This window comes from Anopheles merus, unplaced genomic scaffold (genome assembly GCF_017562075.2).
Source record: "Anopheles merus strain MAF unplaced genomic scaffold, AmerM5.1 LNR4000294, whole genome shotgun sequence".
Classification (NCBI taxonomy): Eukaryota; Metazoa; Arthropoda; class Insecta; order Diptera; family Culicidae; genus Anopheles; species Anopheles merus.
In genome coordinates, this window is record NW_024427874.1 from 1 (window position 1) to 55,409 (window position 55,409).

Here is a 55,409-nt window from a genome sequence, read left to right on the forward strand (position 1 = left end):
GCTGACGCCATTTTTAGACAAAGGTTGGAATAATGCGCAGCAATAGCCGACTCTGCAATGCGGAGTGTATTCCATCGACTGCAAGATTGCCTATTATCTTGCCACAAAGCACCGTTGACGAAACTCATCGTGCGCGATCGCCACGAAAGGTGTATGCATCACAGCAGACAATGTGGGGTAATCTATCAGAGCTAAGGCAAAGTTTTGGATTATCAACCTAAGGGCGGCGCTTAATAACGTCAAGCAGTGCTGCCAATGGTGCATATTACACTCCTGTAAGCCGGTGCAACCCATGATGGCACCAGTACCAGACTGCCTGAGTTAAAACCGTACACACCCCCCATTTACTCACTGCGGAGGTCGATATTTCGGACCGTTCGAAGTAGCAGTTCGCCGCCGATCAACTGAGAAACGGTGGGGAGTGATTTTCGTGTGTATGTCCACACGTGCCATACATTTGGAGGTAGCACCGAAACTCGACACAGACAGCTTTCTCATGTGCCTTAAAAATTTCCAACACAGAAGAGGGAAGGTTAGTCACATGTATAGTGACAATGGCACTAACTTCGTGGTGCGGAGAAGGAACTTCGCAACCTAGCGAAGGAAATCCAACGATAGAATGGGAAGAAGAAGCAGCCAGTGAGTTCCAGATAGAATGGCACTTTAATCCTCCATCGGCACCACACTTCGGCGGACTATGGAAAGGCAATTCAAGACCATCAAAAAAGGTCTGAGGCAGATGATGGAAGACTGGAAGCTGCGCAAACCGCCCAGAAAGATTGACCGCTACGCTGCTGCAAATTGAGTTTATATTAAACTCAAGACCCTTGACTCATATACCAGTGGATAACAAAGAGGAGGAAGTACTAACACCCTTTCACTTCCTTTTAGGGCGAAGCGGTAGCGCTATACCGCCGTGGACGCTCTCAACCTCCAGCATCGACCACAAGCAGTTCAAACTAGTCCAGCATAACGCGAAGCTATTCTGGGACAAGTGGAAGGGGGAGTATCTGCCTACGCTCCTAAAAAGGGATAAGTGGAACAATAAGGTGGTGCCAGTGAATGAAGGTGATGTCGTTGTACTGACTGATGACAACGCTCCTCCAGGATCTTGGATAAAAGGTCGGGTGATAAGGTGCATCTTGCTAAGGATGGACAGGTCCGATCTGTTGAGGTGAATACCTTAAAGGGAATTTTAACTAGACCAGTGGTTAAATAGCAGTGGTAGACGTGAAGGATAAGGAGCACTTGCTCATCACAAACGCAGCCAAAAGGAAGATTAGTATGGCACAATACCTTATCACGAAACGAAACAAATGGAGGATACAACAAATCAGCAGTAAGGATGACGATTCAAGGTGGTAATCCAAGCGATTGGATTACGAGGGGAAGGATGTCGCTCACGCGACGTGAGTACCAGTGAGCGTATGCGTAGGCGGTGAGCGTATGCGTAGGCGCTACGGTGAGCGTAGGCGGAGCTTAGTAGTACCACTACTACTAAGCCGACAAAACTGTTTCCTTGCGGAACACATGCTCAGAGCTGCGCGGCAACAAGCGCAAGTTGGCAAACTTGCGCACAGGAACCCTGGTTCGATTCCGCGTAGCGATTACTATTTTCTTCTTACGTTCCAGAACAGGATTACACTAAAATACGGAAAAAACGTTTTACTAAATATAATTATATTTTCGCGGAAAATGCTCTAGGCAATCGCTAAGAGCAGCATGTTGCTTGTAAACGACTCAGTGGAAGAAAAATAAAATAAGTAGTAGCAAAAGGAGAAATTTTGTGCAAGAGACTATTACTTCCGATTATTCCGAAAGTATTTAGATCCGTTCCACACAAGCCCTGTACTCCCTTCGAGACCCTACCCAAGGCAATCTTGACTGGACACTACTGGCGAGAAGGCGTGGTCACCATCCTCTCCTTTACTACCCGGGCTCGTTCCCTCGTGTCAACTGACCAAGGTGTTCGACATTGGCAGGATTCCCCTTCCGTCCGCATAGGCCCCCGCAAGCTTGGGGCAACTAGCTGGAAGGCAGCCGTGAGGCGCGAATCTCTGTCGGTGAAGACGCTGCGGGAGGGAGGCACTTGGTGCAAGACCGTGGTCGGCGGGTCCGCTTCGTCCATCCGCTTCGACAGCACGGGAAGGCAGCGGGCATATATTTGCCGCACGGAAGCCGACGGCATCGCCAGGACCAGTCTCCTTCGCGGCTGGTCGGTGCACGACGGAGGCCGGGCGACAACATCTTTATAGATGGACTACCACTAAGTAAAAGCAGTCCAACGCAGTTCTGGCCAATATTGGCAAATATTTATGAAATGCCTAAACTATTGCCATTTACTATAGCAATTTATGCCGGAAGATCAAAGCCAAATGATCTGGAAAATATCTGAAGCAATTAGTGTCAGAATTAAATACCCTTATTGATGGAGGAACAATTATTAACCAGACAAAAATAGCAATTCGAGTGCGAGCCGTCATAGCAGATACTCCTGGTAGATCGTTTATCAAAGGTAGTGTAGCAAATTAATTTTTAACTAAACAATTTTTAAGTTACTAATTTTATCGTTTCGACAATTCAGGTGTAGCGAATTTTAATTCTGCCGATGGATGTCTCAAATGCACATGCCTAGCAGAATTTAATGAGGATAGTAGGTGCATGGTTTTTAAAGGAGTTAAAGCCCCTCCAAGAACTGAAAAAGGTTTTAGAGGTGAAGAATATGGAAACCATCACAAATGTAGGTCACCATTCATTGATTTGAAAAAAATTGACATTGTTAAAGGCATACCAGTAGCAGATATTCTTCACTTAATACATTATGGTATGATGCGCCGTTTGTTTTAGGATGGAGGGATGGAAAATTAGGGATGAAAACAAAGTGGTCAGCCCAACTTGCGGAAGAAATATCTTCTTTGCTAGTCAAAATCCGACTTCCAGTAGAAATACATAGGTCATTTCGTGGAGTTGATATGGCGCGTTTTTGGAAAGCAACGGAGTATGGAAGTTTCCTCAATTATGCCAGCATTGTAATTTTGAAAGATCGAATGTCTGAAATGTATTTCGAACATTTCAAACTGTTTTTTTTGTGCGATTACATTGATGTCGTCACAGGCATATATAAATAATTGGAAAATGGCAGGAGAAATGCTAAATAGATTTGTAATCGATTTCGAAGTTCTTTACGGGGAAAGATATTTAACAAGTAATATTCACAATTTGCAACATATATGCGAGGAGGTTTTGAAGTTTGGTCCGTTGTATTCCTTTTCTACATATCCGTTTGAAAATCATCTTCAGATGTTAAAAGCTTTATTGAGGTCAGGTTACAATGAAATTCAACAAGTTTTCAAAGGGTTATCAGAGTTAGAGGATTTTCATATACCAACTTTTTTTGTTTCGAAAAAAGTGTCTAAGCCAAGCATATTTGTGCAGAAGAATGGAAAGGTAGTTTAAAATTACTAGATTACATATTACGTAACGATGAATGCAACTCATGGTTTTTAACGAAAGAAAATTGTATTGCAAAATTTTCAAACGCAGCACAACTTGGAAATTCGATTCAAGTATGCGGAAGAATGCTCAACAACAAGTCCGATTTTTTCAGATCACCATTTCCATCAAGTGTTTTAAATATTTACAAGGGATTCTCAAATGATTTATCGTTGAATGATATCCAGTTGAGTGTGAGTGACATAAAATGCAAGCTTGTTGCAGTAAATTTAAATCCACTTTCCGGAAACAGTTTTTATTCCATTGATTCATTCTCTTAGCATTTCTTAACTTCAAAAACTCTCATTCTTTGAATATATCATAATTGATTCTTTAAATTCTTTGAAAAATCACTGCCAGAAATAAACATAACTTCGATTGAGTGTAAGAGTTGTTAAGTATGTTGCGTTAATCAGTATGAACGCAGTATGCAGTATAGAGGGAATCCAAGCAATATTAACGGTTTTTTTTAAATTTTTTTCAGTCTGCATCTTATGGTTGGTAGGTTTACGCACTCCTTGAATATTCAATCGTTGTTTTGCTTGCTTCAATTTACGTTGAACAAATTTTGATAGCATATTATCGCTAACCTTATGAAATTTAATGCTTCCAATAGTCTGAAACAAATTCATCAGATTTCTCAACAGTCTAATTTCAAACTTAGTGCAACCTTTCCCTATACCTGTCCAACTACATTCTACCAATAGTGTTTTTTTTTCAAAAATTAAATCAAGGGCTTCCAGCAACCTATTTTCCGCATCCGTATCTATGATTTTAGATTTCAGCCAATCCAACACCTGTTGAAAATAATCTTTTTCTCCTAATCTTTCATCGCACTGCATTCGATCTTCTTATTAGTTAGACGATTGAATTCAAATTCTAATATATTACTTCCGTTTACTTCCACAGCTTGGGCTGTTGTGTTAAGCAGCATTTCATTTTGGCGTTCTATTATGCTCATCTTTTTCAAAATTTTTTGTTGCCCTTTCTGAAGATCTTCATATGCTTCTTTCTGGAACTTTACTAATGCTTCGAAACATGGACAATGAGAACATTTCGAATTTTCTTCAGGAACATTTTCATTTTCTAGGTGATCGTTTAAGTATTCCGCATGAAAATTAGCTGTGTCGAAATCGTATTTTACAGTTTCCATAGCATCGTTTTCTAAAACGTGCTGTGCGAATATTTGCTCATAATTTCCAATTGTTATATGCTGTGTTGTGCCTTGTTCCATATAATCGGTTGATGATTCGTCGGACATTTCAGCTAAAATTTTCGTCCCAGTCTCGTAAGACGAAATGTTTGATCTTTTCAAACAGCATTCTTGTCTTGTCCATCCACTCCATCCAGGAACACTGTTAGCATTTCGCACCAGTTTGGATGCCAATTTTCCGGGAATATTGGGCCATAACAAGTAATATTTACCACTACTAGTTCCCTGCACCCATCCATCAGGCACAAGACATACACACTTAAAAATATTTCACGACCTCGGTTAAAAAAACTGCCGAAATCCGCCGGCTCTTTCGATTCTTGCTGATATGTCAGTTGAAAAAACCCAGTAGCCGAAAATCAGTACCATTTAAAACTGAAATATCAGTTAAATAAAAATTTGAACCGAAACTCGGCAACACAACATGCCGAGCACATACGTTAACACTGCTGTCACCGAGATAATCCGTCAAAATAACCGAGAATTCAGCTTTACTACTTGGATTAGCCGAGGCTCGGTATTCTATCTGTCATTCGCCATTCTGTTAATTTCGTGCTAATGAAACGAAAACCTTTCGGAGTGAGTGTGAAGAAATTGATGTAAAATAAAAAATGTAAAAAAAAAGTGAAAAAGAGTCTCTCAGCGTGAAAAAAAGAGAATCAGTAGCGTGCGATCGAGCACAGGTATGAAGCGGGGTTGGGGCTAGGAAACTCCATCAGCGCACGCAACCGGTGCTCTTCAGAGCGTCGCTCGGAGCAGTCCCTATTTAAGGATCAGATGTGGAAGCTAATCCGGTTGGTTCAACCTTTGCCAGACCGTTCAGACCTCCAGGATTCATTTCCGGTCACCTACACGAGGTAAGTATCAACACTCGATCACATGAAATCTAAAAAGGGTTTGCTCAGACTTGTTTCACTCTGCCCGCATTACAGAACCGTGCCTGTACCAGTGCCCGCTCCTTGTCCGGCTCATTTTCCTGTACCGGTACCACATCCAAACGCTGTGCCCCATCCGGCGGTTGAATCGGCGCCTGTCCCAACGCTTTCCATCACATAAAAAACCCATTTGATACGCAAATAAAATCACTAAAATAAAAATAAAATGTTTTTATATTTTGCCGAAATCTCGATTTGTTCTAACCGAATATCTCGGTTAAACGTAAACGTCAAAACAAAATGACATTAACCGAGATGTCGGCAACAGAAAAATAACCGAGATCTTTGCCGAGATCTCAGTTGTGCAGATCTCGGCAAAAATTATCCGAGATTCGGCAAAAATTTTTAAGAGTGTAATTCTCCATATCCCTTAGGGCCTAAGGTCTCCACAATGGAAAATCCCATTGTTATGATCCTTCAATAGTGAAAAATGAACAATTACTTGAAAACTAAATTATATGTCTTATTTTAAATATTACCTTGCACAGGACACTAGGTTGTCAGCTGACCAAGAGCAAATTTAAGCACAATACCTGCAGAATTGCAAAATATGCAGTGCTTGTGGTATTCAGCCTCACACAATTGAAAAATAAAAAACTTGCTCCTCTGACTTATTGTTTTATTCTGTGAGAACAATTCATGCAATGTACCAAATTTTCCACGAATTCTTTATACTCGAACGATTCAGTTCGAGGGCAAAAGAGGAAGCTCGAGGAGGTTGTGGGTATGAGAAGCAGGCAATAAAGTAATGGAGCAGGATAGGCATATATTCCATCCTTTTCGTAGTTTCGTTAAATTTGATCATTTTCGTTAAAAAATGGCGACGCCATTTTGAATTTTAACGAAAAATGAACGAAAATCGACGAAGAAAAGATAACGTTACGCAGTAATTTAAGCCCTGAAATTACTGCTGTATGGAAAGCTAAAAGTAATACTTTTAGGCATACTTTTAACGGTTTATTAACAGGATTGTGCTACTTGGGTCCAACCAGTTGAACTTCATCGCTTGGAGGAGAGCTTTCTCATTTCCTCTCAAACAGCTCCTAAGCAGCTTCCTTATGCCATGATGCCAGGGATTATTTTTCTTTGTGTTTTATTTTCAAGCAAGCGTCATCGATGAAATCAACAACAAGATTTATTTCGTTTAAACACATATGTATATTTTTAAATCTTTCGTATTGATGAATTACACAAAATTTTACACAAGTTGCTGATGATTCACAATCACTTCACTCAATAATCCTCTTTCAATTAACTTATCTAACTTGTACAGCAACAATGAGATGATTGACGGCGTCTGTCTTTGACACTTTGACAGCCACCTTGCACCGATGTCATGCATTAAAAAGCTATGAAGTTCCACCAAGTTCGGTACGCTTTCTTAACAAGCCTTCAAGTTCCATCATGAACCTTACACATAGTGCTAATCAGCCGCAAAGTTCCAAAAAGTACCATGTGCCTGTTAAAAAGCTCCATAGTTCCGCAAAGTACCGTCTATCTCTTAATCAGTCACAAAGTACGACATCGGAACGATTTTTCGTTAAACAGCCTTAAATCAGCTATAAAGTACGAGCTGGCTATTTGAGATGCATCGCTAGAACTAGAACGGCGATACGATTGTTTAAATACTAAACTCCAATGGATACCACCAGCACTGAAGCAAGTGAGATTTGAGTGATGGTCGTTGGTGTTGATACCCACGTATCTGATCTCACGACCATTCATACAGAATTTTGCTCAGAAAGTAAGAATGCTATATAGGTGCAAATACATTGCAGGATAGCAATATAATGATGAGTTGTAATAATACGCCATCTATTGATCAAACCAATGAAACTGTGGAGCTTTTATTTTTTTCTATGAATATTCAATTTTCCAGTCGTTTAAGCTTAATCTGTGGCGTTTGGGATAATAGGTAGAAAATGTCAGTTGCGTGGATTCCGAGAATTTCTCGTCAAAGAAAATCATTTAAATTTGAATTTGAATCTCGCTGTCGGCGGTTAAAGCTTACCCGACCGACAAAGGGAATGAAATTTTCAGGCGAGGGGAAGGTAGAAACACACGGTGGGGGTCCGGCCCAAGATCGGATCCGAAGCCCGTTGTTTTGGACTGATAATTAATGAATGGCGGATGGAGTGCTACCACGGAACGAATGCGCTCTATTGCATGCCTTTAAAATGCACGAGGCGCTCTCACTGAAAAGAACGCTCGCTCGCGCTGTTTCATTGTATTTTCCTTATAACCTTCGTTTCCGTTTCTTTCGGCTTGCGCTGTGCTGAATTGGTACCCCACTTGATTCCAGCGAGTTGCGCTGCGCTAGACTGAAACCCCCTCCCGCTCGTTTCTTTCGTAGCGCGCTGTGCGCTTCCCTTTACACGGACTTGGTGCACCCGAATCAAAAGAAAAAGTTTAACACATCAAACTTGGTTTATACATATTTTATCACTTTTATTGCAAATTAAACGCACATTTCAATTCATAGCTTCACACAATCTTACTTCAAACCTCACACATTATTTATAAAAGACGCACACTTTTTCATTCTCTATGCTAGTAGGGTAAAAAGAAATTGATCGTTAAAATAATTGATTAAATTTAAATGGTTGTGTTCTCAACAGTGCTCCTGCCGAAATCTGCCAATATAATCTGGCCACACTGGTCCGAAGGTCAGGCGAGCTTTTTGGCGGCCACCGTCGCAAAACCGTCGCAAAACGTCAAAACCGACGTCACAAGCAAGGTGTGTTTATTTAGAAGGTGAATTATTAGCGCGTTTGCCGGGCGCCATCATTGAGTATTGTTATATCAAATCGCATACAATTTTCTATACCCCGCTCCAGCCCTTCCTGATTTTAATACCGGAGCACCCAGTATTGTTATGTCAAGTCGTGAAATGTCAATTTGCTCTGAAGCACTTCACCTCCTAATATCCATACACCTTGGTCACAAGTATTGCAAACCCAAGGTGTATGTATATTAGGAGGTGAAGTGCTTCAGAGCAAATTGACATTTCACGACTTGACATAACAATACTGGGGGCCAAGGTGTGTTTATTTAGGAGGTGAATTAATAGCGCGTTTGTCGGGCGCCATGATTGAGTATTGTTATGTCAACTCGCATACAATTTTCTATACCCCCCTCTAGCCCTTCACGATTTTAATACCAGAGCACGCAGTATTGTTATGTCAAGTCGTGAAATGTAAATTTGCTCTGAAGCACTTCATCTCCTAATATCCATACACCTTGACTGGGGGCTCCGCAAGGACAGTAAAGATATCAGGTCAAGTTATAAGCCCGTTTTGACAGCTAGGTGGAAGAAGAAGACGAAGAAAACTGACAGTTAGTTTTCCGCGTTTGGCGAACGCTTCAAGTTTTCGAAGGAAAATTTCCATTTTAAATCACGGGCTGCGTTCTAATAAACTAAAATATTCACCCAAATTGATCTCCACCAAATATTGACTATGCAAAACGTAAACAATCCATCAATACATATACAAGTGGAAAACCATCGGTCAAAATCGGAGCCCAGGGGGGGGATCGCCAAAAGCGCTATAACTACACCTCATTATACATTCCACCTTGGGGCTCCGGTATTAAAATCGGGAAGGGCTGTAGGGGGGTATGGAAAATTGTATGCGATTTGACATAACAATACTCAATCATGGCGCCCGGCAAACGCGCTAATAATTCACCTTCTAAATAAACACACCTTGCTGCAAACCGACGTCGCCAGCGAGCGAAACTCGCAACGATACCGAGGCGCTGGCGACGGTCGTTTTTGACGTTTTGCGACGGTTATTGACCTTTCGAGCGAGCTTTTGCCCTGCGGGCCAGTGTGTCCAGATTATATTGGCAGATTTCGGCAAGAGCTCTGTTGAAAACGCAAACATTTAACCAAAGTGAGTGTACATGCGGTCCCCGAGATACACGGTACCTCTTATACGCGGATTCAGAGATACGAGGTTTTCCAAATTTGACCGTTCTTGAGCAAATTGTACTGATTTGACACATCCATTGTGAAATACCAAATAATTTTCGTATTGATCGAATGTAAAATACCATTTCAAAAGGTTTAAAACTGTTCAATTCATTAGAAACATATCAAATAATTAATTTGGTGGCTAAAACCACCCTCTACTTGCAAAATTGCTCGAAAATTAGTGATATTTTGGCTGCAAATCACAAGATTCGACTTACGTGGAAATTCGAGATACGTGGTATTTGGCGGCCGATTTCGGTCCCCATGAACCGTGTATCTCGGGGACCTCCTGTATATATCAGGTGGGCTTATGGTGTTCTTTCTCACCAATACATCCCCAAATGACATTTCAGCCTACTCTCGCTATGGCGAGCTCAATGACAGCTGCTTCAACCCATACTGAGAGGCTATCATCGTTTCCTCCTGCGTACTGAGCAAGCTTGTTTTTCCCCTCGCTGAGGCGAGATGATTTTGTTTGTATGGTGGGCAAATCTATCGCCGATGATTGCTCTAATGAGATGATCAAGCAACAGCCGCTCACATGATGAAATCATGATGAGGTCGGATTTTGGAGTGAGTAAAAATATCTTCCCCACATCGAGCCGCCATTGTGTTGTGATTTTAGAAGAACATTGGATCATCTACGAATTATTTACATTTGTAAAACGTGCAATAGTTGACCGCGGTCTACATTTCTCGATTCTTTTGTTGAAAGAGCATATCAAATATCCCAAATCAGTTAAAATATAGTGACATGTTGTATCAGACACACGATGCTTTGAAGAAAACGTGAGGGCAAACATGGGAAGATGATGAACATCTTCCCGTACCAATAATTGATTCGCAGCCTATAGATAAGTGTAAAATACCCAACAGAGTGCTCTTGTGAATGTAAAAATAGTTTAAAAATTGCAGAGGGTGATTCTTTCTGCATGACAGACATCAACAAAAAATTAAGCAGCGTTTGACGATGAAGAAGATACCCAATTGTGCGATGACCATTAACCGTTAACGTTGAAAATCAAGAGGAATATTACATGTATTGAAAATATCTAAAGAGAATACGCATCGAGTCGAATTTAAAACGGAAAATATTGGTGCACAAAAGACGAAAATAATGGCGAATGAAACGAGTGCGGCAGGGCCGCAACACCATGTAATATTACATGATAGGCCATAGTTTGGATTGTGTGTGATTTTTTCAATGGCGGATTAAGACGAGTGGAGGCTCTAAGCGGTCACACGAAAGTAGAGGCTTGATTGAAGCGTCTAGCAGGGGATTGTATCAAATGTCATAGTCAGAGAAGGATTGAGTAGCAATTTTACTTGTGAGCGGGGCGTAGGTGCCATTTTTGGGGCCCCTGGCCGACACAGATATTCACAGATATATTAAACAGCTGAATACGATGGTACACATTAAAACTGAGGGAAATACACATCTAATCAATCACTTAAAAAAAGTGTAATTGTATGGATTTGTGATGTATTTTGTATTTTTGACCTGCATGCACAATTATAAAACATTCCTATGGATCACAGAAAGGCTTAAAGCCTAAAGGCCTGCCTAATAAGCTTGAAAATAACACTCGGCAAAGATCCCTATAAAAGCTGAATAAAAACACGTGCTTTAAATGGCTTGTAGTGTAAATTGAGTGGCAGAGCGGCTGGCTACATGTACGTAACATGTGCTGTTTTGCAGTGTTCTTAAATCCTCCGTTATTTTCAAATTCATCCATGCTTAGAGAGTGTACACTCCTTTTCCATTGCTAGTCACATTAAAATTGCTCCAGCCATTATTTGCACTTGAAGGATTTATACATTCTGTTTTGCACAAATTTTCTCCAAATCTTTTTTCTTTGTCTAGCCTGGATCCTAAATCAGCAGCTACCATTAAAAAAGAATCAAATTTAGTTTCCACAATTCACGAAAACAAAATTCATTACTTGCAATATCCATCGTTTGCTCTTCATCATCCATTGATGTTTCTCAAACTCCATGCAATCATCCAAGGTAACACGATATCATCGTAAATAATTTCACTTGTGCGTTGATCTATTTCTGCTTCCAGGTTCGATGCGTCTACTAGTGCCTTTTTAACGACCTAAATTTCGAAGCCTTCAATGGTTTACATGTTTAATATGGCTGTTCTGACTTGATGTACTGCGGATCAAATCCAACCATGGCAGTACAACAAGTCAACAGATAAACTGAATAGAAAGGAAGAGTCAGAGTGTACGACGATGATTGCACTGATTTTCCCCTTCTTTTTTTCTCACAGCACGCTGCTCATAGTGAGATCGCTTTCGTCTGAAAAGCCCCAAATGACAATCCAGCCTGCTCTCACTATGGCGAGCTCAATGATGTAGAGTTGCGTACAAGTTCAGCAAAAGAGAGAGGATCGCATGAGTGGATGAGCGCTGAGCGCACTGGCTCAAAGAGAGAATTGTGAGGGAGAGGAATTGATGAGAGCGTATATAAGCAAGTGCTCAAAGCAAAGAAGGGGGCTTTTTGGAATAAACAGTTGGACAGAGAACTATTAACAGCACCGAACTAACGGGCAGGATTCTACAATTGGCGCAGCCGGTAGTGAAAATTTTGTTAAAATAAAGGAAAGGTATATACAATGGAAGATCGGATTTATCCGAAGTACTGTGAAGTTTTCAAAAGCGTAATAGTTGGTTAAAAGTGAGCTTCAATTAACATAGTGTAATACCATAATAGCGATACACGAAGTGAAAGTGAGTTATGAGACCGGCAAAAGCCGCAGCACGCAAAAAAAAAAAGAAGTTGGAAATCCGTAGCATAAATTGAGACCGGAAAGTCAATACGGTGTTAAATTGAGTCCGTTAAAACGTAATAGTGAGAGAGATTGGATCATGAGACCGGCAAAGCCGCAGCATGTACAAAAAGTTGAAAATCCGTAGCACAAATTGAGACCGGAAAACTAGTACTATAATGGGTTGAGTCCGTTAAACGTAGCGCCCAAATGAATCCAGAAATAATTTCTGTAGCAAAATATGGGACCGGTTGAATCCGTAGCATAAAACGAGTCCGGGAAAACCGTAGCTAAATTGAAGTTAAGGCCGGTGAAATACCGAAGTAACTAAAAGAGTCCGGGGTTTCCGTAGCAAAATTCGTGAGGCCGGTCTTATCCGCAGCACCAGAAAAAAGGGAGGGAAAAGGGCCGTGAAGTTATGTTAGAAAGTGATGAATCGAATGAAAATTAGTATTGCGTTCTAATGAGACGACAAAAAGGTGGAATTAACCGTGATTGAAATAATATGAAAAACAAATAAGTTGGAATTGGTGGCAATCGTGCGTGTGTAAGTGAGTTGAAAAAGAGTTAAAAATATATATATATATATATATATATATTCACGTATGCATCCACATTATACCAGTGGAATAACCTACAATACAAAAGAGGAGAATACATTTCAACGGAAACAAAGAAGTGGTAGAACTGAGTTGAAATTCGAAGAAAGATAAGACAATGGGTCAAAACCAGCTGCTGCTGCCGAGTCGTGTGTGGTCGAATATGGTGGTAAAGAAGACAAAGAATAAAAAAAAGAGGAGGAGAAGCCGGTGACAAAATAACTAGTGCAAAACAAACTGCGGTAAACACCTTGGTGCCAAAATCTGGATGACAGGGAATAGGAAGAAAAGAAGAAAAGCGGCACGTGCGGTACAAAGGAACTGTGAAGTGTGTTGGATAAGAACGTTGGAGACAGATAACAAAAGAACATTAATAATGTATCAATTTTGGACACAGTCTTTTGTACTGGCTTGTCATTTGGGAATAATCAGATAAATCTGGGAACAGTTTTACGATGTGTGTTCTTGGACACATTATGTGTGTTTTGAGGATATGTGTGTATGCGTGTGCATGTGCGGATGTGTGAGTGTATGGATTTCGTGAATAATTTATTTTATCTTGTGTGTGTGTGTGTGTGTGTGTGTGTGTTTTTTTTTCTGCTCCCCATGCTTATAGCGGTTAAAAAAAAATTATAATAATAATAATTTTTTTTTTCATGGGATTAGTTATTGTGGCATAAAGACAGTAAAAATGGATTTTCCTTTTATTTATTTATTTTTTTCTTTCTTTTGGTTTTTGTTAAAGTTATTTTTATTTAAGGTATCCTTTTATTTTTTATTTTTTTCTCGTTGCATTGTAGATGGAAGAAAATTGGCCATTGCAACCGTTCAATGAGTCGGTGGATGCTTCGGATTTACGCCGTGAGTGGGAGGAGTGGCACCGAGCATTTGAGCTAATAATAATGCTTAAAAAGATCAATACGCAAGATGAGAAGTTGGCGTACATGCTGGCACGTGGAGGTCGAGGATTGCAGAGAATTTACTTCAATTTGGCTCCGGTATCAGGAGAAGAACAGCCAAGTCCAGCAGTAATACCCTTTCAGCAACCACAAGTTCCGGAGTACGACAATGCTATTAAACGTTTAAATCATTTCTTTTTGGGAAAGAGAAACGAACGCATCGAGTTGGAGCTTTTTCGTTCTCTAAAACAAGAAAATGAAGAATCGTTCAACCAGTTTGTGTTGCGACTAAGGACACAAGCTGCACGATGCGATTTCCACGAACGAATAGTAAAAGAAATAGCACACCAAATAACTGTATGAGCAAAGGATGAGCGAGTAAGAGATAAAGGGTTAGAAAATACGATGGAATTGGATGAACTCATTAATTACGCAATCAATAGAGAAATTCTGATAGGCCAAAAGATGAAGATCAAGGATAAGGAACAGGAATCATCAATAGCGTATGTAAAATCAATGCCAGTAACAGAAAAAAGGAAATGGCGTGAGTCTAGCTGCTATCGATGCGGTTCGTGGCGACACAGTGGGGATTCAAGTGAGTGTTATGCGCGTAAAGCACGATGTAACTCTTGCGGACGAGTAGGTCATTTTGGTAGAGTTTGTAAGAAAGACGGACGGAACTCGGTCAAAAACAATTATCAATGGAAGAGAGCAAAGAATGAACCAACGGATCGACGAGAACAAAATCAACGAAATGAAGCGAATGAAAAGGACAGCCTTAATGAGGTATTATATCACAATTGAGAGGGCTAGTAGAATCCTGTATGGGTGTTTGTAATGATATCTTATTTTCTTATTAGATTTTTACCACGACGCGACTATTGGACAACGGTATGGTTAAATGCATGTTAGATACGGTTCATGTAGTTTTCCTAATAGATTCCGGTGCATCAGTAAACACAGTGACAGAACAAGTATGGTTAGAATTACAAAAATCAAAGGCAAACATTCAAGATATATCTTACAATTGCGATAAGCAAATCACAACGTACGCTAGTAATCAGCCTCTGAAATTAATTTTAAAGTTTAAAGCAGTAATATCAATTAATCAGAGTAAACCTACAACTTTCGCTGAATTCATTGTAGTGCAAGGCAGTAATAAGTCGTTGTTAGGTAAAGTGACGGCTGAGGAATTAAAAGTTTTGAAAGTAGGCTTGGAAGTACAAAATATTGAGGAAAGATGTCAACCATTTCCGAAATTCCCCGGTATTCAGATTCGATTATCTATTAACAAAGAAGTTCCGCCGAAGAAAATATCCTATGTTCGCATTCCCATTGCACTGGAGAAAAAGGTAGAAAGTAAAATTCAACAGATGTTAGAAACTGATATAATAGAACCAGTTGATGGTCCCCCCGAATGGATATCACCAATGGTGGTGGTACCAAAGGGCAAAGACGATATTAGAATTTGCATAAATATGAAGTATCCAAATCAAGCCATACAACGAGAGCATTTTCCACTTCCAGTTATCGAAACTTTATTGAACAAATTACAAGGATGTAAGATTTTCTCAAAACTTGATATAACTTCGGCTTATCACCACGTAGAACTCCATCCAGACTCGAGAGGAATCACCACTTTTATGACAAACAAAGGATTAATGCGTTTTAAACGATTGATGTTTGGAATAAATTGTGTGCCAGAGATCTTTCAGCGGATTATGACGCAAATGCTTCTAGGAATAGCTGGTGTAGTAATCTACATAGACGATATAGTCATTGCAGGAAAAGATAAAGTGGAACATGATAGTCGATTAAAGCAGGTGTTAGAAATACTAGGAAAGAATAATGCTACATTGAATAAGGATAAATGTTCTATAGAAGTAAAAGAATTGGAAATCCTCGGCTACAATATAAGTGCGTCAGGTATTGGTCCCACAGAAGCTAAAATAGAGGCTATAAAAAACTTTAGGAAACCAATAACAAAAGAAGTGACTAGAAGCTTCTTAGGTTTAGTTAATTTTGTTGGGCAGTTTATTCATCACCTTTCAAGTAGATCAGAACCATTACGAAAATTCATCAGAGGAGAAATAGAAGTATTTGGAAAAGAGCAAGAAGCAGCGTTTGATGATTTAAGACTGGAATTGTCGAATAATGTACGTAAACTGGGTTTTTTCAAACCGGAAGAGGACACGGAACTGTATGTTGATGCTTCTCCAACAGGATTAGGTGCCGTGTTGAACCAGAGGAATAAGAAAGGCATGTCTAGGATTATAAGCTTTGCATCAAAAGGCTTGACGAAACCTGAAAAGGTCTATCCACAAACGCAAAGAGAAGCGTTAGCAGTAGTATGGGCTGTTGAAAAATTTTATCCATACTTGTTTGGTACTACATTTACCATCTTTACAGACCATAAAACATTAGAGTATATATTTGAAGGAAAGCATCAAAGCGGCAAACGAGCTTGTTCTAGAGCGGAAGGCTGGGCTTTAAGACTACAGCCATATAATTTTGTAGTAAAATACATTCCAGGCTCATCTAATATTTCAGATAGTTTATCAAGATTATGCCCTAATTCAGATAAAGATAAATCGTTTGATGAAGCTTCTGAACATTATGTATATACCATTGAGAGCGAGTCTGAAGCAATTACGTTAAACGAAATTAAAGCGGAAACAGATAAAGATGAAACAATGAGAGAGGTCATTAAAGCAATTGAAAATCAATCTTGGAAACCAAAACTAGCACACTATCAGGCATTTAGTAAAGAACTAGGAATAGTGCAGGGTATTGTAGTTAGGGACGATAGATTAGTTCTACCTGAAAAATTGCGTCAAAAGGCCCTAAAGATAGCTCACATAGGTCACCCTGGCGAAGAAACTATGAAAAGAAAACTTAGGGAAAGAATGTGGTGGCCATATATGGACCGAGAAATCACATGTTTTGTAAAAGCTTGTGCTGGTTGTGCAGCAGTGAGACCTTTGGGTCACGCAGAACCAATGATTAGAAAAGAAATGCCAGATCGTCCTTGGCAGGATATTGCAATAGATTTTTTTTCGGTTAAGGAATATGGAACGTTTCTGGTAGTTGTCGATTACTACAGCAGATTCATAAAAATCATTGAGATGAAAATTACATCAGCAAGTAAGACTATCGAGGCTTTAGAGACAATATGCAAGGATCAATCATATCCAGAATCAATTAGATGTGACAATGGGCCACCTTTTAGTAGTGAAGAATTTAAAAACTATTTTAAACGTAAAGATATAAAAATAATTCACACAATACCGTATTGGCCACAGATGAATGGACTTGTGGAAAGGAATAATAGAGGTATACTTCGTGCTTTGCGAATTGCGAAAGCAGAAAAAAACAGATTGGCGCGAAGCAATTATAAAATATGAAAATATGTACAACACCACTCCACACTCCATAACGGGAAAAGCTCCGCTTGAACTACTCACTGGAAGACCAATCAAAGGCCTATTGCCATCGTTAAGAACTACAGAGGTTTGGAATCGTGATAGTGAAGTTAAGGAAAGAGATGCTATAAAGAAAATGAAAGGAAAACTTTACGCAGATAGATCAAGGAAATCCAAACAGTCTGGAATTAAAGTAGGAGATAGAGTGCGGGTATGGCATTACCAGCAAGGAAAATCGGAGCCAAATTATGGAATTGAGATATTTAAGGTGTTAAGAAAAGTAGGAAATGATACGGTAGTTGTAAGTAGTGCAGGTGTAAAATATCGCCGGCCCGTGGCTCATTTAAGTAAGGTTTGTGACGAAGAAACGCAACAAAACAATACAATAAGTACACAACATAAACAGCAACAAAAGGATAAGAAGGAATTTAAACGTCCCACGCGCATTCGAAAAATCCCAAATAGGTATAATGATTAGTTTTTTTTCTTTTCTTGCTTTAAGTAATAATAATTAAAATATATTTGTAATGTACATATTTCACTTCCGAGTAGAAAAGGGATGTAGAGTTGCGTACAAGTTCAGCAAAAGAGAGAGGATCGCATGAGTGGATGAGCGCTGAGCGCACTGGCTCAAAGAGAGAATTGTGAGGGAGAGGAATTGATGAGAGCTATATAAGCAAGTGCTCAAAGCAAAGAAGGGGGCTTTTTGGAATAAACAGTTGGACAGAGAACTATTAACAGCACCGAACTAACGGGCAGGATTCTACAAATGACAGCTGATTCAACCCATGCTGAGAGGCTATCATCGTTTCCTCCTGCGTACTGAGCAAGCTTGTTTTTCCCCTCGCTGAGGCGAGCTGATTCCCGTCCGGCAAAATTAGTGTATTTTTTGAGTGATTTGAGTACCGTCCCCCGTTAGCAGTTACTCTTGGAGGAATGAGTTACACTCTCGCACGAGCCCCCCCTCCCCACCCGTAACGCACGGTGCGCTCTGCAGTTCTCAATGTGTTCGTGTTTTTTTCCAGTCATGCTACCAACACATCCAAAGATATTTGTTTCTTTCGTTTCTCGTTTTCTTTCGTGCATAGACACGATCGCAAATGCGCACTTATTCTAACAACAAATACAAACACGGTCATTTTTTATTTCATTAAACACTTTATTCCAACATAAAGTACACTTTCACAACACATTTAGAATCCTTCATACTTACGAATGGCGTCGTACTGTAAAGTACCGGGTCGAGCCAGGCTGCGGGAAACTTGTCGACAATATGTGTTGCCTCTGTTCAGCAAATTCTTACCTGTCGATCCACGCACTGCATGTGCGTCTGTGCTCATTGTTTGTTCACTTCACACTTCACCATAACACACCGGCGCACGAGACTTTGAACGAAATGCGCACCAATGCACAAACACTGTGCGCGGGACTTAGAACAAAACGCGCACAACCATCTCCGACAAAGCGTCGCGCTGTACTGGTGGTTTTGTACGCGTAGGAGGGGGGACATACGGAGCGATGGTTCGATGCTGTAGTGTAAGCGAGACAACACGATGTGACGAGCAGCTCCAAGTTGTTGAGCTCGCTGAAAGACACATACACATTCACAGACGGCTCGTCAAAGCACGGTATTTGTATAGGTGTTAGTGAAGCGTGCGTGTAAAACAGAATGCGAACTCTCATCGCAGCGCGTTTCTCCTTGCTTCCTCAAGCTTCCTCATACCCCTCGGCCTGAATCACTCAAAATTTGGGGTCTCATTGTTTGCGTGGTGAGATCGCTGAAAGAAGACACACACATTCACAGACGGCTCGTCAAAGCACGGTATTTGTATTGGTGTTAGTGAAGCGCGCGTGTAAAACAGAATGCGAACTCTCATGGCAGCGCGTTTCTCCTTGCTTTCTCAAGCTTCCTCATACCCCTCGGCATGAATCACTCAAAATTTGGGGTCACATTGTTTGCGTGGTTTTGTTTGTATGGTGAGCAAATCTATCGCCGATGATTGCTCTAATGAGATGATCAAGCAACAGCCGCTCACATGATGAAATCATGATGAGGTCGGATTTTGGAGTGAGTAAAAATATCTTCCCCACATCGAGCCGCCATTGTGTTGTAATTTTAGAAGAACATTGGATCATCTACGAATTATTTACATTTGTAAAACGTGCAATAGTTGACCGCGGTCTACATTTCTCGATTCTTTTGTTGAAAGAGCATATCAAATATCCCAAATCAGTTAAAATATAGTGACATGTTGTATCAGACACACGATGCTTTGAAGAAAACGTGAGGGCAAACATGGGAAGATGATGAACATCTTCCCGTACCAATAATTGATTCGCAGCCTATAGATAAGTGTAAAATACCCAACAGAGTGCTATTGTGAATGTAAAAAAAGTTTTAAAATTGCAGAGGGTGATTCTTTCTGCATGACAGACATCAACAAAAAATTAAGCAGCGTTTGACGATGAAGAAGATACCCAATTGTGCGATGACCATTAACCGTTAACGTTGAAAATCAAGAGGAATATTACATGTATTGAAAATATCTAGAGAGAATACGCATCGAGTCGAATTTAAAACGGAAAATATTGGTGCACAAAAGACGAAAATAATGGCGAATGAAACGAGTGCGGCAGGGCCGCAACACCATCTAATATTACATGATAGGCCATAGTTTGGATTGTGTGTGATTTTTATCAATGGCGGATTAAGACGAGTGGAGGCTCTAAGCGGTCACACGAAAGTAGAGGCTTGATTGAAGCGTCTAGCAGGGGATTGTATCAAATGTCATAGTCAGAGAAGGATTGAGTAGCAATTTTACTTATGAGCGGGGCGTAGGTGCCATTTTTGGGGCCCCTGGCCGACACAGATATTCACAGATATATTAAACAGCTGAATACGATGGTACACATTAAAACTGAGGGAAATACACATCTAATCAATCACTTAAAAAAAGTATAATTGTATGGATTTGTGATGTATTTTGTATTTTTGACCTGCATGCACAATTATAAAACATTCCTATGGATCACAGAAAGGCTTAAAGCCTAAAGGCCTGCCTAATAAGCTTGAAAATAACACTCGGCAAAGATCCCTATAAAAGCTGAATAAAAACACGTGCTTTAAATGGCTTGTAGTGTAAATTGAGTGGCAGAGCCGGCTGGCTACATGTACGTAACATGCGCTGTTTTGCAGTGTTCTTAAATCCTCCGTTATTTTCAAATTCATCCATGCTTAGAGAGTGTACACTCCTTTTCCATTGCTAGTCACATTAAAATTGCTCCAGCCATTATTTGCACTTGAAGGATTTATACATTCTGTTTTGCACAAATTTTCTCCAAATCTTTTTTCTTTGTCTAGCCTGGATCCTAAATCAGCAGCTACCATTAAAAAAGAATCAAATTTAGTTTCCACAATTCACGAAAACAAAATTCATTACTTGCAATATCCATCGTTTGCTCTTCATCATCCATTGATGTTTCTCAAACTCCATGCAATCATCCAAGGTAACACGATATCATCGTAAATAATTTCACTTGTGCGTTGATCTATTTCTGCTTCCAGGTTCGATGCGTCTACTAGTGCCTTTTTAACGACCTAAATTTCGAAGCCTTCAATGGTTTACATGTTTAATATGGCTGTTCTGACTTGATGTACTGCGGATCAAATCCAACCATGGCAGTACAACAAGTCAACAGATAAACTGAATAGAAAGGAAGAGTCAGAGTGTACGACGATGATTGCACTGATTTTCCCCTTCTTTTTTTCTCACAGCACGCTGCTCATAGTGAGATCGCTTTCGTCTGAAAAGCCCCAAATAACAATCCAGCCTGCTCTCACTATGGCGAGCTCAATGACAGCTGATTCAACCCATACTGAGAGGCTATCATCGTTTCCTCCTGCGTACTGAGCAAGCTTGTTTTTCCCCTCGCTGAGGCGAGCTGATTCCCGTCCGGCAAAATTAGTGTATTTTTTGAGTGATTTGAGTACCGTCCCCCGTTAGCAGTTACTCTTGGAGGAATGAGTTACACCCTCGCACGAGCCCCCCCTCCCCACCCGTAACGCACGGTGCGCTCTGCAGTTCTCAATGTGTTCGTGTTTTTTTCCAGTCATGCTACCAACACATCCAAAGATATTTGTTTCTTTCGTTTCTCGTTTTCTTTCGTGCATAGACACGATCGCAAATGCGCACTGTTCGAGCAGCTACGCGAATCGTGCAGATTTGAACTGCGGATCGGACCACATCCGCGCCCGTTCATGTACACATCTCTATCGATGTTAAATTAATAAATAGAGGGCGAAAAGGCTTTTTCTCTCTCTTCATCACCAGCAATTTCTTACAACGGCTTCGGTAATTATAAGCAGCAAAAACCAAAGAAAAAAAAGGAAACTTTATCCGAAAACTATTCGCGACGAAACATTGGTGCCGTGACCAGGATTGTGCCGATATCCTGAATATTCGCAATTTTTTCGATAAAGTGCTAAACGCCCTTGCCTTTCACTGCCCGACCGTTACACTGCACTTTACACTACACTCACGTACACGATAATCGCAGTTTTAGTAAGATGCCAGCTCAACCGCTTATTTTGTCGTCGAGACGAACGATTTTGATTGCCATTTTGGCCCGTTACGAAGAGTTTCTTCAAAACTACCAGCCCGATAGGGATTCTATCGAGGTGGAAACTCGTATGGCCAAATTTGACCAAATATGCAAGGATTTGGAGAGCCTTCAACAGCAGCTGGAGGACAGTGCAACCACTGCTGAAGAGATGACACACAATGCCGCCCTTAGGGAGGATTTTGAACGGCGCTTGATTCGCGTTCAATTGGCATTGAAAGCGAAATATAGAGAAATTCCGCGCAGCGAAGTGTCGCAGCAAGGAGCTGGTAGGAACCCGCTACAAGGCATAAAACTGCCTACCATCGCTCTGCCGGAGTTTGACGGCGATTATATGCAATGGCTGACCTTTAGGGATACCTTTGAGTGTTTGATTCACGATAATGTTGATTTGCCGCCAATTCAAAAATTCCATTATCTACGCGCAGCCCTAAAAGGTGAAGCAGCGCAAGTGATCGAGGCGATTACAATAAGCGCCTCCAGCTATGAATTAGCTTGGAAAACACTCGCTGAGCAATATTCGAACGAATATCTGCTGAAAAAGCGCCACTTGCAAGCGATGTTCGGCATCACACCAGCGAAGAGGGAAAGTGCGACAACCCTGCACCAGTTAGTGGACGAGTTCGAGCGTCACAAAAAAACCCTAAATCACTTGGGAAAGAAAACTGACGGCTGGAGCAGCATATTAGAGCATTTACTTTGCACAAAATTGCCCTCTAACACATTGCGCGATTGGGAAGAATTTGCTTCGACCAATGACAATCCGAGCTACGATTCGTTGATTGCCTTTTTGCACCGCCGTATGCGCGTACTCGAGACGCTATTGGTAAACAAACCCGAACCATCACCTATAGAAGCACCGATACCACCAAGACGCACTAATTTTCCGCGCACTGCTAGTTTTGCTACCACTGACCGCGATGTTAATAAATGCCCGTTGTGCAATATGCCGCACACCATAACAAAATGCCAGCGATTTAATGCCATGAATCCTGCCCAGCGGTACCGTAAGGTACTTGATGCCCGCTTGTGTTTGAATTGTCTGCGAGACAATCACCGTGCTCGCGATTGCTCCTCACAGTACAAGTGTCGTCATTGCAACTTGGCGCATCACACAATGATTCACACTGAAAGCACTCCAGGCACATCTTCCACTACATTTCCAATGCTAGCTGCGCAAGATGAACCTTCACACACACCACACGCCACTGATGATCACACGGCTAACATACAACGCAGCTACGCAGCTGCAATAAAACAAGCACCTTCACAAATATTACTACAAACTGCACTTCTAAATGTAACCGATGCACACGGCATCCTGCATCCTGTGCGTGCACTCTTAGACAGCGCATCACAGCCCAATTTGATGAGCAATCGCCTTGCTCAGAGGTTGGCTTTGAAAGGTAGCTCGGTTAACATAACCCTCAAAGGAGCAGGACTATCCACCAGAACGGTGAGGAGGTCTGTTCGAGCTCAAATTGCTTCACGTGTTGAACATTTTGACTTGGATGTCGATTTTCTGATAGTAGACAAGGTGATCGCTGATCTGCCGGCGCATGATATTTCCACTCGTGGCTGGAACATTCCTTCGGAATTCGTTTTGGCTGACCCGCAGTTCGATAAATCAGCCCCGATTGATATCATCCTTGGTGCTCGTCATTACGCTTCCTTCTTTACGAACGTAAAATCGCATGAGCTTGCTCCGAACCTTCCAACTATGCTGAACAGCGTGTTTGGGTGGGTCATTGGTCCCACCTCTCCTCAGAATCCTGCATCTACGACCGATTGCACCGCCGCGTCCACAATCGTCTGCATGGCATCCCTGGAGGAGTCTCTCGAACGCTTTTGGAAGCTGGAAGAGTTAAGCGTCAATGATTCGTACTCACCTGATGAGCGGCGATGCGAAACATTGTATAAAGAAACCACTCAGCGCGACGAATCGGGTCACTATATTGTACGATTGCCCAAACAGACCGACTTCACGGAAAAGCTTGGCCTGTCTAAAACTACTGCTTTGAGACGCTTCGAGCTGCTGGAGAGGAGGCTAGAACGCAACCCACAGCTCAAGGAAGACTATCATGCCTTCATGAAGGAGTATTTGGAGCTGGGGCACATGTCGCTCATGAACAAAGATAGTGGGGATGAACAGGCGTACTACCTACCGCACCATCCCGTATTTAAAGCCTCCAGTACCACCACGAAAGTAAGGGTCGTGTTCGACGGATCTGCAAAAACAAGCACCGGTTATTCCTTGAATGACATTCTATGTGTTGGTCCAATCGTGCAGGACGAGCTGCTTGATATTGTGTTGCGATTCCGCACCTACCAAATAGCACTTGTGGGAGATATAGCTAAAATGTACCGACAAATATTGCTGCATTCTGATGATCGTCGATTGGTGCGCATATTCTTTCGATTTTCGCCGCAAGCTCCGATCCAAGTATATGAGCTCAACACCGTTACATACGGACTAGCACCTTCCTCGTTTCTGGCTACACGCACACTTATCCAACTAGCAGATGATGAAGGGACTGAGTATGCGCTTGCACCTGCGGCCCTGAAACGAAACTTTTACGTGGACGACTTCATTGGTGGTGCCAATAACGTTCGCGAAGCTGTTCAGCTGCGTAAGGAGTTATCAGCGCTACTTGCCAAAGGTGGGTTTGAGTTGCGCAAGTGGACATCAAGCAATCTGAGCGTGCTCTCCGGCTTAAGCACCGAGTATATCGGCACACACTCATCGCTGCATTTTATACCCAACGAGACGGTCAAAGCACTCGGCATCTCGTGGAAGCCGGAATCGGATGAGCTGTGTTTTGAATCCAACACTGAGGCTGATGAAGCCACGTCGACCAAGCGATCTATTTTGTCGAGCATTGCCAAAATGTACGATCCGCTCGGATTGATAGCACCGGTGATCGTGCGTGCTAAGATGCTGATGCAGGAGCTATGGCTACTCAAATCCGGCTGGGATGAACCTGTTCCTAATCACATCTGTAAAAAATGGAAGGCGATTCAGAGCGACTGGAAAACGTTATCCGAGTACAGGACTAACCGTTACGCTCTGTTACCAGATGCAACAGTAGAATTTCACACATTTACCGATGCTTCTGAGGCCGCCTACGGAGCATGTGTCTACGCTCGTTGTGAAAACGCGGCGGGAGAAGTCCGCATCAGCATATTAGCTTCGAAGTCTCGAGTGGCACCACTGAAGCGCGTGAAACGGTTAGAACTATTTGTTATAAATAAAATTCTAAATTTTATGCTCCCCAACACCAGAACTTTTATTTCAATTAACTACACTTCCGATCTAGCCAAGCACCGACACCAGAATCTCCTTCATCTTTTACCGCCATCGCCCGTTTGCTCCTTCGATCGTCAACCTTGTCCTCTCTCCATTCTCACGATGATCTTTCTCTCACATCCTCTCCTATTTCACGGTTCGTGTTCATTAGCCGTCTGTATGGATACGGCCGCCGTTATCAGCTGTCATCGACGGTCTATATCGTAGCGGCCAAGGTCGCTACATGTCATTACACTTTTTTTTTTTAACGAAGCTTTAGCAAGAAAATTCCGACGTGGATTGTTTTTTTCATGCATATCGATATTGTTATCGCCGAACTTTGCCCTTTTTTATCGCATCCGGCAAACCTTCCTCGTGCTTTCAATAGACGTGTGATGGTGCTGGTGTACCTCGCTAAATAAGTATATCTATTTAATTTGATAATGCTTCGGTTTCGTGTAATTGCTTTCTCTCTTATTTGATAGGGTGTATTGTTCTGACCGCTCGTTATAAATTCAATGCTGCTAACCGTGAGTCGAACACTTGCTGGGGGAACTATTTGCATATTAGTTTGATGCCTCATCATTCAATTGCGCCGCTCAATCTACAGCTCAACCTCACCAGCTCAACCTCTATCATAAAATTCATCTTCATCGGTGCCGTCATGTGTGAAGACGAAAAGCAACTCGTAACATTGTTGGTGTTACATTTGGCGTTGTGCCGACCTCCCTGAACCCGTGTTTCTATTGTTCCACTCGCTGCTGTTCCATGTGTGTATAGTGTAACGTATACAATTTTGCTGATGTGTGCGTGTGTGTAGGCTAAAAGTGTCGCGTAAAAGTTATGAGGTGCTAGTTCTTCAATTTTTTTTTTTTTTTTTTTTTTTTTTTTTTTTTTTTTTTTTTTTTAGTAATCCTTATTCCTAATTTACAACTTTTTCCATAGATTTATATAAAAACCGTATAATTGCCAAAGTTCTGCGCGATTTCATAATTCGATTCTTCTTTTAATGCGTTATTATACTTGTGTTTATATATATCTATTCACAATTAAATCTTTCATATCCTATTTACCTTTCCTAATCCTAATCCTACTACTAATCCTATTTACCTAACTATCTATATCCTTTATATGATAACTCCTATCTATCTGGCTATCTATATCCCATACTTCCGTTATTCCCTATCTCTAAATCTATGCCTAATCTATTGACGTATTGGTATCAACCTTATTATTATTTTTTTTGTTTAATCGTAAAACTTTTTTAGCCTATTGTTGTGAATTTTTTCCAACTTTTTTCCATTTCTTACCACGCAAGTTTGATTGCTGGGTATCTCCACTACCTCATATGGCCCTCTCCAAATGCCTTGTAGTTTTTGCCCTACACCTGTTTGGTTATTCCTCACCAAAACCATTTCTCCCCACATGGGCTGCCATTCATTTGCACTTTGGTCATACTTTGCTTTTCTCTTTGTTTTTGAATTAATTAAATTTTCTCTAGCAATAGCGTGTATTTCCCTTAGTTTTGTTCTTAATTCCTCACAAAAATCCGTATATAACTTTTTACGATCTGTTTTATGGAATATTGATGTTGGCAATCTAGCTTTCTTACCGAATACCAATTCGTAAGGCGTAAACCCAGTAGAGGAGTTTACACTAGTATTGTACTCCATCGCAAAATATGGCAATACTCTGTCCCACGTCTGATAATTTTTTCCCACAAATTGTCTCAGATAAATTTTTAGCTCTCTGTTTGCTCTCTCTACTACGTTCGCTTGTGGATGGTATGCCGAAGTATTAATTTTTTTAATTTTCAATAACCTACAAGTGTCTTTCATGACTTGGCTCATGAAGTTTGTGCCCTGATCTGTTACTAGTTCGGATGGGGTACCTACAAGACAGATTACCCCTTCAACAAACGCTTTTGCAACCGTTGTTGCCTCTTGGTTTTCCAAGGGAATAACTATAAGATATCTTGTAAGATCATCTTGAATGACAAGCCCATACTTGTTACCCCCCTCTGATTCTGGTAGGACAACGATATCCATATATAGTTTTTCAAATGCGTATTTCGAGGTAGTGGTAATTTGCATAGGGATTTTGTTAAATTTTCCAATCTTATTGAGTTGACATGACTTGCAACATCTGACATAACCTTCAATGTCACTATCCATTCCTCTCCAAAAGAACAACTCCTTGATCCTTTTCTTCATTCTTCTTACCCCTACATGTCCTCCTAAAGGGGCATCATGAAATTCTTGAAGCACGGTATTGACTTCGCTTCTTTCGATTTCAATCCTGTTCAGATCTGAGCTGTAATTTTTAAATTGGTTTTAATTGTTTGTTTAATCTTATCTAGCTGTTCTTTTCTCTGCATTTCCTTGTCATTTAGATCCCCATCCCAATGCATTTTTAACAAATTTCCCCAGTGATCTTCTTGTTCGTCTTTCACAACATCTTCTTGTACATTATTCTCTTTTTTGTTATTTTGTGACTCTAATATGTGTTTACTTTGTTGGCGTGTAACTACGGCTACTGTCTTGTTTGCTTGTTTTTCTTGTATTTCGTTCCGATTAAGTTCTGGTAGCCTTGATAAAAAATCAGCGACTACATTTTCCTTTCCCTTTTGTAGCGAATTTCGCATTCCACCCCTTGGAGTCGTAATCTTAACCTTGATAGTATCGGAGAGTTTTCTTTGAGCCTCCAAATCGATACTAACGGTCGATGATCAGAATAAATTAGGAATTTTTGCCCATAAATGTAATGTTTAAAATATTCAACGGCCCATACAATAGCCAAAAGTTCCTTTTCAATAGGATGGTACCGTTTTTCCGCACCTACAAGGGATTTACTAGCGTATGCAATTGGTCTGTCTACCGTTGTTTCATTGGATAATACTGCCCCAAGAGCATAATCACTAGCATCGGTTGTAATGACAAAGGTATCTTTATAATTTGGTCGTACCAGCAAAGGCTCTGAAACTAGAAATTGTTTTAATTTTTTAAATGCCTTTTCACAGTGCTCATCCCAAACGAAATTTTTATTTTTCTTCAGTAGCTCGTGTAATGGTTTCCTGATTTCAGAGACGTTAGGGATAAATTTACCATAAAAGTTAATTGTCCCCAAAAACGATCGTAATTCTTTTATACTTTTTGGTGTTGGCATATCTAATATAACTTTCACATTTCCTTGTGTTGGCTTAATTCCTTGTTCATTTATAGTATGGCCCAAATAATTAATTTCTGTATGAAGGAGTTTGCATTTTAATGGTTCAATTTTAAGATTGTATTGCATTAGTGCTTTAAGAACTTTAATTAAATTGAAATTATGCTCCTCTACCGTTTCGCCAAACACCACAATATCATCTAGATAGACAAACGCTTTGACAGGCTGAATTGAGTATAGGACTGTGTTCATTAGCTTTTGGAATGTTGATGGGCTATTTTTGAGACCCATTGGCATTCGTAAAAATTCATAGTGTCCCTTAGACGTTGAAAATGCAGTCTTTGCAGCGTCTTTGCATGCTATGGGAATTTGAAAAAAAACCCGATTTCAAATCAATTGTTGAAAACAATTTACTGTTTCCAATATTGTCCATAATATCATCTATCCTCGGAATAGGGTATATAAATGGTTTGGTTATTAAATTTAACGCACGAAAGTCAACAACAATACGATATTTTCGTGCCCCTTCACTATCAGATTTCTTTGGTATGCACATCACGGGTGCATTCCATGGGCTTTTGCTTGGGGTTATAATTTTTTGTTTCAGCATTTCCTCTACATGCTCTTCCATGATATTATTTAATAATGCAGGGAATCTGTACTGCCTTTTATAAATGGGGATGTTAGAGCTTGTTTCAATTTCATGCGTTGCCGCTTGGGTATATGTAAGTTTATCTCCCGGCAAGTAAAATATATCCTTATACTCAATGAGAATTTTTTCATATCCGTTGCTATTGAACTATCCAAATGATCGATATTGATTTGTTTTATTAATTCCCCAAATCGTTCTAGGCCCACCAATGGAGTGCTTTTGCTTGTTTCTATTAAATCACAATCTGTAAGTTGCTTCTCAATATTTGGGAGAAGTTCAAAATTATCTTGTGGTATAGTATTATTATCTTCGATAACAGTATTTGTATTGTGTTCCCATTTTTTTCTGTTTCCTCTGTATTTTCACCTGATGGTTTCTTTAAATTTATTGTTCGAAAGTTTTCCCCAACATTAACAGTATATTTTATTAAAAATTCTGCCCCAAGTATTCCAGGAACACCAAGTGTTCTTATAACATAAAATTTTGTTCGATACAACGATTTTCCAACGTATAAATTTATAAAAATTGAACCCACAGTGTCGGATAATGTTCCGTTAAAACTTGAAAACGTTACTTTATCCTGATAATCTATTGTAGAACACCCAAGCTATTTTGCTAATTCCCAACTCAATGCATTCGAACATGCTCCCGAATCAATTAGATAATTAATCTTTTTTTTCTTTTCACTCTCTGATAAAATTTGAACCATCAGTTTACCTTCCGTAGTGAATGCTATATCTAGTGATTCATAGTTGTGTATGTATTCACTATTTGTTATCGGATCCCTTTCGATTGTTTGTGCTTCTTCTGCCCTAAGGCAGAACAAATCAGTTTTAACGATGGGAACACTAGAATTTTTATTTAGACCGACTAGTGTTCCGTGTTGTAGTTTTTTTGATTTGTACTGTTATGTGATTGGGGTTGATTATATGTATTTCTAAAATGGTTGTATTGAGAAGGCCCTTGTGGATGATTGTTTTGTGTTGGAGTATATTGTGAATAATTGTTTTGTGTTGGAATATGTTGTGCACCATAGCTTCTATACGGTGTTGGAAATCTTTTTGGCCGTGAAAAATTGTTGGTGTTGTTAGTAATGTTAGGATTGTATGTAGTGCTGTTATGTTGTGGTAGCCCAAAATGATTCGGGTCTGACAATTGAGTGCTGTTAATATAATTATCGCAGCGTGTTCTACTATCATTCCGAAAATCTACATACTGCTGGTTTCTAGTAATACCGCGATTTTGGACATGTGGGCTGGATGAGCTTCCGTTATCAACACTATTGTGGATTGAATTGGTGAAAAGAGCATTGTTTATGGTGTCGTTTGTTTCGGAAATCATTGTACGATTTAATCGTTCTTCTATTTTTCGGATGTGTTCTATTTGAACTACCTCTTCCTGGAGATATTCTAACAGTTCATTAAAATGTAAATGTTTGTTTGTTCTCGCGAGTGTTTGCAATTCTGGCTTCCTTAAACCGGCCAAAAAGTGAATTTTTAAATTTTTCATCGCGTATGAATCTTCCGTGTTATTTATGTCATTGTTGATGATTTGCTCTTTTAGTGTTAACACCCTTTCTTTGTATTCGGAGAAAGGTTCATTGACCCCTTGATGAAGCGTCTCAACTTGTTGAAAAATGGCTTCGATGTCAAATTTTTCTCCAAATTGTCTAATCAATTTCATCTTCACCTTTTCCCACGTATCGTCCAAAATACGATTAAAAAAACCAGCTGCTTTTCCTTTTAACTTAAACATAACTGTACGAATCAAATCCTCTTCAGCCTCTCCCTCCGGAATCTGATTTGCAAAATATTCGATCTGATACAAAAAACCATCCAGATCTCTTGCATCTCCGTAAAATTCAGGAATGCAAAGCATTGCCTGTTTAATGGGAAACTCGTAAGCCATGCTATTATGCGATCCGTTTATTGCTCTATCAAGTTCCGCGCTTTGATTAAGAAGCTCTGCTTTAAGTATTTGAAGGCGTTCTTTGAAGCTATAATTTTTAGTTAAACACGCTTCACTAATTGTTGTTGAATTTAAATGATTTGCAGTCTGGGTGATACGAATATTTGTTATATTTTCGGTGTTAATTTGAACAGTTCTGTTCCTAAGAGCCAGAACTTTGTTGTTCATTACCTTATATGTTATATGTACGAAAAAATATGTGACTATGATTAATAAAAAAATCACTAAATAAAGGTTTTTTTGTTTTTTTTTTGTACACTATAACTTATTCAAAATATTTTAATAACTATGCACTTTACTATTAGGCCACTAACTATATGTATATTAAAATTAATTCACTAGCTATAATTACCACTATGACGCTGCGTTTTCCCTGCACCACTTATCACTAAAATATTTACCGTTACCAAATTACCCGGGTTAAGAACACCAGCCAGAAATGACTTTATATGCGCTAAATTTTGCGCTTTACCGCTGTCACCAGATGAAACGGTTAGAACTATTTGTTATAAATAAAATTCTAAATTTTATGCTCCCCAACACCAGAACTTTTATTTCAATTAACTACACTTCCGATCTAGCCAAGCACCGACACCAGAATCTCCTTCATCTTTTACCGCCATCGCCCGTTTGCTCCTTCGATCGTCAACCTTGTCCTCTCTCCATTCTCACGATGATCTTTCTCTCACATCCTCTCCTATTTCACGGTTCGTGTTCATTAGCCGTCTGTATGGATACGGCCGCCGTTATCAGCTGTCATCGACGGTCTATATCGTAGCGGCCAAGGTCGCTACACGCGTCACGTTGCCGAGGCTTGAACTAAGCGCAGCTGTCCTGGGCGCCCATCTGCATCATCGCGTCAAGGAGGCAATGCAGATCGTGTGCGCCGAATCGTTTTTCTGGTCCGACTCAACAGTTAAGCTAAAATGGATTGCGTCACCTCCCAACTCCTGGAAGACGTTCGTGGCAAATCGCGTAGCTGAGGTGCAACACTACTCTCATCCAAGGCAATGGAGGCACGTTCCTGGCACATCCAATCCTGCTGACTTGGTTTCCCGAGGCATGTCGGCAGCACACTTCACGCAGAATCAGCTTTGGAATAACGGTCCAGATTGGCTTGTGCAACCTTCGTCCCATTGGCCCAGCTCAGATCCAGAACCAAGCGATGAGGCGGACCTAGAAACACGCCAGGTGAGTGCCGCTTTAGTTTGTACACAAACTCATCCATGGTTTGGCATTTCTTCATCCTTCACTAGAATGGTACGCATCATTGCATACTGCATACGGTTTGTGCGCAACACCAAGCAGAAGGCGCGATCACAGCGACCGATACCGCACACCAATGCATCCAAAACGATCACGCCCAAGTACGTGGATGCTGCAAAAACTGTGCTTTGCAGACTAGCCCAGCAAGATGCATTTTCCGCGGAAATCAAGCAGCTAAAAAAGGGAGAAGCATTGATGAAACAATCACCTTTACGAAAACTTACCTCATTCCTGGATACAGAAGAGGTAATACGGGTGGGAGGACGATTGAACTTGTCGCAACTACCGTATCAGTCCAAGCATCCAGCTGTTCTACCGAAGAACCACAAATTCACTCGTCTACTTGCGGAAGATTATCATGAAGAGATGAAACATGCTAGTGGAAGGCTATTGCTATCCCGCATTAGAGAGCTGTATTGGCCACTGGACGGACGTCGCTTGGTAAAAAGCATCGCAAGGAACTGCTTCCGCTGTATTCGGCAAGATCCCATACTCGCCCGGCAGCCGGTTGGCCAGCTTCCACCATCCCGCATCACACCGAGCCGACCTTTTTCTGTAACCGGAGTGGACTACGCCGGTCCATTCTACTTGAAGCCAGCGCACCGGAAGGCAGCAGCTACTAAGAGCTATCTGTGCGTTTTCGTGTGTTTCGCTACGAAAGCTGTGCACTTGGAACTCGTAGGAGACCTCACAACGGCGGGATTCTTAGCAGCGCTACGCCGATTCACATCACGACGCGGATTGCCAGCCCACATCCATTCTGATAATGGGAAAAACTTCGAAGGCGCAGAACGTGAACTGAAGGAGCTTTTTGAGCTGTTCAACGACGAACAACACCGCAACACCGTGGCTACCAGATGCGCTGACCGGGGAATCACTTGGCATTTCAACCCACCAAAGGCTCCACACTTCGGCGGATTATGGGAAGCAGCAGTAAAAACGGCGAAGCGACACCTCTATCGTCACCTGGGCAATACGCGGCTGTCGTACGAAGGCTACTGCACTGTGCTCCACCAAATCGAAGCAGCGATGAATTCCCGTCCGCTGTTGCCTTTGTCCGACGATCCCAACGAGCTAGCTGCACTCACACCGGCACACTTCCTTATTGGCACATCGATGTTCACCGTGCCTGAACCGGACTACACCCAGCTGAAATCCTGCACGCTGGATGATCTTCAGAAGTGGCAGCTTTTGGTTCAGCGTTTTTGGAAACATTGGGCCACTGAGTATCTACAAGAAATGTAGAAAAGTTATGCAAGTGGTGGCAGCAACAACAGCAACATACTTCCCGGCAGGTTAGTGATCCTCATGGATGAATCGTTACCCACCACTCGTTGGCCTCTCGCGCGTATCGTTGAAATCCATCCCGGTGAAGACAAGATAGTACGCGTCGTTACGCTTAAGACAGTTAAGGGAATAATTACGCGACCGATCACGAAAATATGCGTTTTACCGCTCAGAACTGATAGCGAAAACCACGTGTAGTCTAGAAAGCAACTTTTTGTTGACATTCGTCAAGGTGGGGAGGATGTTCGAGCAGCTACGCGAATCGTGCAGATTTGAACTGCGGATCGGATCACATCCGCGCCCGTTGATGTACACATCTCTATCGATGTTAAATTAATAAATAGAGGGCGAAAAGGCTTTTTCTCTCTCTTCATCACCAGCAATTTCTTACAACGGCTTCGGTAATTATAAGCGGCAAAAACCAAAGAAAAAAAAGGAAACTTTATCCGAAAACTATTCGCGACGAAACACGCACTTATTCTAACAACAAATACAAACACGGTCATTTTTTATTTCATTAAACACTTTATTCCAACATAAAGTACACTTTCACAACACATTTAGAATCCTTCATACTTACGAATGGCGTCGTACTGTAAAGTACCGGGTCGAGCCAGGCTGCGGGAAACTTGTCGACAATATGTGTTGCCTCTGTTCAGCAAATTCTTACCTGTCGATCCACGCACTGCATGTGCGTCTGTGCTCATTGTTTGTTCACTTCACACTTCACCATAACACACCGGCGCACGAGACTTTGAACGAAATGCGCACCAACGCACAAACACTGTGCGCGGGACTTAGAACAAAACGCGCACAACCATCTCCGACAAAGCGTCGCGCTGTACTGGTGGTTTTGTACGCGTAGGAGGGGGGACATACGGAGCGATGGTTCGATGCTGTAGTGTAAGCGAGACAACACGATGTGACGAGCAGCTCCAAGTTGTTGAGCTCGCTGAAAGACACATACACATTCACAGACGGCTCGTCAAAGCACGGTATTTGTATAGGTGTTAGTGAAGCGTGCGTGTAAAACAGAATGCGAACTCTCATCGCAGCGCGTTTCTCCTGCTTCCTCAAGCTTCCTCATACCCCTCGGCCTGAATCACTCAAAATTTGGGGTCTCATTCCCAAGGACGCAAAAACCGACGGCGGCCTGTGTAAGCTGAGCTCCCTACAAAGCTCTCCACAAAGCTCTCGTTTGCAGTCTTGTCGAGAGCTTCGCCTCAGGCGCCCAACCATCCGTCACGCACACATCTAAACGTTCTGGTTTCGTCAGCCACTCACGCATACCAATGTGTTTGCTCCACCCCCTTTTTCGGTTTACTTATAGAAATGATGAGGCTGTTCACATTTGCTTTATGCACACATTCGCATGCTGTTTATAAAATAATATCTCTCTCCCTTCCCACATGTGTTTCGGCATACTCCCGCTGTGTAGACGGCAGAACGCTTTCCCGTTCCAAATTTACCGTTCATCCTCCTCTTGTTCTTCCTTCCTCCTACCGCGCTCGGGGTACCATCCGTGCTGCGCGTGTTCCACTGGCTTCAGTTTAGTGATGACGTCATGAACAGGAGCTGCGCGTTTTGAACCGGCTTCTGTTAAGTAATGACGCTGGGCTGCGCGCCTTTCGACATGTTCTTGGCGTAATCCAGTGCGTTGGTTTGTGGCAGTGTTGTGCTGAACGCTGTCCAAAAATGAACCAATAATTTATGTACGTAGTATGTATTACTATGGAGAGTTTTGCACATATGATTAGATCAACACTTACCTTAATATTTTAAAACTGAAAAACGTTTTCTTTCCGTCGCTCATTTTGAACATTGTTGACGAGGCTAGCAGGTGATAAATAGCGCACACACCTGTAACTTTTTAGACGCCAAGGGTTAGTTGAATGTACCTGCACAAGCACACAGCAAGAAACTTACCTCAACAATTTGCTAGGATAAATCATTCCATAACTGAAGAAGAAGGAACACGGCACAAAACGTAAAGAGCAAAGTACGTCGCACAAGAAATCGCACATCACTTCAGTACATCCTTCCATAGGGAAAATTCTGGACAGACTGAGGATGCCTCACACTCGGATGAGAGCGATAGCAGAAAAATCATGGTGGATCGAGAGAGATGGGTAGACTCGGTCCAGCGATATCCGCTGGTAAATGCATGTGTGCGTGACGAACGAAAGACTTCAGACCCCGCTACCCCTTTTTCCTCCATCATTTTTCGTCACACGCACACACCTCTACACGGGCGGCGGTTTTCCGTCCAAAATCTAGAAATAGAAGACTGGACCTCTCGCTTTGGCACACAGAAAAATCTCTCAACAACTTCGGCTCTGCTACTTGGGTTGTTTGCGTGGTGAGATCGCTGAAAGAAGACACACACATTCACAGACGGCTCGTCAAAGCACGGTATTTGTATTGGTGTTAGTGAAGCGCGCGTGTAAAACAGAATGCGAACTCTCATCGCAGCGCGTTTCTCCTTGCTTTCTCAAGCTTCCTCATACCCCTCGGCTGAATCACTCAAATTTGGGGTCTCATTGTTTGCGTGGTTTTGTTTGTATGGTGAGCAAATCTATCGCCGGTGATTGCTCTAATGAGATGATCAAGCAACAGCCGCTCACATGATGAAATCATGATGAGGTCGGATTTTGGAGTGAGTAAAAATATCTTCCCCACATCGAGCCGCCATTGTGTTGTGATTTTAGTAGAACATTGGATCATCTACGAATTATTTACATTTGTAAAACGTGCAATAGTTGACCGCGGTCTACATTTCTCGATTCTTTTGTTGAAAGAGCATATCAAATATCCCAAATCAGTTAAAATATAGTGACATGTTGTATCAGACACACGATGCTTTGAAGAAAACGTGAGGGCAAACATGGGAAGATGATGAACATCTTCCCGTACCAATAATTGATTCGCAGCCTATAGATAAGTGTAAAATACCCAACAGAGTGCTCTTGTGAATGTAAAAATAGTTTTAAAATTGCAGAAGGTGATTCTTTCTGCATGACAGACATCAACAAAAAATTAAGCAGCGTTTGACGATGAAGAAGATACCCAATTGTGCGATGACCATTAACCGTTAACGTTGAAAATCAAGAGGAATATTACATGTATTGAAAATATCTAGAGAGAATACGCATCGAGTCGAATTTCAAACGGAAAATATTGGTGCACAAAAGACGAAAATAATGGCGAATGAAACGAGTGCGGCAGGGCCGCAACACCATCTAATATTACATGATAGGCCATAGTTTGGATTGTGTGTGATTTTTATCAATGGCGGATTAAGACGAGTGGAGGCTCTAAGCGGTCACACGAAAGTAGAGGCTTGATTGAAGCGTCTAGCAGGGGATTGTATCAAATGTCATAGTCAGAGAAGGATTGAGTAGCAATTTTACTTGTGAGCGGGGCGTAGGTGCCATTTTTGGGCCCCTGGCCGACACAGATATTCACAGATATATTAAACAGCTGAATACGATGGTACACATTAAAACTGAGGGAAATACACATCTAATCAATTACTTAAAAAAAAGTATAATTGTATGGATTTGTGATGTATTTGTATTTTTGACCTGCATGCACAATTATAAAACATTCCTATGGATCACAGAAAGGCTTAAAGCCAAAGGCCTGCCTAATAAGCTTGAAAATAACACTCGGCAAAGATCCCTATAAAAGCTGAATAAAAACACGTGCTTTAAATGGCTTGTAGTGTAAATTGAGTGGCAGAGCCGGCTGGCTACATGTACGTAACATGTGCTGTTTTGCAGTGTTCTTAAATCCTCCGTTATTTTCAAATTCATCCATGCTTAGAGAGTGTACACTCCTTTTCCATTGCTAGTCACATTAAAATTGCTCCAGCCATTATTTGCACTTGAAGGATTTATACATTCTGTTTTGCACAAATTTTCTCCAAATCTTTTTTCTTTGTCTAGCCTGGATCCTAAATCAGCAGCTACCATTAAAAAAGAATCAAATTTAGTTTCCACAATTCACGAAAACAAAATTCATTACTTGCAATATCCATCGTTTGCTCTTCATCATCCATTGATGTTTCTCAAACTCCATGCAATCATCCAAGGTAACACGATATCATCGTAAATAATTTCACTTGTGCGTTGATCTATTTCTGCTTCCAGGTTCGATGCGTCTACTAGTGCCTTTTAACGACCTAAATTTCGAAGCCTTCAATGGTTTACATGTTTAATATGGCTGTTCTGACTTGATGTACTGCGGATCAAATCCAACCATGGCAGTACAACAAGTCAACAGATAAACTGAATAGAAAGGAAGAGTCAGAGTGTACGACGATGATTGCACTGATTTTCCCCTTCTTTTTTCTCACAGCACGCTGCTCATAGTGAGATCGCTTTCGTCTGAAAAGCCCCAAATGACAATCCAGCCTGCTCTCACTATGGCGAGCTCAATGACAGCTGATTCAACCCATACTGAGAGGCTATCATCGTTTCCTCCTGCGTACTGAGCAAGCTTTTTTTTCCCCTCGCTGAGGCGAGCTGATTCCCGTCCGGCAAAATTAGTGTATTTTTTGAGTGATTTGAGTACCGTCCCCCGTTAGCAGTTACTCTTGGAGGAATGAGTTACACCCTCGCACGAGCCCCCCCTCCCCACCCGTAACGCACGGTGCGCTCTGCAGTTCTCAATGTGTTCGTGTTTTTTTCCAGTCATGCTACCAACACATCCAAAGATATTTGTTTCTTTCGTTTCTCGTTTTCTTTCGTGCATAGACACGATCGCAAATGCGCACTTATTCTAACAACAAATACAAACACGGTCATTTTTTATTTCATTAAACACTTTATTCCAACATAAAGTACACTTTCACAACACATTTAGAATCCTTCATACTTACGAATGGCGTCGTACTGTAAAGTACCGGGTCGAGCCAGGCTGCGGGAAACTTGTCGACAATATGTGTTGCCTCTGTTCAGCAAATTCTTACCTGTCGATCCACGCACTGCATGTGCGTCTGTGCTCATTGTTTGTTCACTTCACACTTCACCATAACACACCGGCGCACGAGACTTTGAACGAAATGCGCACCAATGCACAAACACTGTGCGCGGGACTTAGAACAAAACGCGCACAACCATCTCCGACAAAGCGTCGCGCTGTACTGGTGGTTTTGTACGCGTAGGAGGGGGGACATACGGAGCGATGGTTCGATGCTGTAGTGTAAGCGAGACAACACGATGTGACGAGCAGCTCCAAGTTGTTGAGCTCGCTGAAAGACACATACACATTCACAGACGGCTCGTCAAAGCACGGTATTTGTATAGGTGTTAGTGAAGCGTGCGTGTAAAACAGAATGCGAACTCTCATCGCAGCGCGTTTCTCCTTGCTTCCTCAAGCTTCCTCATACCCCTCGGCCTGAATCACTCAAAATTAAGGGTCTCATTGTTTGCGTGGTGAGATCGCTGAAAGAAGACACACACATTCACAGACGGCTCGTCAAAGCACGGTATTTGTATTGGTGTTAGTGAAGCGCGCGTGTAAAACAGAATGCGAACTCTCATCGCAGCGCGTTTCTCCTTGCTTTCTCAAGCTTCCTCATACCCCTCGGCATGAATCACTCAAAATTTGGGGTCTCATTGTTTGCGTGGTTTTGTTTGTATGGTGAGCAAATCTATCGCCGATGATTGCTCTAATGAGATGATCAAGCAACAGCCGCTCACATGATGAAATCATGATGAGGTCGGATTTTGGAGTGAGTAAAAATATCTTCCCTACATCGAGCCGCCATTGTGTTGTGATTTTAGAAGAACATTGGATCATCTACGAATTATTTACATTTGTAAAACGTGCAATAGTTGACCGCGGTCTACATTTCTCGATTCTTTTGTTGAAAGAGCATATCAAATATCCCAAATCAGTTAAAATATAGTGACATGTTGTATCAGACACACGATGCTTTGAAGAAAACGTGAGGGCAAACATGGGAAGATGATGAACATCTTCCGTACCAATAATTGATTCGCAGCCTATAGATAAGTGTAAAATACCCAACAGAGTGCTATTGTGAATGTAAAAAAAGTTTTAAAATTGCAGAGGGTGATTCTTTCTGCATGACAGACATCAACAAAAAATTAAGCAGCGTTTGACGATGAAGAAGATACCCAATTGTGCGATGACCATTAACCGTTAACGTTGAAAATCAAGAGGAATATTACATGTATTGAAAATATCTAGAGAGAATACGCATCGAGTCAAATTTAAAACGGAAAATATTGGTGCACAAAAGACGAAAATAATGGCGAATGAAACGAGTGCGGCAGGGCCGCAACACCATCTAATATTACATGATAGGCCATAGTTTGGATTGTGTGTGATTTTTATCAATGGCGGTGTTGGCACGTTATTTAATTATGCCGAAAGCCGCGAAAGGACACGATTGCATTGCATGCGATCGCAAGAATAGTGCGTCGAATATGGTGCAGTGCGATAAGTGCAACGGATGGAGCCATTTCGACTGTGCAAATGTTTCGTGGAGCGTAAAAAACGAAAAGTGGTCATGTGAAAAGTGCAAAGCCGCGGAAAAGGTCGACGAGTATCATGCTGAAGGTGAAAGTAAATGGTGCCCGGCAGTAAGCCTCAAGCTAGCTGCGATTTGTTCATCAAGAAGAAACCAAAGCAGCCCATGGCGATGGCGATCAGGAGCCGAAAGGAAGCCAATCCACACCGAGCAGCAGGAAGCGACCGGGCGAGAATCCGAGCAACGAGCACCAGAACGTGGATCGCGCCACGCAGTTAGTGAAATGTCGAGAAGTTCATCCAAATGCACGTTGATGAGCTTCTGCCCGAGCAAATGAAACGGTGAAGCGTCTCCTCGCGGAAAAGGAAAAGATGATGGCCGACCATTTGAAGCTGCAGATGGACTTGCAGCGTAGAATGGACGAACTCGAGAAACGGTCCAATCGGAGCGATGGAAAAAGTGCCTCTGAAATCTCATCGGTCGTTAGAGGTGAGATGAAGACCGCGAATTGGGTGCAAAAGCAAAATGCGTACTTACCACATGCCGCTAGCAGCTGGGAGCCCCAAGCAACTATGCAGGAACACCTTACACCTTCGACGAGTAACCAAGAAAGGTACAGTGATATGGTGAGAGACAAGTTGCACAGAGAGAGGACAGTGAACTGTCTGAGACCAACTGCAGATCAGATTGCAGCCAGACAAGCATGGCCACGAAAATTACCTGCGTTTAGCGGAACGCCTAGGGACTGGCCACGATTTTATAATAGCTACGTGGAGTCAACAGCAGCATGTGGATTTTCAAACGTGGAAAATCTAGCTAGACTGGAAGAGTGTTTGTTTGGCGCAGCACGGGATGTGGTTGAAGGCTGTTGGATTCACCTTCATCCGTGCCGTTAGTAATTAAAACCCTCCTGCGTCTGTTTGGCAAACCATCCCTCGTGGTTACGGATATGGTGCAAAAAATCCGACAAGTGCATCCACCTAGACCCGAACGCTTGGACGACTTAATTACATTTGGGTTGGCTGTTCAAACTTATGCAGCCAGCTTAGTTCCGATGACCGAAAGCACTACTTAGCTAATCACGAGTTGCTGGAAGAGCTTGTCGATAAGCTACCAGCGTCAAGGCAGTTGGATTGGGCCACATACAAACGAGCAATCCAAGCCAAACGCCAAATAGAGCCTACGCTATATGAATTTGGCCTATTCATGGAAGACCTGGTAGAAAAGGCTAGCGATGTAACTAAGTACATTCCTCCTAAATCCAGCACGTCAAGGCCTGCAAGGAATCATGACCGTTCGCACGTCTTCCTACATGCACCAGCAACCAACAGCATCGAACAAGACAGAATACCAGTCCTTCAAGCTTCACCTCAAGTGCTAGAAACCAACCACAAGGTCCAGAGAGAGTTTCCTATGGGACAGGTGAATGTCTAGTCTGCCACGATCCAGCACATCGCGTTAAACACTGCGATAGCTTTAAACGCATGAGCCTTGAAGCACGACAAGCTACCGTGAGGAAATTCAAACTGTGCTATGTATGTTTGGGAATGCATGCGTCCAATCTATGCAGATCCAGATACGTCTGCCAAGTTTCGGGTTGTCGAGAACGACACCACACGCTACTTCACGAGGGTCCACCAGATTCCACACCCACGGTAGCTGACTGCAGAGTCCATCAGATGAAGGAGAAGCCGTCTGATACCTTATTCCGGATTGTGCCTGTTTCAGTATACAACGGCACAGTAACCGTCGAAACCTTGGCGTTCCTGGATGAAGGATCGTCTCTCACACTGGTGGAAGCAGCGTTAGCGGAACAACTTGGGCTGAAAGGGGATCCGGATCCGCTAGAGCTTCATTGGACTTCCGACGTCAAAAGGAATGAAGCTACTTCTCGTCGCGTCAGTCTGCAGATCTCGGCAAAAGGGGGTGAGCGGCGCTATTCAATAGCGGCCGCTCACACTATCAACAAGCTAAGTCTTCCACCACAAAACCCAAATTTAAAACATCTGATAAGAAACCTTTACTACTTGCAGGACATTCCACTTCTCACCGTCGACCACCCCGTTCCACAAGTGCTCATCGGGTTAGCAGACGTAGAATTGCTAAAACCGCTGGAAACACGTTCGGGGCAGCCTGGAGAGCCGATCGCCGTTCGCAGTGCGCTAGGGTGGGCCATTTATGGAACGATAAATGCAAGTAATAAGGAGAGATGTCAAAGCGCTCATTATCACAACACCCATCTGATTGAGGATAGCCACCGATCCTCCAGCAACAAAGAAAACAATGATCAAGAACTGAACGAGACCATGCGGCAGTACTTTGCGTTAGAGGAAAGTGCTGTGTGTTCCTTTAACAAGTTCCTGTCAGAACCTGAAGATGTGCGTAGGGCAAAAATAATATTAGAAACCACTACAACTAAGTGCAATGGCCGTTACACTACGGCTTGTTGTGGAAAAGCGATGATTTCCGTTTCCAGACAGTAAACCGATGGCGATGGCAAGGCTTCGATCTCTCGAGAGAAAGTTAGAAAAGGACCCAGACCTGAAAGAAAACGTACATAATCAGATCGATTGTATGTTGAAAAGGGTTTCGCACATAGGGCAGAGGAGTCTGAGTTGAACTCGGTCGAACAAAAAGGGTCTGGTACTTACCGCTCAATGTAGTTGGGCATCCCGAAAACCAGATAAAAAGCGTTTAGTGTGGGATGCAGCAGCCAAAGTAAGAGGAGTATCGTTGACTCGGAGCTGTTGAAAGGGCCCGACCTGTTAGTGCAGCTGCCCACCGTTCTTTGCAAATTCCGCCAACGCCTGGTGGCATTTGGGGAGACATTGAGAAAATGTTCCACCAAATCCGTATAAGAGAAGAGGACAAGCACTCACAAAGATTCCTCTTTCGTTTCGATCCAAACCATGAACCACAAACCTACATCATGGATGTCGCAACATTTGGAGCTTCTTGTTCTCCATGCTCAGCCCAGTATATAATGCACCGAAATGCGGAAGAACATGCCAACATATATCCAGAAGCGGCAGCCGCTATCAAACAAGCACATACATGGACGACTACTTCGATAGTTGCGACACGTTGGAAGAGGCAATTAATAGGGCAAAACAAGTACGGCACATTCATGCGCAGGCTGGATTCAATATGAGAAACTGGGTGAGCAACAACAATGCTGTCCTCGAAGGTCTGGAAGAATCAACGAGCGATCGTGATCTGTTTATAAACTTCGGTCAAGAGGGTAAGCACCCACGCGTGCTTGGAATAATATGGGACCCCGTATCAGACTCATTCAAATTTTCTGCAAACTGGCATGAAGAGCTGAAACCATACATTGATGGCACCAAGAAGCCTACTAAGCGCATAGTTCTGCGAATCATCATGAGTCTGTTTGACCCATTGGGACTTGTGGCGCCAGTGCTCATCCATGGCAGAATGATGATGCAAGATCTCTGGCGTGATAACCTAAAATGGGATGATGAACTAAATGAAACACAGTATAACAAGTTTAAACGATGGACGGCACTACTTCCCAGTATCCATTCCCTAAGAATCCCGCGATGCTACTTTGGAGTGAACGCGTCAAACACACATGCTCCCTACAATTGCACATTTTTACCGACGCTAGTGAGTTGGGGTACGGCTGTGCGGCCTACTTTAGAAAAGAGACTCCTAGCGGTATACGTTGTGCGCTGGTTATGGCACGAAGTAAAGTAGCCCCCTTACAACACCTGACGATCCCCAAGCTAGAATTACAGGCAGCGCTACTGGGCGCAAGACTAAAACGCATGGTATGCGACAGCCACGACCTGGAAATTAAAGCCACGTACTTCCACACAGATTCTGAAGTAGTGCTTTCGTGGATCAGAACACCTACCCATGAGCTAAAGCAGTTTGTAGCATGTCGAGTAGGCGAAATATTGTCACTATCAGACTCAAAGGAATGGAGACACGTCCCTACTAAAGAAAACCCTGCCGATTGTTTAACAAAGTGGGGAAGGATACTATGATCGATCCACAAGGCAGATGGCTGAACGGGCCTGCGTTTCTGTATCTGAATGAGAACAACTGGCCTGCGCAAAAAACCGATTGAAGCTACAAACCAGGAACGGAAAACATGCTACATCTCAGTGCATTCAAGCCCAGCGTCACCCCATAGAGAGCTAGTAGTAGATGCATTCAGAATTTCCAGTTGGAAAGTTTTAGTGCGAACTGTCGCAAATCTTTGGCGTTTCGTTTCCAATTGTCGGCGTAAAGCAAAAGGTCTGCCAATACAATCCCTCAAAGCCACCAAAAGGCAAATCGGCAGTATCAAACAAAAAATAGCAGCAGAACATACACCCCTAACCAGCGAAGAATACCAGAAAGCCGAACGATTTCTGCTGCAAAACGCACAGATGGATGCTTTTGAGAAAGAAGTTCAGGTGTTAGCTAAGTCCAACTCGACTCACGCCCCACGCACCACTCAGAATGAAACCGCACCTCAAGTACCACGCAATAGTACGCTTTATGGCTTAACCCCCTTTTTAGATGAGTTTGGGATCCTGCGAATCGATGGGCGCACAGCCAAAGCTCATCACATTCCCTTCGATACAAGATACCCCATCATTCTACCGAAAACACACTACGTTACAACACTTATTTTGAGGGAGTATCATCAACGCTTTGGTCACGCTAACAACGAGACTGTGGTAAACGAAGTACGGCAACGTTTCTACCTAAAACACCTGCGATCCAGCGTGGCCAGAATCGCCAAAAACTGTCAACGATGCAAAATCAAGAAGACGCAACCATTACAGCCACGAATGGCACCGTTGCCAGAAGCAAGGCTTACTCCATATGTACGTCCGTTTTGTAAAGTGGGAGTAGATTATTTAGGGCCGATCGAGGTGGTTAATTCGAGGCGCAAAGAAAAGCGTTACATTGCAGTATTCACCTGTTTAGTGACGAGAGCGGTGCATTTAGAAGTAGCGCACAGCCTTTCTACTGAAGCCTGCATTATGGCGATAAGACGTTTCGTTAGCAGACGCGGAGCTCCCAGCGAGATATTTTCCGACAACGGGACCAATTTCGTTGGAGCCATAATGAACTCACGAAACAACTGGCGGACATCAACTACTCTTGTGCCGAAACATTCACCGGTGTTCAGACGAGATGGATATTTAATCCCCCTTCGGCACCCCATATGGGAGGCGCATGGGAACGGATGGTGCGAAGTGTTAAGGAAGCTATGCTAGCACTGGATGACGGTAGGAAACTGAACGACGAGATACTCCTAACCGCATTAGCCGATTCAGAAGTCTGATCAACTCCCGACCGCTTACCTATATGCCGCAAAGCTCGTCAAATGCAGAAGCGCTTACACCCAACCACTTTCTGTTAGGGAGTTCGTGCGGAACCAAGGAGCAGCTGCGTCCCAACGTAGATTTAGCAGAAACACTAAGAAGCAGCTACAAACGATCTACAGCTTTAGCCGATGCGATGTGGGACCGTTGGTTGAAGGAGTATTTGCCAGCCCTGAACACTAGGTCCAAATGGCACGAAGATACGCGTCGGTTGAATGTTGGCGATCTTGTATTCATCGCTGAGGGTCCGCGGAAGAATTGGTTGAGGGCGAAGGTTGAGGAGACGATAGCCGGTAAAGACGGCAGAATAAGGCAGGTGGTAGTGCGGACGGCAAACGGCAAGTCACTAAAAAGACCAGTAGTTAAAATCGCTGTTCTTGATGTTGAGTGCGATTGCGATACAGTATAGGAAAGTTACCACCCTTCAAACACTTCATCTTTATCGTCACTGAGCAAACGCGCTATTTATTTAGTAAATCCTTGAAAGCGTAAAGGATTGACGGGGTGGAGTGTTGGCACGTTTGCCATGCGGTTTGTCAGCACATAAAATGTTTGTTTATAAAGATCGGTTGTCACTTGTCCATTCGCGATAATCCGGGCTGGTTATCAAACCGAGCACCAGGTGGCGTTAGACAGGAGGATAACACCGACAACAGAAGATAAACAGGGGGAGATAGAAACAAGGCGAGAGGGAAATGAAGTTACGTCCGATAGAGAGAGAGAGGGAAAGAGAAGAGAGAGAGAGAATACAAGAAATTAGAAACTAGGTCACGGTCGAGAACAGGGGTCACCAAGGGTCATGCTATCTCGGTACGCAAAAAAAGGGCAGTACGCAAACGATCAGCTGAGAGACCGGACTATTTTTAAACCGCGCCTACACTCGAAAACCATTATTCGCTTGTGAAATCGCCGTTACAAAAACCGGAAATAAAATTAACTTGTTTAGTGAATTCTAAAGCAACAGGCGGATTGAGACGAGTGGAGGCTCTAAGCGGTCACACGAAAGTAGAGGCTTGATTGAAGCGTCTAGCAGGGGATTGTATCAAATGTCATAGTCAGAGAGGATTGAGTAGCAATTTTACTGTGAGCGGGGCGTAGGTGCCATTTTTGGGGCCCCTGGCCGACACAGATATTCACAGATATATTAAACACTGAATACGATGGTACACATTAAAACTGAGGGAAATACACATCTAATCAATCACTTAAAAAAAGTATAATTGTATGGATTTGTGATGTATTTTGTATTTTTGACCTGCATGCACAATTATAAAACATTCCTAGGATCACAGAAAGGCTTAAAGCCTAAAGGCCTGCTAATAGCTTGAAAATACACTCGGCAAAGATCCCTATAAAAGCTGAATAAAAACACGTGCTTTAAATGGCTTGTAGTGTAATGAGTGGCAGAGCCGGCTGGCTACATGTACGTAACATGTGCTGTTTTGCAGTGTTCTTAAATCCTCCGTTATTTTCAAATTCATCCATGCTTAGAGAGTGTACACTCCTTTTCCATTGCTAGTCACATAAATTGCTCCAGCCATTATTTGCACTTGAAGGATTTATACATTCTGTTTTGCACAAATTTTCTCCAAATCTTTTTTCTTTGTCTAGCCTGGATCAGCAGCTACCATTAAAAAAGAATCAAATTTAGTTTCCACAATTCACGAAAACAAAATTCATTACTTGCAATATCCATCGTTTGCTCTTCATCATCCATTGATGTTTCTCAAACTCCATGCAATCATCCAAGGTAACACGATATCATCGAATAATTTCACTTGTGCGTTGATCTATTCTGCTTCCAGGTTCGATGCGTCTACTAGTGCCTTTTTAACGACCTAAATTTCGAAGCCTTCAATGGTTACATGTTTAATATGGCTGTTCTGACTTGATGTACTGCGGATCAAATCCAACCATGGGCAGTACAACAAGTCAACAGATAAACTGAATAGAAAGGAAGAGTCAGAGTGTACGACGATGATTGCACTGATTTTCCCCTTCTTTTTTTCTCACAGCACGCTGCTCATAGTGAGATCGCTTCGTCTGAAAAAGCCCCAAATGACAATCCAGCCTGCTCTCACTATGGCGAGCTCAATGACAGCTGATTCAACCCATCACTGAGAGGCTATCATCGTTTCCTCCTGCGTACTGAGCAAGCTTGGTTTTCCCCTCGCTGAGGCGAGCTGATTCCCGTCCGGCAAAATTAGTGTATTTTTGAGTGATTTGAGTACCGTCCCCGTTAGCAGTTACTCTTGGAGGAATGAGTTACACCCTCGCACGAGCCCCCCCTCCCCACCCGTAACGCACGGTGCGCTCCTGCAGTTCTCTGCAGTGCTCTGTTTCTCAATGTGTTCATGTTTTTTTCCAGTCATGCTACCAACACATCCAAAGATATTTGTTTCTTTCGTTTCTCGTTTTCTTTCGTGCATAGACACGATCGCAAATGCGCACTTATTCTAACAACAATACAAACACGGTCATTTTTATTTCATTTAAACACTTTATTCCAACATAAGTACACTTTCACACACATTTAGAATCCTTCATACTTACGAATGGCGTCGTACTGTAAAGTACCGGGTCGAGCCAGGCTGGCGGGAAACTTGTCGACAATATGTGTGCCTCTGTTCAGCAATTCTTACCTGTCGATCCACGCACTGCATGTGCGTCTGTGCTCATTGTTTGTTCACTTCACACTTCACCATAACACACCGGCGCACGAGACTTTGAACGAAATGCGCACCAACGCACAAACACTGTGCGCGGGACTTAGAACAAAACGCGCACAACCATCTCCGACAAAGCGTCGCGCTGTACTGGTGGTTTTGTACGCGTAGAGGGGGACATACGGAGCGATGGTCGATGCTGTAGTGTAAGCGAGACAACACGATGTGACGAGCAGCTCCAAGTTGTTGAGCTCGCTGAAAGACCATACACATTCACAGACGGCTCGTCAAAGCACGGTATTTGTATAGGTGTTAAGTGAAGCGTGCGTGTAAAACAGAATGCGAACTCTCATCGCAGCGCGTTTCTCCTGCTTCCTCAAGCTTCCTCATACCCCTCGGCCTGAATCACTCAAAATTTGGGGTCTCATTGTTTGCGTGGTGAGATCGCTGAAAGAAGACACACACATTCACAGACGGCTCGTCAAAGCACGGTATTTGTATTGGTGTTAGTGAAGCGCGCGTGTAAAACAGAATGCGAACTCTCATCGCAGCGCGTTTCTCCTTGCTTTCTCAAGCTTCCTCATACCCCTCGGCATGAATCACTCAAAATTTGGGGTCTCATTGTTTGCGTGGTTTGTTTGTATGGTGAGCAAATCTATCGCCGATGATTGCTCTAATGAGATGATCAAGCAACAGCCGCTCACATGATGAAATCATGATGAGGTCGGATTTTGGGAGTGAGTAAAAATATCTTCCCCACATCGAGCCGCCATTGTGTTGTGATTTTAGAAGAACATGGATCATCTACGAATTATTTTCATTTGTAAAACGTGCAATAGTTTGACCGCGTGTACATTTCTCGATTCTTTTGTTGAAAGAGCATATCAAATATCCCAAATCAGTTAAAATATAGTGACATGTTGTATCAGACACACGATGCTTTGAAGAAAACGTGAGGGCAAACATGGGAAGATGATGAACATCTTCCCGTACCAATAATTGATTCGCAGCCTATAGATAAGTGTAAATACCCAACAGAGTGCTATTGTGAATGTAAAAAAAATTTTAAAATTGCAGAGGGTATTCTTTCTGCATGACAGACATCAACAAAAAATTAAGCAGCGTTTGACGATGAAGAAGATACCCAATTGTGCGATGACCATTAACCGTTAACGTTGAAAATCAAGAGGAATATTACATGTATTGAAAATATCTAGAGAGAATACGCATCGAGTCGAATTTAAAACGGAAAATATTGGTGCACAAAAGACGAAAATAATGGCGAATGAAACGAGTGCGGCAGGGGCCGCAACACCATCTAATATTAACACGATAGGCCATAGTTTGGATTGTGTGTGATTTTTATCAATGGCGGATTAAGACGAGTGGAGGCTCTAAGCGGTCACACGAAAGTAGAGGCTTGATTGAAGCGTCTAGCAGGGGATTGTATCAAATGTCATAGTCAGAGAAGGATTGAGTAGCAATTTTACTTGTGAGCGGGCGTAGGTGCCATTTTGGGGCCCCCTGGCCGACACAGATATTCACAGATATATTAAACAGCTGAATACGATGTTACACATTAAAACTGAGGGAATACACATCTATCAATCACTTAAAAAAAAGTATAATTGTATGGATTTGTGATGTATTTTGTATTTTTGCCTGCATGCACAATTATAAAACATTCCTATGGATCACAGAAAGGCTTAAAGCCAAGGCCTGCCTAATAAGCTTGAAAATAACACTCGGCATAGATCCCTATAAAGCTGAATAAAAACACGTGCTTTAATGGCTTGTAGTGTAAATTGAGTGGCAGAGCCGGCTGGCTACATGTACGTAACATGTGCTGTTTTGCAGTGTTCTTAATCCTCCGTTATTTTCAAATTCATCCATGCTTAGAGAGTGTACACTCCTTTTCCATTGCTAGTCACATTAAAATTGCTCCAGCCATTATTTGCACTTGAAGGATTATACATTCTGTTTTGCACAAATTTTCTCAAATCTTTTTTCTTTGTCTAGCCTGGATCCTAAATCAGCAGCTACCATTAAAAAAGAATCAAATTTAGTTTCCACAATTCACGAAAACAAAATTCATTACTGCAATATCCATCGTTTGCTCTTCATCATCCATTGATGTTTCTCAAACTCCATGCAATCATCCAAGGTAACACGATATCATCGTAAATAATTTCACTTGTGCGTTGATCTATTTCTGCTTCCAGGTTCGATGCGTCTACTAGTGCCTTTTTAACGACCTAAATTTCGAAGCCTTCAATGGTTTACATGTTTAATATGGCTGTTCTGACTTGATGTACTGCGGATCAAATCCAACCATGGCAGTACAACAAGTCAACATAACTGAATAGAAGGAAGAGTCAGAGTGTACGACGATGATTGCACTGATTTTCCCCTTCTTTTTTTCTCACAGCACGCTGCTCATAGTGAGATCGCTTTCGTCTGAAAAGCCCCAAATGACAATCCAGCCTGCTCTCACTATGGCGAGCTCAATGACAGCTGATTCAACCCATACTGAGAGGCTATCATCGTTTCCTCCTGCGTACTGAGCAAGCTTGTTTTTCCCAGCTGAGGCGAGCTGATTCCCGTCCGGCAAAATTAGTGTTTTTTTGAGTGATTTGAGTACCGTTCCCCGTTAGCAGTTACTCTTGGAGGAATGAGTTACACCCTCGCCACGAGCCCCCCCTCCCCACCCGTAACGCACGGTGCGCTCTGCAGTTCTCAATGTGTTCGTGTTTTTTTCCAGTCATGCTACCAACACATCCAAAGATATTTGTTTCTTTCGTTTCTCGTTTTTCTTTCGTTCATAGACACGATCGCAAATGCGCACTTATTCTAACAACAAATACAACACGGTCATTTTTTATTTCATTAAACACTTATTCCAACATAAAGTACACTTTCACACCATTTTAGAATCCTTCATACTTACGAATGGCGTCGTACTGTAAAGTACCGGGTCGAGCCAGGCTGCGGGAAATTGTCGACAATATGTGTTGCCTCTGTTCAGCAAATTCTTACCTGTCGATCCACGCACTGCATGTGCGTCTGTGCTCATTGTTTGTTCACTTCACACTTCACATAACACACCGGCGCACGAGACTTTGAACGAAATGCGCACCATGCACAAACACTGTGCGCGGGACTTAGAACAAAACGCGCACAACCATCTCCGACAAAGCGTCGCGCTGTATTGGTGGTTTTGTACGCGTAGGAGGGGGGACATACGGAGCGATGGTTCGATGCTGTAGTGGTAAGCGAGACAACACGATGTGACGAGCAGCTCCAAGTTGTTGAGCTCGCTGAAAGACACATACACATTCACAGACGGCTCGTCAAAGCACGGTATTTGTATAGGTGTTAGTGAAGCGTGCGTGTAAAACAGAATGCGAACTCTCATCGCAGCGCGTTTTCTCCTTGCTTCCTCAAGCTTCCTCATACCCCTCGGCCTGAATCACTCAAATTTTGGGTCTCTTGTTTGCGTGGTGAGATCGCTGAAAGAAGACACCACATTCACAGACGGCTCGTCAAAGCAACGGTATTTGTATTGGTGTTAGTGAAGCGCGCGTGTAAAAACAGAATGCGAACTCTCATCGCAGCGCGTTTCTCCTTGCTTTCTCAAGCTTCCTCATCCCTCGGCATGAATCACTCAAAATTGGGGGTCTCATTGTTTGCGTGGTTTTTGTTTGTATGGTGAGCAAATCTATCGCCGATGATTGCTCTAATGAGATGATCAAGCAACAGCCGCTCACATGATGAGAAATCATGATGAGGTCGGATTTGGAGTGAGTAAAAATATCTTCCCCCATCGAGCCGCCATTGTGTTGTTGTGATTTTAGAAGAACATTGGATCATCTACGAATTATTTACATTTGTAAAACGTGCAATAGTTGACCGCGGTCTACATTTCTCGATTCTTTTGTTGAAAAGCATATCAAATATCCCAAATCAGTTAAAATATAGTGACATGTTGTATCCCAGACCGATGCTTTGAAGAAAACGTGAGGGCAAACATGGGAAGATGATGAACATCTTCCCGTACCAATAATTGATTCGCAGCCTATAGATAAGTGTAAAATACCCAACAGAGTGCTATTGTGAATGTAAAAAAAGTTTTAAAATTGCAGAGGGTGATTCTTTCTGCATGACAGACATCAACAAAAAATTAAGCAGCGTTTGACGATGAAGAAGATCCCCAATTGTGCGATACCATTAACCGTTAACGTTGAAATCAAGAGAATATTACATGTATTGAAATATCTAGAGAGAATACGCATCGAGTCGAATTTAAACGGAAAATATTGGTGCACAAAAGACGAAAATAATGGCGAATGAAACGAGTGCGGCAGGCCGCAACACCATCTAATATTACATGATAGGCCATAGTTTGGATTGTGTGTGATTTTTATCAATGGCGGATTAAGACGAGTGGAGGCTCTAAGCGGTCACACGAAAGTAGAGGCTTGATTGAAGCGTCTAGCAGGGGATTGTATCACATGTCTAGTCAGAGAAGGATTGAGTAGCAATTTTACTTGTGAGCGGGGCGTAGGTGCCATTTTTGGGGCCCCTGGCCGACACAGATATTCACAGATATATTAAAACAGCTGAATACGATGGTACACATTAAAACTGAGGGAATACACATCTAATCAATCACTTAAAAAAAGTATAATTGTATGGATTTGTGATGTATTTTGTATTTTGACCTGCATGCACAATTATAAAACATCCTATGGATCACAGAAAGGCTTAAAGCCTAAAGGCCTGCCTAATAAGCTTGAAAATAACACTCGGCAAAGATCCCTATAAAAGCTGAATAAAAACACGTGCTTTAAATGGCTGTAGTGTAAATTGAGTGGCAGAGCCGGCTGGCTACATGTACGTAACATGTGCTGTTTTGCAGTGTTCTTAAATCCTCCGTTATTTTCAAATTCATCCATGCTTAGAGAGTGTACACTCTTTTCCATTGCTAGTCACATTAAAATTGCTCCAGCCATTATTTGCACTTGAAGGATTTATACATTCTGTTTTGCACAAATTTTCTCCAAATCTTTTTTCTTTGTCTAGCCTGGATCAGCAGCTACCATTAAAAAGAATCAAATTTAGTTTCCACAATTCACGAAAACAAAATTCTTACTTGCAATATCCATCGTTTGCTCTTCATCATCCATTGATGTTTCTAAACTCCATGCAATCATCCAAGGTAACACGATATCATCGTAATAATTTCACTTGTGCGTTGATCTATTTCTGCTTCCAGGTTCGATGCGTCTACTAGTGCCTTTTTAACGACCTAAATTTCGAAGCCTTCAATGGTTTACATGTTTAATATGGCTGTTCTGACTTGATGTACTGCGGATCAAATCCAACCATGGCAGTACAACAAGTCAACAGATAAACTGAATAGAAAGGAAGAGTCAGAGTGTACGACGATGATTGCACTGATTTTCCCCTTCTTTTTTTCTCACAGCACGCTGCTCATAGTGAGATCGCTTTCGTCTGAAAAGCCCCAAATGACAATCCAGCCTGCTCTCACTATGGCGAGCTCAATGACAGCTGATTCAACCCATACTGAGAGGCTATCATCGTTTCCTCCTGCGTACTGAGCAAGCTTGGTTTTCCCCTCGCTGAGGCGAGCTGATTCCCGTCCGGCAAAATTAGTGTATTTTGAGTGATTTGAGTACCGTCCCCCGTTAGCAGTTACTCTTGGAGGAATGAGTTACACCCTCGCACGAGCCCCCCCTCCCCACCCGTAACGCACGGTGCGCTCTGCAGTTCTCTGCAGTGCTCGGTTCTCAATGTGTTCATGTTTTTTTCCAGTCATGCTACCACATCCAAAGATATTTGTTTCTTTCGTTTCTCGTTTTCTTTCGTGCATAGACACGATCGCAAATGCGCACTTATTCTAACAACAAATACAAACACGGTCATTTTTTATTTCATTAAACACTTTATTCCAACATAAAGTACACTTTCACAACACATTTAGAATCCTTCATACTTACGAATGGCGTCGTACTGTAAAGTACCGGGTCGAGCCAGGCTGCGGAAACTTGTCGACATATATGTGTTGCTCTGTTCAGCAAATTCTTACCTGTCGATCCACGCACTGCATGTGCGTCTGTGCTCATTGTTTGTTCACTTCACACTTCACCATAACACACCGCGCGCACGAGACTTTGAACGAAATCGCACCAACGCACAAACACTGTGCGCGGGACTTAGACAAAACCGCACAACCATCTCCGACAAAGCGTCGCGCTGTACTGGTGGTTTTGTACGCGTAGGAGGGGGGACATACGGAGCGATGGTTCGATGCTGTATGTAAGCGAGACAACACGATGTGACGAGCAGCTCCAAGTTGTTGAGCTCGCTGAAAGACACATACACATTCACAGACGGCTCGTCAAAGCACGGTATTTGTATAGGTGTTAGTGAAGCGTGCGTGTAAACAGAATGCGAACTCTCATCGCAGCGCGTTTTCTCCTTGCTTCTCAAGCTTCCTCATAACCCCTCGGCCTGAATCACTCAAAATTTGGGGTCTCATTGTTTGCGTGGTGAGATCGCTGAAAGAAGACACACACTTCACAGACGGCTCGTCAAAGCACGGTATTTGTATTGGTGTTAGTGAAGCGCGCGTGTAAAACAGAATGCGAACTCTCATCGCAGCGCGTTTCTCCTTGCTTTCTCAAGCTTCCTCATACCCCTCGGCATGAATCACTCAAAATTTGGGGTCTCATTGTTTGCGTGGTTTTGTTTGTATGGTGAGCAATCTATCGCCGATGATGCTCTAATGAATGATCAAGCAACAGCCGCTCACATGATGAAATCATGATGAGGTCGGATTTTGGAGTGAGTAAAAATATCTTCCCCACATCGAGCCGCCATTGTGTTGTGATTTTAGAAGAACATTGGATCATCTACGAATTATTTTCATTTGTAAAACGTGCAATAGTTGACCGCGGTCTACATTTCTCGATTCTTTTGTTGAAAAAGAGCATATCAAATATCCCAAATCAGTTAAAATATAGTGACATGTTGTATCAGACACACGATGCTTTGAAGAAAACGTGAGGGCAAACATGGAAGATGATGAACATCTTCCCGTACCAATAATTGATTCGCAGCCTATAGATAAGTGTAAAATACCCAACAGAGTGCTATTGTGAATGTAAAAAAAGTTTTAAAATTGCAGAGGGTGATTCTTTCTGCATGACAGACATCAACAAAAAAATTAAGCGCGTTTGACGATGAAGAAATACCCAATTGTGCGATGACCATTAACCTTAACGTTGAAAATCAAGAGGAATATTACATGTATTGAA

The 55,409-nt window shown here is 42.2% G+C and overlaps 4 protein-coding genes across 6 annotated transcripts; all 4 read left to right on the plus strand.

The window, feature by feature from the left end:
• Nucleotides 1-11,699: 11,699 nt before the first annotated feature.
• LOC121602097 (uncharacterized protein K02A2.6-like) lies at nt 11,700-18,228 on the plus strand. Of its 3 annotated transcripts, none has more exons than XM_041930861.1 (3): nt 11,700-12,354; nt 13,792-14,676; nt 14,751-18,228. In XM_041930861.1, the coding sequence occupies exons 2-3, from the start codon at nt 14,296-14,298 to the stop codon at nt 17,292-17,294; spliced, it is 2,925 nt and encodes a 974-aa protein (XP_041786795.1). In that variant the 5' UTR covers nt 11,700-12,354; nt 13,792-14,295; the 3' UTR covers nt 17,295-18,228. The 3 variants fall into 3 exon arrangements, with proteins under 3 accessions (XP_041786795.1, XP_041786794.1, XP_041786796.1); XM_041930860.1 differs by having other exon boundaries at nt 11,700-12,230; XM_041930862.1 differs by lacking the exon at nt 11,700-12,354 and adding an exon at nt 12,386-12,939.
• A 3,651-nt stretch (nt 18,229-21,879) lies between these two features.
• On the plus strand, nt 21,880-25,446 carry LOC121602094. Its single transcript, XM_041930856.1, has 3 exons — nt 21,880-22,201; nt 23,465-24,931; nt 25,391-25,446. The coding sequence occupies exons 1-3, from the start codon at nt 21,880-21,882 to the stop codon at nt 25,444-25,446; spliced, it is 1,845 nt and encodes a 614-aa protein (XP_041786790.1).
• A 5,996-nt stretch (nt 25,447-31,442) lies between these two features.
• Nucleotides 31,443-33,514, plus strand: LOC121602095. The gene is made up of 2 exons (XM_041930857.1): nt 31,443-31,495; nt 31,726-33,514. Exons 1-2 carry the CDS (start codon nt 31,443-31,445, stop codon nt 33,512-33,514), a joined length of 1,842 nt encoding a protein of 613 aa, XP_041786791.1.
• A 7,906-nt stretch (nt 33,515-41,420) lies between these two features.
• LOC121602096 lies at nt 41,421-42,541 on the plus strand. Its single transcript, XM_041930859.1, has 2 exons — nt 41,421-41,713; nt 41,787-42,541. The coding sequence occupies exons 1-2, from the start codon at nt 41,596-41,598 to the stop codon at nt 42,539-42,541; spliced, it is 873 nt and encodes a 290-aa protein (XP_041786793.1). The 5' UTR covers nt 41,421-41,595.
• The last annotated feature ends 12,868 nt before the right edge of the window (nt 42,542-55,409 follow it).

Bases quoted from the DNA above. Each gene is read 5' to 3' on its own strand.
- LOC121602094 (XM_041930856.1), top strand. From the start codon at position 21,880: ATGCCAGCTCAACCGCTTATTTTGTCGTCGAGACGAACGATTTTGATT. The intron at 22,202-23,464 runs GTAGGAACCCGC...TTCTGATAGTAG, and splicing joins AGTGTCGCAGCAAGGAGCTG to ACAAGGTGATCGCTGATCTG. The intron at 24,932-25,390 runs GTAAAAAATGGA...CGTGTTCATTAG, and splicing joins ACCTGTTCCTAATCACATCT to CCGTCTGTATGGATACGGCC.
- LOC121602096 (XM_041930859.1), top strand. From the start codon at position 41,596: ATGTTTGGGAATGCATGCGTCCAATCTATGCAGATCCAGATACGTCTG. The intron at 41,714-41,786 runs GTAGCTGACTGC...TGCCTGTTTCAG, and splicing joins CACCAGATTCCACACCCACG to TATACAACGGCACAGTAACC.
- LOC121602097 (XM_041930861.1), top strand. From the start codon at position 14,296: ATGGAATTGGATGAACTCATTAATTACGCAATCAATAGAGAAATTCTG. The intron at 14,677-14,750 runs GTATTATATCAC...TTTTCTTATTAG, and splicing joins AAAAGGACAGCCTTAATGAG to ATTTTTACCACGACGCGACT.
- LOC121602095 (XM_041930857.1), top strand. From the start codon at position 31,443: ATGACTTTATATGCGCTAAATTTTGCGCTTTACCGCTGTCACCAGATG. The intron at 31,496-31,725 runs GTTAGAACTATT...CGTGTTCATTAG, and splicing joins CGCTGTCACCAGATGAAACG to CCGTCTGTATGGATACGGCC.